Below are 72,089 nucleotides of genomic sequence, written 5' to 3' on the forward strand. Positions count from 1 at the left end.
TCACGATTTCCGTTTACACATGTTGGAGTAGCAAAATAGATCTCATGAAAACCCATGAAGACATCTCCCGATATCCTGCATCAGAAAAGTGACACTTGTTTATTCCCTACTAAGTAGCAGCAATATTTGATGGCTTGTGATAAGCAGTGACCCATGGAACTGAATTATAACACCAGATGAACGAATTTGGTCTCCAAATGTTGGTCATGATGTGGAATGACTATTTGAAACTTTGACACTACAAAGATTCGGATAGAAAATCAGATAAAAACTATCTCAAAGATGTAGAGGTTAAATAAGACCATCCAGGGAGGTCCACGAGGAATCTCTTAGGCAAAACTACCGACTCATTAGCTATAGCGTCCTAGTCTGACACACCTTATTAAGGCTTGCTTACTAACCACGCGTTTTCTGATTTAATCTTTCATTATACATTGGCGCATGCAGAAGACTGAGTAAAAACAGTATAGACGGTCATACGAAATAAATGCATGACAAAACACCAACTGCGGGCACGCCTAAAAAGAGATATGCCCTTAATGGGTTTTACTAACCAGATAACACACTCAGTAACAAAAAGACACTCGTTGTACAAACATCTAGTTTTATTTATAGACAAATCATTAACCAGTTCTTTACAAAAGTTCAAAGACTCTGGGAGAGCTACAAGATACGATAACTATTCCTGGCCTAACGGCACCCTTGGTGGGCTTCGTCTTCAACATCAACATCCATGAGTTACTCCTTGCCATCGGTATCTCTAGTTAGCTAGGCTAATCTGAAAAATTGTTAATCCACGAGGGTGAGCTCAAGGCTACGCAAATGAACGTTTAACCCAATAGAATGTAAGCACTGAAATCAGAACATGGTATCAATGATCCACCGCTTTCATGCATGTATGAGATGATGTATGAATGAGATTCTTTCGAAGTCTCATATGCAACGCTGGCTCACACAGAGACTGTCCTCGTGGATAACGTTTCCACGGCATCTATCGTCAGAGGTATCCCAGCTCGCATGAAGCGCAGGGGCAATCCCCGAACCAATCAGAGGCATCCTGAATTCCATATCGGCTACACGGGGCATTGTTGGCATTAGCATGACGGGATAATTTCTCGTCTCATGAAATGCCATGATACACACACATAATACAATTTTACCTTTGTCGGCACCTTCTTCGGCAGCACTTTTCAAAAATTCAAAGCAGCAATCATGCATAACATGCGAGATTTCAAGAATGCAATTATATTTTAAAACTATTGACATATGATTCCGACGCCAATCCAATGAACTATAAAAGTTAGAAATCCACTCGCCATTGATCTTTGGACAGACGGAACGACGACGATGGATTGGCTCGGGATGTCCGGCGGCAGGTTAAAGGGCATAACGACGGCAAAGGACGTGGATAGTGGCAGAGTGAAGACAAGAATTTTGACGATCATCCGACGAAATGAACCGACGCCGGAGATTTATATAGGGGATGGATGGCGCGACGAGTCAGCACCCGAAGAGCCACACGGCGACACATGTCGGATACGTGGCACCACCTTCTGCCACGTGTCCTTACGTCTACCACGTGTCCCTCCGGCCCTCCACGTGCTGACACGTGGCCCCTTACGTGTCCACGTGTCTACGTTGTCCTCGTTTGATCTCAATTTCTCATTTATATAGGATTGAGTTTAAATACAATGTGTTTCCTTGTCGTCCCGTCATTAATTTCTAATGCCATTATTCAATCATTGTGAAAATCTATGGCATAATGGTGTAAGCTGACCGGAGGTTTTGGGATCATTACATTAGCCAAGTTCGTGCAATTATAATTTGGAAGATCTGCAATGATACCCAATTGAGAACCAGCCTTCTTAAAAGAAAGAAAAGATAACAACAAGATAGCTAAACATTTGCATCGACAGATTCTTGCATAATCCGCTCATCGCAGACCTGCAGATCCGATGTGGAGAGTGAAAATCGCAAACAGCCTGGATGGAGGACACGCCAATCAAGAAGGGATTGCATCGAAGGAGGAGGGGTTAAGGGTGGACTGATGAGTGCGTACAGCCATTGAAATTGGGAAAATTGGGGTTTTTGGAATCGCGAGCAAACCTTTGTTAGTCGTAATTTTTGCAGGCAAATCAGGGAGAGACTTCACGAGATGGAGCAATGCAGCACCAGCGATCGAGGCCACGGCTCAATCGAGGACCAACCTTCTTGTTAATATGAGAAAAGAAAAAAAGTTAAAAAGCGAAGGAACAGACAATAAGTTGACCAAAGCTGTCTCCACCCCCCCTGCATCGAATATAATACATCCCCGTTGGTTAGACTGAACATGCAGAACATAGTGTGCAAAAGAGAAAAAATATGTAAGACGATAAAACAGTGCTTTCTAACTCTAACTTACACATCAATTCATGAAGTAGCATAAAGGCATAATCACGCCCCTCCTTCTTATGCAGCATATGTATACCACCAAAACCAGCACAAAGAACACAACAAGACACGATGTGGCTATGACAATTTTACCACCATTGGACAAGCTACCATTTTCCCAAAATGGAGGACATGCAGGCAAAGAAGGTATACCACACAAGCCTTTGTTATCAGATAAGCTGGACAACAAAGAATAAGGTTAAAGAGCTATCCAACTTGTAAACTAGGATAGTATACTAGAGAACAAAATACAAAGGCATAAAGGATGCCAAAACTATGGACATGAAAGAAATCATGATACTCAATTGAGCATAGAATTCTTGCCAATAATGAAGTTCATTTAGCACATATGGGCATTAGAAACCATGAAAAAGCAGAAACCAAAAATCAAACACTTGCTAATAGAGATTACACCAAATAAGGAACCCCTAGAAGACAGAGTTCAACAAGAGAACAATCTTAACTATGTAACCATCAACAGTTCAGTAGGCAAGGGATCGGAGAAAGTATAAGCAATTAGACATGGATGCGTTAAAACACAGTCATTTTCTCAAAATGAATTCAGTTGAACTAGTATGTCGCTAAAAGGAAAAGAATTTAGTCGAACCAATACACCTATTGGGGCAAAGTGAATAACCACACCAAAGATAAACAAGAAAAAGGAAGCCAAGCGCAAAGGGTCCATAGACCTTTCTTTCCTATGAACATGTTGCTCGAGGGCTTAAACCGGATCGCTTAAAGGTTCTCAAGCGACGGAGCGAGGGTTGGAGTAGAGAGCCGGTGAATGCAAGAGCAAAGAGCCCTCAAGCAATGGAGCAAAGTCCGGGAACGAGGGCTGGAGCAAAGTGCGAGTGAGCGCCGAAGCAAAGAGCCCTCGAGCGATGGAATGAGCGAAGGTCGGAGCAGAGAGTCAGTGAGCGCCCGAGCAAAGAGCACTCGAGCGACGAAGCGAGCGAGGGTCAGAGCAGAGAGTCGGTGAGCAACGGAACAGAAACACTCGAGCCATGGAGCAGAGTGCAAGAGCGGGGGCGGAAACAAGGGTCGAAGTAGATTGTGAGCGGCGCCGAAGCGAGATAGTCCTCGAGCGACGGAGCGATCGAGCCGAGAGCTAACGAGTGACCCAAAATTTTGAACTTGCTCGGAAGAGGAAGGAAGGGATCGAAGGGTCACGTCTTCTTTCTTCATAAGGAGCAAAAGGAGGAGAGTGAAAAAGCAAGTGTGGCTTTGGTTCGGCTTTGCAAATGGACTTTGGAGGAATGCAAATATCTTTAGCATAAGGAGCTTTGGAAAAATGCAAATAACGTTTGGTAAAAAAGATTTTGAAAAGCAACTTTGGCCGAACTAGGGTTTGGCAAGAAAAATTTGCAAATGAACTTTCTTACAATATTTTTTAAAATAAAATATAATTAAAATAAAAAAGGAAATTCAAACCTAGGACAAAGGTCGGCGTCGAGCCAAATCTAGCGCCAGTCGTGGTCGACCGAGGCCCTTAGGGATCGAGCGACCTCCGACGATGGTCACCCGGCCACGCGACCCTAGCAACTAGGCCCGAGGTCGCGCGACCCAAGAGGATGTCGCCTGCGTCGGGCGGCCATCGGCCTATATGATGGCCACCAAGGGTCGAGTGACTCCCGGCTAGGGTGGCTTGGGCCGTGCGACACCATGCAGCCCGGGCCGGAGTCGCGCAACCCCCGATGATCGTCACTTGGATTTGTACGACCCGGGCATCAACCGCCGGCGAGCTAGTGGCTTGTCGGCAGCCTAGGGTTTCATTATATTTTTATTAAAAAATAGGGACAGAATCAGAATTTGAAAGAAAAAGTGAGGATAATTTTAGAAGAAAAAACCCTAGCTCAATATTTGGCCAAATGCTGAAAGTTTGAAGCTGGTATTGAGCTTTCAGCACTCTCAAAATCAACTTTCATCCTAAAATCCCTTGAAAATTGTTGCCAAATGCCCTGCCTTTTTCCCAAGGGGCTTTGGAGCTCCCATGGGTTTTGGGAAAATTGAACCAAACCCACCCTTAAGTCTAGCATAATTAACGAGGGTAGGTCCACTAAAGGAAAACTTTTTTTAAATGAAAAAGGAAAAAGGAAATTTTCTATGGAGGAAAGCCAGCAAGCTCCATTCGTCTGACGTGGAGCAACGTGTCCACTTTTGATTGGCCAGGGCTCACGGTGATGTGGAGGCACTTGCCTACCCAATATTATCATGTCGAGTTGGCCTTCGCTATTGACGAAAAAGAAAAAAAGGAGATGGCCTCTGCTAGCATACAGAGCATCGAGAATCTCATAAATATGTTGTCGTCCTTCGATGGCGGCCGACGGACTGAGCAAGACTCGTCATCGCCTTCGACTTCCTCCTTGCCCAGGCGGAACAAGCAAAACCCTAATAGGAAGAAACACAAGACGACCACTCTTTTAACTCGAAAAAAAAAAAAAAAAAGCCAGTTCACCGTTGGGCAAGGCTCTGGCATGAGGTACGGTGGTTGGTGGTGGAGGCTTCATGAGCAGGGCTATTGACGGTGGCTGAAAAAGAGAGAAATGCAAGGTAGTGCAGATTAGATAGACAAAGAGACTAAACAGTGAAAACCCCTAAACACGTGGCGAGCGAGCGTTGAATGGAGCGTCCCGTTTATCTAGTAAGACTGACCTACCTAATATTTTTTCGATCCACGAGGGCCATTGGTCCAAGAATCAAGACCTCAATAATGTGGTTATCTTTTAATACTTATTTTTGGAATTTATTGAATATGAAAAAAAAATCTTTATGAAATCGACCCCATCTTTCGAAAAACAATCATCCATGCGTTAAATATCATTGATTGGATTTCTGAATGCAGGTTTGAGACATGAAGTTGAACAGCTCTGCATTATGAATGAATTGTTGGCAGCATGTCATTGTGAATAAATATTGATGCTTCTGTAAATTGCATGCTGATATTGAAATGGAACGCTGCTTTGATAGGATTGGATTTGTCTCCATAAGTTGTTTCAAATGCATCAAAGTGCGCCTAGAACGAGTGTCGTCCACATGTGATGTGGGGTGCTCACCCTTCCCCTGTTTAATCGGGCCACCGGGCGTAGATATTTAAATTTTCTCAATTGACCTATGAAAGCGCACCCCAATGTAGGGAAGGAAAGACTATGGACAATTGTCTATGGGACGAATTTTTGAAATTGCATTATTCATTTCACATTTCGACGTCGATTGCTCAAAAGTAAAAGACATGAAATTATAGATCGCAAGGTCATAAATGGCGAGGCACTATAGTTCCCACCGTGGGATCCGCATAATGACTACTATGCGATGGTATTGATCCATATAGTCTATGGACCATGCAAAATAACCCGAGAAAGAGAGTCCTTGGATACATATAATACTCAAATTAAAGAAATTGAAATTACTCAATTAGTGAATCCGCGTAGCAGATATAGAATATCAGATTGCTCTTTTGATTTGCCATCTTATATAGCAAATACATTTCCACGTCAAGCTTCTCATAATACTCTATTTGAAATAAAGTATTGTCGCGACCTCACCTTCGGCCTCCTTGAGAGGGTCCGGTGGGGTTTAGAGGTATTGCCATAGGTCAATGGCGTGGACTCTCCCAAGTCCTACCTCGCATGACATTGGATTTCTTTTACTGATTAGCAAAACTAAAATGCTATTGAGAGTCGCCACTAGCCTATTAGGGTCGGCTAGAAACCAATCGAGACACGGGAGGGTTATCTCGATTCCTACGCAACCCGAGTTTCTAAGTTCGGGGACTTATTTACGCTAATTAGAAAATTAGCGCCCTTTCGGTACCTAACCGGTTGATATTTCCTAAGGTGACCACACATTCTGCATATTATTTTAAGCTCATCAAGTATCTAACCAATACTAAATGATCATGTATAATGTTTTTCTGTCATTTCGTGTAATTACTTATTTATCCTTAACCTAGTATATAGGGAAAGCGATTAACGGGAAATTTTTCAAAAGACAGTGTTATAAACACTCAATCGGGTAAATATACCAAATAAAGATTAGGATAAGCACATGCAGACCAAATCTATAATGGCGATATTTAAACAAACAATTTCGACTCAAAGGTCGAATTACAACGATTGTCAGACCGGATTGGACATCGGTCTTCAATCAACGCCAATTTAAGGCTTAAAATTCACATTATGGGTAAAAAGGTCAAAGAAACCATTTTTCTAATTTTCTGAAATTTTTCTGATTTTTTTGAATTTTTATTTATTTTTTGATTTTTTTGATTTTTTGATTTTTTTATTTTTTTTTAATAAGGGACCGGGTCCGGGTCGGGTTCTCGGACCCGGACCTGGATCAGGTCATTGGACCCGAGCCGGTCCGGGAGAGAGGACCAGAAACGGGCCCGATTGACACAAGAAATTCAGGTCCATTTTAATTTTATTCTTAAACCAACTGGGCTTGTGATCTCTCCTGGCCCAGCTCCCTTTTTCTTTTTTTTCACGCCAGCCCACTCGAACAGCTCACATAGCCCACGACCAGCTCCTTTCTTGAACAAAATAACCCAGCCCAAATGCATGTCTTTTTTCTTCCACAGCAGCCCACACGAACCAGCCCACTCTCCTTCATTTCATTAGGGCCAGCCCTCCAAGAAGCCCATGACAGCCAACAAAAGAGAAAAAAAACGTGGAGAGGCCGTGCCACTATTCACCGTCTTCTTCCTGTGGTCCCTTTTTCTGCAACATCCCGACGACGACGACAGTAGCTTTTTGCTCACCTTGCCACTACACCGCCAAGACTCGATCATCGCGCCGCCGTGAGGTCTTGTTCACCGCACCGCCGGGATCCACTCGTCGCGCGACTGCCACTGTTCATCGCTTTTTTTTTTTTTTTTTTTTTTTTTTGCGTTTCTGCAATTCTCACTGCACTTACGGCCGTGACCAAGCTTGACGCCACCGCCAGCCTTCGTTCGCCCGCGTCGCCTTCCGTCGAGAATCGTTCACCGCAATGCTACCGAAATCGCGCCCGTTGGGCTTGCTAGAAGCCAACCGGCTCTGTTCACAGGGTGCCGAGATCGCGACACCGAGACCCGACCTCGGCGTCGTCGCCTCCGACTCGAATCACTACTTGCGCCGTCACTGTTCGGAACTCGTACGCCTCAGCTCGAGCTCAAGTCAATCCTGTTTACCCTCGCGTCGCCATTGTTCGGACTCGCGTCGCCTTCGTTCGGACTCGCGTCGCCGAGGTTTCGGACTCGCGTCGCCTTTGTTCGGACTCACGTCGCCTAAGCTCGGACTCGCGTCGCCGAAGTTTCGGACTCGCGTCGCCTTCGTTCGGACTCGCGTCGCCTAAGCTCGGACTCGCGTCGCCTTCGTTCGGACTCGTGTCGCCTAAGCTCGGACTCGCGTCGCCGAAGTTTCGGACTCGCGTCGCCTTCGTTCGGACTCGCGTCGCCTAAGCTCGGACTCGCGTCGCCTTTGTTCGGACTCGTGTCGCCTAAGCTTGGACTCGCGTCACCGAAGTTTCGGACTCGCGTCGCCTTCGTTCGGACTCGCGTCGCCTTCGTTCGGTTTCCCGCACTGGTTTCTACTCAGATCGAGCTCACTTCGGCTCTCTTTTTGTAGATTTCGGGTCCTCGGTATCCAAGATGGGGCGCCGGAGCTCCATCTCGCATTGTCAGGTCTTCTCGGAGGACCAATCGTCCAAAACGATGAGCCGCAGATCACAACAAGGCAAGTGCAGCAGATAAAAGACTATCGTAGGAAAAATGAGTGCAAAACCAGTAGTTTGGAGGAAGAAAATCCATCATGGAAGCTGGGGTACTTCGCTAGAGATGTGGAGGGCACGAACAGGTTGTGGGTAGGGGAGTACATCCAGGTTCAAAAGAAAACCACGCATGCACTATTCATATGAAGACACAATGCATATATGGACAAAGAAACGTCCACCTTGGCTGGGCAAAAGCAAGGAGAAAAAGAACAAAAACTTATCTGGTTAGCGAGTTGAGGAAAAGCGAGCTTCGGGGAACTTCTTGAAGCCTTCTTTTTCTTGTCCTTTTCTTTTTAGAAGCCCCCCTTTCTTCTCTCTTTGACCCAACGCCCCACCTGCTCTCCTCTCCTTCTTTCTGCAGTCCTCGAACGAACCTTTCTAGCTCTCTCCCTTCTCTCTATTTTCTTTTCATTTTTTTGGTCGCCGAACGGAACAAACTTGCTGGAGCCGAACCAAAAAACCAACCCGGGGCCTGCCCTCTCTCCTTCCTTTTATGCACGATGCCTCCTTCCCCAAGTTTTTTTTGTGCGGATGGGCGTGATTCCCGCTTGATGTGGACGTGGTTTGGTGAGAGACCGCGTGCAGTATGCGGTGAAATCGTGAATAACGTAAGTGTGTGCAGGTGAGTGGACGTGAGGGTGGGATATGTTCACGTATGGAAGGGCTGAAGAGAAAAGATTAAAAGAGAGAGATGGGCTGTGGGGGGAGGAAACAAAACAAAGATGGGCTGAAGAGAAATAAAAAAGGGAGATTGGCTGAGAACTAAAAGGAAAAGGTGGGCTGTGGAGAAAATGGGCTGAGGAAGAGAATTGCCCAACTGGGCTGCACGTGGGTGGGATACGCGTGAGAACAAAACAAAGGGCTGTGGGCTCGAGTTTGGGCCTGAATCGAGCTGGCCGGAATTGATTTTTTCTTTTTCTTTTTCTTCTTTTTTTTTTTTTTTAGTTTTCTCATTTATTTTTTTTCTTCTTTTTTTTTTAAGATTCGTTTTATATATATGTTTATATTTTTTGATACTTTTTCTATTTTGCAATAATACAAAAATAAAATAGACGTATTCTTATTTAATGAATAATAATAATAATAATAATAATAATAATAATAATAATAATATGGGATCGCCAAAATTAGGTGTCAACAAGTATCACTCAAATGAAGTTCTTATGACACAAAATGCTGCAAATTTTAAGAAGCCGCTAGCATAACGGTCTGCTGCTCAATGGCAGTGTGATGGTGCTATGGTAGTCACAAATCCTTATTTGAGTAGTGGATGGTTATGATAGCAGTTTTCAAAATTTTATTGCTTCATTCTCGCACATGTCTTCCGCTACATTGTCACCCTTACCATATCTGAACTCACAGTTGTCCACAGGAAAGTAAAATCTCTAAACACAAATTGGGAACCAAACCAATACAGAAGAATATCTCAAATACATATATATATAGACCCCATGACATGTTTGGTACTATTAAACTCCCTTATTCAAACAAATATCATACACAGGACCCCATGTTGCACGAATCCGATTCATGTGAATTCATCCAACACACCAAAAACCCTTGAATAATTAGTTCCTCTGCTTTCAAGGATTGATGTGTATCGTGATATCCAAATGAGTCGTATTCGTGCTAATTTTTCAAACTTTGAGAGGAGTCTCTAGGAGTTCAAGCCTCAAAACAATTTACTATTGTAGAGAGCAAACAATCAAAGAGAAGAAGAAATTAGGGTCGATGCTCCCAAAAACCCAGAAAAAAAATTTGAAAAATCAAACAAGAGAAAGAAAAATGTACCGATGTATGCATCTAAATGGATTTTAACCGTTGATTCCGACGGATCCTATGTAAAATCCATCAGACTCAACGATTCAGATGATGTCGGCGTGCAGACTAATCAAACAGGTTCTTGAGAGCGTTATGTTTCGAACATGGCACGAGCACCAACTCCTTCCCGCTCTCGACTTGGGTGTTCGTCAAATTGTTAGGCGAGGGCGTGGTTGGGTCGCCGCCCGAGGCGACGCCTTGTCTCCTCATGTAGTCCCATTTGTCGACGAAGAGATACAAGAAGGCGATTAGGGAGACTTGGGCGGTGAAGAGGATGTTCCACACCCACGTGGCTCTTGATGTCTTGTCATGAAAGGCCATTATACCTGTGTAGATGTTGATGATCCCCAGAAGCGAAACGGCCGTTCCGAGAATCCAATGCGAGAAGTACCAAGTGCTTCTCCTTTTGGTCCCCCTTCCGTTGATTCATGGTGGGAAAAAAAAAAGTATTAGTAAAGGATGTTAAAATGACACTAGCAAAAGGGATTAAAGGAATCCCAGCTACTTTATTTGATAAGTGGGATGGGGAAGTTCTATGAAAGTCCTTGACATGGATATGCAATCCCTTTGCAATAGCACCTATTTATCGTAAATCCTATAATTTTGTAGGAAAAAAAATTACTAAAAAAGTCATAAACTTATTGTAATTACACTAATTTCATCATAAACCTTTTTCCTTTTTGCTAATTGACCCCTAAAATATTTGACATTTGTGTCAATTCGATCCATCCGGTCAATTTTGATCAAAAATCGCCGACATGGACGTCAATTGTCCTACGTGGCGTGGTCGACGCTGACGTATATAATTTTTAATATTTTTTAATATTTTTATTGTGGATTTTTTTTCTTTTCTTTTTTTTTTTTCCTTCCCTTCTTCCTCCAACTAGTCAGCGGACCACTACGACCAGTCAAAGGCTAGGGACAAGCGAGGTTGAGCCTCTCTAGGGGACAGTGAGGTTGACTTGGTGTGAGGCTTGACCTTGCCTCTGGCTAGTTGCCGTGGTCCGGTGACTAGAGAAAGAAGGAAGGGGAAGGAAAAAATATATAAAAAAAAGGAAAAACAATGAAAGAGAAAAATATGAAAAAATAAAAAAAATTCAAAAAAATTCAAAAATTATTAAAAATTATTCACGTCGGCGCTGATTAGGCCATGTAGGATGGTTGACGTCCTTATAAAAAAAATGGTTAAAATTGACTCGATTGACTAAATTGGCATAAATATAAAAGGTTGATGACTCAATTGACAAAAAAAAAAAGATTTAGTATTGTATTGGTACATTTGCAATAAGTTTAAAACTTTTTTTTATAATTCTCCCATAAAGTTTTACAGTGGTGACATATGATTAGAAATTCCGAGAAAATACAACGAGCTTTTCGATATGTTATGATTGAGGGGAAAACCCCTTTCGTGACAAGCAGCTTTCTTTTTTGCCAAGAAATGTTAGGCTAATACGACCTATTTATGCATTTAAAATTCTAAACCCTTGTATAAGGACTGCAATCGAATCCTAATTTTTTTTAACTTGTGCAATCTAGTCCTAAATATTTGTCGAAGTGTGCAATTCGTCTTTTTCATAGATAGTACTAAAAATTGCATGCATGGCAGCATTAAATTGTATTTCTCAACTTTGATTTAGGATTAATTATTCCAAACAAAAAACTAGGGACTGGACCGTACTTTGTAGTGAAGATATAAGACCAAATTGTATCTATTAAAAGGTCTAGAACTTGATTGCACTTCTACATAATGATGGATGCTTATAATAGAATTTTCCCACTTTATTTTTGTTTAAACTTTTTTGGCGTACATGTGAAAGATGTATGGATCGGTGACATTTGAAAGTGAGACCATGAAACTTAATTACGTCTCTTTTTACGTAAATATATGTAACATACAGTGAATGAATTAAATCAAAGATATCTAATTTGTCTTTTCATATAATCAAGACTTCCTTTCAGTTTTTTCAATCAAGCCATTCAACTTTTTGCTTTCGCTTTGAATGAGTCACTTTGGCAACTTATTATCAATGACCTTTGGGAAAACCGAAAACCAAAATTAAGTGACTTTTTTGATGAAAACTGAAGTAAAATAAGTGACCCTTTTTGCTTATGGCAGACTTCTACTTTAACTTTGACGTCTTGCAGTATTATTTAGGGTGAAACGTTTGAAAAATTGGACAAGAGAAAGCATATTACCTACGGGGTCTCAGGAGTCCAGTCAAGGCTTGTACCCAAATGGCTACATAGAGAATGAGGCCTATTCTCTGATGATGGTTGTCGAATGAATTTTCGAAGGTTTTGATTGATAGTATTGCTCCAGATGTGGCAAGGAGTAGTGAGAGGACCTGTCAAATAAAAGTAATAATAATATAGGCGAGACACACAATGAAGAAAATAGAACGAAAACGTAGGAAATATTTGAACTCATGATCTCTTACTTTGATATCATGACATTTCTCGTGGGATTCACAAACTGTTTTAAAAGTTTTAAGTGTTGTTAAATGAATGAGTGATTTTATACTTAAATATTCTAACAGGCTATTTCATGTTCTCAAAGTTTACCTCTTCAAGATGGGTGCTTTAGTTATAAAAGATATATATTTCTTTTAAATGACACATGCAGCTTCCGTTTGATCATAGGGTCCATGGATTTGTACTGATCATTCATGGAATGCCCTCACTTTAGTGAAAATCAGTGAAGACAACGGATTATTTTTGCATGGAAAGTAGGAGACTAATGTTGATATGTGTCACCACTGCGAGTTTATTCCTCTCCAATAGTGTTTCTTGTTATTCAAGCACTCATTATTGGAGAATGGCTTATAAATAAATCAAAAAATTGCTTTCCACAATTGAAAAGAGGCACAGACACAATGATTAGAGTCATTGGAGACCTTCTTGGTTGGTATGATGTCTAGACAAATCACCATCTTTGAGGACCCTACGATCCTGTTCTATGCAACTGAAAGCATTTTCCTGTCCTCCCAACAACTTTTCTTTTTACCTTGTTCATCAGAAAGCATTCTTGTTCCACACAAATCACTCCCCATAATATCTCAATACCATGTAGAATGATAGTAAAATGCAGCTTAATGGATAATATGTCACCTGCAAGATGACATGAATGTAGAAGAACGCTTTGGCCCGGGCGCGGTTTTCCTCTCTAATGGACAATCGGATTACGAGTATTCCGAGAGGCATTAAGAAACCCATCGATGACCAAAGTAGAAGCCCGTGCATTGCTATGTCCTTGTTTATCTTCGCATTCATCTACCAAAAAGAAGAGATGATCAAGCAAGCCAGCTGCAATCTAAGATAATCGGAGGTCGCGGGGGATTAAAAGGGCCAGCTCAAACGAACGCATACATGATAGAAAAGTACGCACCTTGTGAAGATTTTGGCGAGCGTTCTTGTGGCCTTGAATCTGGTTCGCCTCGCCGGGTTGATGAGCGGCTAAGGGAAGAAGAAAAGCTTGACATGCGGGAACTGCTAAGATTGCCAGCATCTTAGAGTAAAGCTGCATTTCTCTCTCTCTCTCTCTCTCTCTCTCTCTCTCTCTGGGGTTTCAGCTTTTGAGGATTGTGATGAAGATGAAGCCCATCAGTCTACACTGTGAAAGGAAGTGGATGATTGCATAAAGTGCATGTGAGTCCTCCAACTTCTGAAGGATATATAGATAGTCGGTGAAGTATATATTAAGTTCTAGTAGGCCTATAATAAGTGATCATTGATTACTATGAGTATATGCTAGCATAGGGGAGTTTAATGGTGGTGGGTTGGTGTATCCATGAAGATTATGGAGAGAGAAGAATAGAGGTAAATGGGAATGTAGTGTAGTCTGTGGGGCTTGACATTGTTGGACCTTTTGGCAAAGCTTTTCCCAGTTCTTTCTGTCATCTGTGAAAAGACTTTGCAGGCAAAGTATGGTGGGAGAAAGAGAGTCAAAAGTTTGAATGGATGGGGTTGAAAAATGGGGTATTTGATTGGAGTTGCATGCAGCAAACAGATGTCACTATCGATCAAGCAAATGCAAATTTTGAATGTTCTAATTACAAACTTCTTAAATTACAACAACTGAGAATATTTTCCCTCCAATCAAATAGGGTCCTGGTCAATCACATGATTCAGCCTTTAATGTTATTTTTCTTCGTTTTATGTATGCACATGAACTAGGTTTACTTTCCACATTAGTTAGTCTAATAAAAAATATTTAAATCAACCATAGACAAGCGTACACAAGATTTATAGACAAAGTTACCCATAGAATATTCAGAAATATTCTTAACAGACGCGGAGTTAATATAAAAATTTTTTGTTATAAGGAATTTTTCATTTCACATAAAAGAGAGATACATAATTTTAAGATAAAATTAATCACAAAGCATTACAATCCAGTATAAATTTAAAAAATAAATCAATTTGATATAGCCTATAAAGACTCGTTCATTCCACAAGAACTAATTTATCATAACATTATAATATAATTGGCAACCGACCACCGAAACTCGCATAATTATAGTGATGAGCACATGAGACTAATTTTTTGAACGTGAAATTAAGAGGTTTATTAACTACAAGCCGATAGGTCAAATGATGACAAGAGATCCACCATTGTCAGGGTCACATGTCTTCCTCTGTGTCATAATCACCGAAGTAAAGACCCCCATTATCATATGCTCTACGTATGAAAAGATGGGAAGGAAAAGGGTCTCAGATCTTCAATCTGAGTGGGTGGGTATGAGGGGCCCCTATACTTTTGTTTATTCCCCTTTTGTTCTTTAAATCTGTGTGGATCGAGCTAGGTTTCTTCCAAGTGGCATGATCCTATGGATCGTCAATTTTTGCAATCATCATGCGGGTTTTTCTGAGATGACTTGCAAGATGAAGTCCATTACGAACCTGGAAAAGATAATTGTCCAAACTTATCGAATGGATTGAGTATACGTAATTCGTAGAATCAACATTAGTATTCATGACAAACCCAAAGAAAAAACATTTGTATTCAACCATTTACCATGTTGGATATATCGCCATATTCAAATTTTCTTTTAAAAGATCGATTTAATTTTGGATGCATACTCCATTCAATGCTAAACAGTTCAGAATCAAAGTAGCCAAAAAGGATAGGTTAGAAGTAGAAAGGATGATTCTAATGCTGGAGCATTGGGCTCTATTGATCAACTCGCAAGCTCAATTTAGACCCCATCGATTAATCCAGCTGATAATGCGAAAGCATCCCATTCAATGAAAAAATACATAAGTTCCAACTTGATTCCATCAACTAATCTAGCACAATCGATGTTCATTCAAGCAAAGGCAGATCCTTACAACTTGCTTTGATGGGTCAAGAATGAAGTTATCAACATGGGGGCTATCAACCGATTTATCGATTAAGGAGTTATTAATTCTTCCTTGTCGATTACATTTTAAGGATTCATGAGAATAGTTGTCAATTTCGAAACTAATCATCAACATATCGAGGGAAGGCTATTCTAAGCAATTTCCTTGAATATTTGTTGATCTTTCAAGATGGTTATTTTATGTCTAGGTTGGTGAACAAATTTATGAGTCTAAGTTTAATTAGTTTACCATTGGTCAAATGTATCTAGTCGTAATTTTACAAGTCTTAATTGTGTTATAGGTTTCAAGAGTCAAAATTTCGAGTTTTTAGGTGTTTTGTTGCATTTTCTAGTTTCTAGGACTTTAATGTGTTTTCTAGTTCCTATGCCTTTATTAGTTTGGTAGTTCCCATATCTTTAATGTTTGTCTGTTACATATTTCTTAGTCTCTCTATAAACATAGGAGGAATTTTCAATTGTAATCAAAAAACGATTTGATGAATATAGATATATGAGATTTTCCTTTGTGTGAGTTAATATTTTGGAGAGTAGAATACTCCTATCATGGTTTCTTTATCATTGGAGGTGGATTACTCCTTGATGGTGAGCCAAAAAGTCCTATATCATCGGCTTGTGATTATCCTCTAGGCCTTGGTGGTAAGCTTTCCTTTCCTGAAATCCTATAACCTTAGCATGTGGATCTTCCTTTAAGCTTTGATGGTAAGCTTCGTCAATTTCGATCATTGTGGCGCATCCTTTATGCCTTGGTAGTAATCATAATCTATCATGCATTTGCATTCATCCATCAACATCAATCTCCATACACTATGTTCTATCCTCATTTCCTTTCTTTATCACTCAAAATGCATTTGCGCATCCTATGCACGCATCAAGTTGGTGTCGAAGCTTAAAGTTGAACACGTTTTGAGTATTCCTTCTATTACATGTCTTTCATTTGATTTTATTCTCTTACAAAGAAAAAAATAATGACCCAACTTCAAGAGACTTGACTTTGGCGCACAACAAAAGGCATGGTCATGCTATAGAGAATCTCTAGAACAAATGGAGAGAGTCCTCAACTGTCTAGAGAATCTGGTGAGACAAGAGCAACAAGCAAGACGTCCTACTAATGATTGACGTTGATGCGATGATTTAGATACTAGTCAAAACTTTGGTGATGAATCCAGCAACACTAGAAGTAAGTGTAGTGATTTGGATTACCAAGTATGGAGGAGAAGAAGGGGATGCGAGGCGAATGATTGTAAAGTAAAAGTGGAGGCATTGGAATTAGAGGGAAGCTTCAATCCAAATGACTTCATTGACTGGTTGCATGCAATCGAACGAGTTTTTGACGTCAAGTCATACTTAGGTGAAAAGAGAGGTAAGGTTGTTATCTTGAAGTTGAAGAAATACGCTTCTCTTTGTTGGTAGAATCTAAGCATCAGCGATTCAGGGAAGGTAAAAGAAAGATCAAGTCTTGGGAAAAACTCAAGAAGTTGATGAAGAAGAGGTTCTTGCCCGATAACTACCAGTAAGATTTGTTTCGCAAGATAAATTCCCTCAAGCATTGTAGAATGAATGTCGAACAATACATCAGGGAATTTGAGCAACTCATTATGCAGTGCGATGTTCCAGACTTGCAACCACAAATCATTACTTGTTTCCTTGGTGGTTTGAACGGGGAGGTTGCTGACTTGGTTATACAACCATATTGGTCCTTCAAAGACATTTGCAAGCTGACCATAAAAGTCGAGAAACAGCTAAAACATGGCAAGGGCTTTTTGGCCAAGCCTCGAACTGAACGTACAAGTTCCTTTGAGGATTCTTTTTCTAACCAAGCCTATGATGATATATCGGAACAAGAGAAAGAAAAGGAGAAAGCCACGGAGTTTGTTAATGAACTCTCCAAAAAGGTTGACGGTAGTGTTCGAAAGTGTTTCAAACGACATCGTTAAGGACACTTTCATGCCAATTTTCCTAATCAAAGAGCTATGACTCTTCAAGAAATCGAGAAAATTGCTATGGAACTTCAAGAAGTCGAGAATGATTCCAACCAGAAAGGTTCTGAATCCAAAGACCAAGAGAATGCGGTGGAACAAGCTGATAATGGTGAATTATTGGTTATCCAGAGAGCATTACACGACATAATTTCTCTAGAAGTTGATGAGCAAAGGGAAAATATCTTTGACAATTGGTGCATAATTAAAGGAAAAGTTTGTACGATGATTATCAATGGAAGAAGCTACACCATCGTTGCATCGACAACATTAATCGACAAATTGAAGCTGCAAATGTCAAAGCATCCACAATCATACAAGCTCGAATGGCTTAGTAAAGAAAGTGATCTCAAGGTACCAAATAAATCTCATATCATTTTTTATTTGGAAGAATTACCAAGTTCAGATTTTGTGTGATGTCATTCCCATGGATGCATGTCACTTGTTATTGGAAAGACCTTGGCAGTTTGATAGGAAAACTTTGCACAATAGCCACAAAAACACCTACTCATTCAATAAGAGCCATAAACAACTCACTCTTGTCCCTTTAAATTCATCGATGATCCAGAAAATTCAACCTAGGGAGGAAAACACAAGTAAGGAAAGCCTTTTTTTTTAGTAAAACACGGGTTGAGAGAAGTATTTCCAAACAAAAGATTGATTTTTCATTGTTTGCGGATGAAAGCAAAACAAGTGAGAAAAAAGAGTTCCATACACCTTGAATTGCATTCTGCAATGAGTAATCTTAAAGATGTGCTTTCAGCTTTGAAAGATTTCATAGGGGGTCAAGCCGATGTATTATTTAGTTTGATGAAACGGCCGTCTTGGAAATTTTTTAGAATCAAGTTTATTGACAAGAATGGTTATGGTAAATTTGTGGCTTTCAATCTTGGAGATGAAGCCATGATAGATTTGAGGACAAATCTTGTGCAACCTAGGGAGATTGATGCTGGAGCATTGGGCTATACCGATGAACTTGCAAGCTCAACTCTGACCTCGTTGATTAATCCAATTGGTAATACAGGAGCATCCCATTCAATAAAACAATAATGAAGTTACAAGTTTATTTCATTGAGTAATCCAGCACAATCAATGTTCATTCAAGCAAAAGTAGATCATGGTTACGACTTGCTTTGTTTCAAGAATGAAGTCATCAACATGGGGGCTATCATCTAAGTTTTGATTAAGGAGTTGATGATTCTTCCTTACCGATTAAGTTTTAAGTTACCAATTCACTGGCATTGTCGTAGATTTCTAAGCTAATCAACAACATATCGAGGGGAGGCTATTCTGAGCAATTTCCTTGGATATTGATCTTTCAAGAGGGTATTTTTCGGTCTAGGATGGTGAACAAATTTATGAGTCTAAGTTTAATTAATTTACAATTGGTCAAATGAATTTAGTCCCAATTATATGAGTCTTCAATATGTTGTAGGTTTCAAGAATCAAAGTTCTAGTTTCTAAGTGTTTTATTAAATTTTCTGATTCCTCAGTCTTTAATGTGTTTCCTAGTTTCTATGTCTTTATTAGTTGTGTATTTCCCATGTGTCTAATGTTTGGCCATTACCTATGTCTTAGGGACTATAGAGAAAGAATTCTCAATTGCAAGCAGACAATGATTTAATGACTATGAATATATGAGATTTTTCTTTATGTGAGCAAATATCTTTGGAGAGTGGATTACTATCATCCTGCTTTATCTTTGGAGAAAGGATTACTCCTTGGTGGTGAACCAAAAAAACCCTATATACTCGGCCCATGATTATCCTTTTAGGCCTTGATGGTGAGCTTTCCTATCCCAAAGTCCTATATCCTTGGCAGGTGGCTCTTTCTTTAAGCCTTGATGGTGAACTTTGTCAATCATGATCATCATCCTTGGTAGGTGGCACATTCTTTATGCTTTAGTGGAGATTGCTACCTATCATGCATTTGCATTCATCCATAGACATCCATCCCCATACAAATTGTTCTGTCCTCGATTCCTTCATTTATCACTCAAAATATATTTGCCCATCCCCTGCATGCATGAGATTCATATCCTCTTGCTCCGGCATCCTGAGGTTTACTAAATTTGTTTTGTATACATTCATAAATGTCTTTTAGACGCACATAAAGCCAACACAACAAGCATAGGTAAGTATTAGAATAGATGGAAATATATGACAAAGTTTTAAGTCCTCTCGGAAAATATATATTTGGCATTGCTAGGTTTAAGGGTAAATTATAAAAAAAAAAATTCTAAACCTATAACATTTGTATCAATTCAGTCATAAACCTTTTAATTTAGCCAGTTTAGTCCTAAATTTTTTTACAATATGTCAAATAAGTCTTTCTAGCTAATTTTGGCTGAAAATTGCTAACGTGAATGATGATCGTTCAACATGACACGATCAGTACTAACGTGAACAATTTGTATAATTTTTTTTTAAATTGAATTTTTAGGTTTTTTAGTATTATTTTCTTTTTTTTCTTTGCTTTTGTTTTTTTATTGCGCTAGTAAGGGTCACTAGCGACCCTCACCAATCACGAGCCAGGCGGCCCTTGTCTAGATCCGACGAGGGCCTTTTTGCTCTTGCTTGCGGCCGCTAAGGTCCTCAAGGCCATTGCGAGGGCCTTTGCGGCCCCGTTGACCGACCGTGGTGGCGATCCTCGTCCAAATTTGGCGAGGGCCTTCAATTGATCGGCCATGGTGGCAATCCTTCTCCAAATTTGGAGCGCGCCCTCGCATATGACAAGCGTGGCCACAAAGGCCTAGGGTGAAACCATCTCCGTTGCAAGTGGGTCGCGAAGACCCTCACTAGATCTGCGCAAGGACCTTGACAATCACGAGCAGGGCGACCCTCACTCGGGTCGGTCGATGCGGGATTCGCCCCCTCTCTGAAACAAAAAAAAAATAAAGAAAAGAACAAGAAAAAGACAATAATAGAAAATTAAAAAAAAATCAATTTTGTTAAACTTACAAAACTTGTTCACATCAGTGCTAGCTTCAACGCTAGTGTTTTCCCGTTAAAATTAGCCAGAAATACTGAATTAGCAAATTGCAAAAACGTTTAAGTCTAAATTGGCCAAATTGAAATATTTATAACTAAATTAGCACAATTACGATAGTTTAGTACTTTGTTTTGGTAATTACCTCGAGATTAGATCAATAGACATCGATCTCGTTTTCACGTACGACGCGGTGCGTCAATTTTGTGGAAAAATACTAATTTGAAAAATAATTTCCTAAGAAAAATCGTTTGTGTGACCGACAAAAAAAAATATTGTCTAATAAAATATTTAGATATAAATAATTACTGATAATGAAACATTTTAAATTGACTAATCATTTCAAGCAATACAAATTGTTATTTGAACGGAGCCTTAGGGTGTGTTTCTTTGAGTAAAATAAGTTTACGCAAATTAGTTTTTAAAACTTTCAAGCGTTTGATTTGTTGAAAATATGAAAACTATTTACGATCAAATACAACATACATATTTAAAGTTATGTGAATGAATTATCTGGCTTGAAAAGGACATATTTTTTAAAAAAAATGTTTTATCATCAAGTTTTTTTTTTTTTTCAAAGCAAACCAACCTTCAGTCCAGATATCTTTTCATGTTGAATGGATGGTTTGATTGTGGTGGATCCTGAAATATAACAAATAAATACTCTTCAAAGACGGTCAATATCCCAAAGTCACTGATTCTTCACATGCCTCCATGTCCTTTGCCTGATATGGACAATACTTTTTTGTCTAAAGGTCACAAAATGCAATCATTGCATAAGACATGTGGGCCGGCAAAAAGCATGAATGGGACGCTTTTGGGGTTAGAGATATGGAGCGGGGTGATCGAAACAAAGTGGCTTTGGCCCCCCACGGACAACCCAATGAGAGCAGCACTTGATTTCTTCGTTTCAATGATAATGGGCATTGAAAAGAAGCAGTAAGCACTGATGAAAGAGGGGAGCCACATGGTGCTTCTGGGTTCCCTTAACCCCACTAATTAGTCGGTTCTGGGGAGTTTTCAGATTTGTGATTGAGTGCCAGTAGCTAATAAGTTTTGTAAATTAATAGGGTCGCAGCTCGTGGATTTGCGAAACCGCTACTTTTCTTGAGAAAACTGTTTAAAGAATCCTAAACTTATTGCGATTTTGCTAATTCAGTCATAAATCTTCTAAAATTTTCAATTGAATCGTAAATATTTTCATGTTTTGCCAAGTGAGTCCATCCGATTAATTTTGACGGAAAATTGCTGACATGGACAACGGTCGTCCCACGTGATACGACCTGGTGCGACGTGGATAATTTTTTATTAGTATTTTAATATTTTTTTGCATGTTTTATTTTTCTTTATGGTGGCAGGCAAGGTGAAAATAAAAATAATAGAATAAAAAAAACAAAGAAATAAAAAAATATTTTAAAATATTAAAATATTATAAATTATCTACGTCAAGACCAACCATTCCTTCTCGATCAGTCGACTTGACAATTTAAATTACCTCGCCTCGACCCATGTGTTCCAACAAAATATCGCAATTCCTTTTGCTTCGATATTGACAAACGATTGTGCGCGGAGAAAGAAACGACAACTTGATGATTGGGTTGTCATACTGATCAAAATGAGTCCATTGACGACAGCATTTATAATTACCAAAGACCAAGAGCCAAGTGTTTGATTGACAAAGGTAAATGAACAACTGGAGTGGCTGTAAATAAACTGCCGGAAGTGACTAGAAATCATTAGTAAGGAATTAAAGGATATAGACAGAAGCAAAAATCTTGCTCTTCAAGTGTTTGCGTGTGGAGGGACGATTTGAGTGACGGGTGAAATAGAATACTCTCTCTCTCTCTCCTTCTTCCTTTCCATCTTCCATTTCTTCATTGTGTTTTTTCAATTTCCTTTTCTTATTTTCCTCTCGTTTGAAACCTTTTCTCTTTCGATTTAATCTAGATCTGAAAGCTTTGCTCTCCCATTTTGGGAGATTTCTATCTCGATCAAGGCTAGTTTTGAGGTTTTTGTTTGTATGTTTTTGGGATTTCGCTTTTCTCGGGTTTCGTTTTGAACAAGTTCAATTTTGAAGAGGATCATAGAAGCTTTGTGAAGATTTCGTTCCCTCAAGTATCGGATCTATGCTCATTTAACCTTTTTACTCTCTCGGTAATGGTGTTGGAGACGCCAAATATAAGCGTGTACCTCTAAAAGGCAAAGTTGTAGCATCGGATGGAGTTCTTGGCGTGTGCTCGTTCATGAAGATGGATTTGATGATCGGTCACCAATTTTGGTATGAAAAAGTCATAGATGTGCTCTTTGAGCATGTGATTTGTAACTCGGTTCAAATTATCTCTCTTGCGTGTATCCTTCTTGGTCCGTTTTATACTCATTGCCATCCATAACCTCTCCAATGCCTTCGCCGGATTCTCAAAATCTTCTCTTTGGCCCAATCAATGTCCATGGTCGATCTTTGACAAGAAAAAATATATACAAAAGGACAATATAGTGCAATAGGTAACAAAAGATGCACGAGTACAAAAATTTTCCTATTTACATTTTGTATTTATAGTTGGCGGCTATGTGGAATAGGAAATATATCTTTATTACAATGTAGATATGTGTAGGCGAGGCTTGCCCCTGTTGGCCACTTGAGCGGGCAAGCTTTGCCGGCACCCAGTGAGGTTGACCTCGTTGGCCCTAGCATCCGGCCGATCGCCGCCAACAACTGGTTGGAAGAAGAAGAAAGGAAAAGAAAAAGGAAAGAAAATAAAAAAAATAATTTTAAAAATTATTAAATTATTATTAAAAGTTATCCACGTTAGCGTTGATGTACACATCGGCATTGGTCAGTATCCATGTCAAGACCTGCCAGCCAAATTTGGCCGGATGGATTAAATTGGCAAAAATACAAAAGGTTTAGGACTGAATTGGCAAAATTAAAACATTTAGGTCCGAATTGAAAAAAATACAATAAATTTAGGAATTTTTTGACAAATTTTCCAATAGTAGAGGGTCTTTGAGCATTTCCACATACTGGATAAAGTCAATCATATGAATAATGATGGGTAAAGTTAGTACACATAAGACAAATTTGTCTTAAACTAATTTTTTTAACCACGAAAAGTCTTAAACTGGTATGCATGTAACAAATTTACCTCAAATTAATTGTTTTACCACCAAAAATCTCAAATTAGTACATCGGCGACAAATAGAGGTTTACCTTAAACTGGTGCATCCGTCAACTAACAAAAATCATTCGACTCAAGAATTTGACAGTAAAATTAGTGAAAACTAATGGAGGGTAAATGTAACGACATGGGCCCATCACTCGCAAGATATTGTTTGCTTTGAACACACGATCCATACTATTTTGTTTCTCCGAGGGCTGCCCATACAACCCAAGGGCTGCCCATACAACCCTTAGAAAACGTGTCTTGTAAGTTAAGGGGCACCCAACTTTATATAAGCTAGCCCAAGACCTTCCCCCTAAGCGATGAGGGATGAAGAGTGTGCACACCCCCTCCGTGGGATGTCACATACTCTCCCCCTCAACGGCAAAGCGTCCCTGTTGTGCCCTCAAAGAACGCCCACTGCGGCTCACACACTATTGGGAGTTGGCTCTAATACTAGGGGTGAGCAAATCGGACCACCGGGACCGGGTTTGCCCGGATCGGATCGGGATTGGTGGTCCGGTTCCCGGTTCTAAAGAGAGCGGTCCAATTCCCGGTTCTAGGGTCCTAGGACCGGACCGGATCGATCGAATTATTTTCTAGGTCATGCAGACGTGACTCGAACCAACAAGCAAACAACCAAAATTTCAACAATGGGAATTATATCACACAAACTTCCATAGACAACCATCGAGCAACGCTTATTTTGAATCAAACCTGAAGCTTTTTCACCACCCATGAGGGCGATAATACCGAACCGGTCTCAAAATCCACACCATCGATTTGTTGATCCTCCATAGCCGAGCGTTGCAGGCTTACCTTCTTTGTGGGATAAACCTTGACTCGCCACACCTTGAACGTCCGATCATCTGCTCCATGTTAGGAATGATGCATATATTTTTTTAGCATGTGTTCGGTCCAATGGAACCGCCGGGGAATCCGACCGGACCGGTGGTCCAATTTCCAATTCTGGAAAATTGAGAACCGAGACCACCGGTCCGGTTCTCGGTTCTTGAGGGGAGTCGGATCGGAACAGGAACCGATCACCCCTATCTAATACCAACCGTAACGACCTAGGCCCACCACTCGCAAGATATTGTCCACTTTAGACACACAGTCTTCACGATTTTGTTTCTCCGATTGCCGCCCATACAACACGTAAAAAACGCGTCTTGTAAGTTAAGGGGCACCCAACTTTATATAAACTAACCCAAGATCTTCCCCCTGAACGATGAGGGACGAAGAGTGTGTGCACCCCCTCCGCGGGATGTCACAATAAATTTATTACAAATGTATCAATTTCAGGTTTTGGTGGTCAAAAAATAATTTCGGATAAATGAATCACATGTGTAACACTTTGGGGTTTTTCGTGTAACACTTACTACTCCATTTGACGACAAAGCTTATTTGATAATGCAATTAGAATTTAAATCTGAAGACTCTATCAAGTCAAAATTTCACTTAAAGTGGTAAGTAAAGAGGGGTCTAATTTATTTAGCAGAAAATAATAATTGATGGCAACTAGAGTCCTACCAAGATAATTTATTATTATTATTCTAGGTTTAATAAGAAAAATGTGATATTCGTGTATCAATTTTCAATTATCATCGAACTAACCCTTATTGTTATTGTCAGCACTTAAGATTATCAGCACAAAAATCAACATTGAAAGTTTCTAACACTTTTCTTTCATTTCCATAAACAAATTTTAATTGTGAAAAAAAGGTTTCGCTCAACAATCAATTCATCCATATCTTTCTTAATTGTTTTGGTTACTCCATATCATATGCAAGCCCACTGGATTCACAAGCCTTTGAAGACACAAAACGGATTAAAGACCTGTTTGGCAACGATTCTAATCCAAAAAAGTGGTTTTGATTAAAATCATATTTTCTGATTTTGTTCCCTAGATGATTTTTACAAAATCAGAACGCGATGGTAATTGCACAAAATTTTTGTTCTCGAACAAAAATGTGTTTGGTAGTTGCACAAAATTTTTGTTCCCGAGAACAACTAGGTGGCGAGAATTCTTTTTTTTTTAATTTTATCTTTTTTTAAAAAATATTACATTTTTTTAAATTGCAGCCTATTTTTTTATTAATATTTCACATTTTTTGAATTTTTATATTTTGAATTTCCCTCTTTTAAAAAAAATTTAGCCTTTTTTAATTTTAAAGCTTGTTTTTAAATTTAATTTTAAAAAAATGTATTTAAAAAAATTAGTTGTTAGTAAATTTTCAAATCTAATTTTAATTTTTTTAAAGTTCAGAAGTTCATGTGGAAGCCTAAGCGGACTCAATCTTTTTTAAAAGAACCGAACTTTGTTCTTTTTGTAATTCTCAAAAGTTATTCTTTTTTTCAGAATCAATTTTTTTTTTATTCTTGTTTTTGCTCCAAAACTGTTTCCGGGAACGGAATCACAATTATTTATGTTACCAAATATGTTTCTGATCCTTTTTTGTTTGGGGGAACAAAATTAGAATCGTTGCTAAACGGACCTTTAAGTCTCCGTTTGATTCGCGGAAATGTGACATTTTTACAAAATATTTTTCAAAAAGTCATTTTTCACAAAAATGATAATAATTTATGATGTTTGATATAGACCCGAAAATAAACTAAAAAGTAGTTTTGCGTCGTTTGATAAGAAAATTCTAATTTGATTTTTCGCATGGTTGTTTGCCTGGAAATTGTTAATGTGAACGCCGACCGTTTTACGTGATACGGCCTTGTTAATGTGAACGATTTTTGTAAATTAAAAAAAAATGATTTTTAAGTAACTTTTTTATTTTATGTTTTTGTTATATTTTTATTTATTTATTTATTTTGTTTGTTTTTATTTTTCCTTCTTCCTCCACCATAATCAGCCGACGATGGCCATAGTCGAGGTCGAGCTTTGCCAAATCCTGGCAAGGCTGGGCGAGCTCAAGCTCACCAACCTATGTCTATGGCCTTTTGACAATGGACAATCAGCCGAGGAAGAAGGAAAAATAAAATAAAAAAATAAAATAAAAATAATTTAAAGGAAAAAAGGATTGTGAAGAAGGGCAAGGAAGAAAGATAAGGAAAAATGATTTTTTTTTAAAAAAGAGAAAATTATTTTCTATGAATCAAGCGCCGAAAAATTCGAAAAACTTTTTCCTGAATATTATTTTTCATGAAACAACGAAGCCTAAAGCTTATCTCATTGTGATCTTTTTGCTCCCTAACAAACAGAACCTAAAGCTTATCTCGTTCTCATCTCTTTGCAAGCGAGGGTCGTCCCCGCAATCATCAGCTGCATCACGTTCAACTAGTAATTTTGAAGAAGACAAAAAGATTATGAAGCTCGTTGGGCAGTCACGTCCGCTTGATTTGATCAATCATTAAAGCGATTTTAATGACTAAAGTAAACATGGATATAACGTTTGATTTGAAGAAAGAGAGACTGCAAAAATCACAATGATCTCAGCATTGCTCCAAGAGGTGATGCTCACTGCATATATAACATATGATTCAGCCACAATTCCGGTCATCAACATAGGAAGAGCAACCGGCCGATGCATAGCACAACCCTGTCATATCACTGCTCGAGCTCCAGGCTCGGCACCGGAGAGCATCATAATACATGTTACCTACATGCATAACTTAGAACAAAAGCTAACTCCAATCTAGCAAACAACACTTAAACCGGGGAATTTGGTTTCACCAAACCCCGCGTGCGTTACCATTACCTTCACCGGCCACGGCAGCGAGTGCACCCACCCTGAACCACCTAATAAAACTTAAGCAAAGACCAGAAGAAGCGCCCACCATCCAAGGCTGTCGGCAGCAAGTGCACCCACCCTGAACCACCTAATAAAACTTAAGCAAAAACCAGAAGAAGCGCCCACCATCCAAGCCCGACAGCCGAAATGAATCCTGCATTCGCATTCCTGCCGGCCCGCGAAAACCACACCCGCACATCATCAACTACTGGCCCGCAGAGCGAGCTCATGTCGTCACTCCTCGTGTTGTAGTACACGCTGTAGAACGCGATTCGCGTCCTCTCAGCTTTGGCTGTGAAGTTGACACTTGCAGCTTGGAACGTCGAGTTCGAATTCGGGGTGTAATGGATGTTCTCGGCTTGATCCCCAGCAAATGCCATCACGGCAAGCGGTTGTTTGCACTTGTCGCCGGCATGGCCCAGGGCGAATGATAAGGTGTAATCTTTCTCGGGCTTCGTCTCGACCATTTGGGAGATTATGCCTTCCTTTCCTGAAAGGAGCTCGACAGCCCGCTTGCCCTGTGGGACTGAGAAATGGTAGGAGTCGATGTAACGAACTGCCCGGTTGGACTCGACGTTCCAGCCAGGTAGGGATGAGGTTTCCTCGTCGAGGTTGGTGGGGAGTAACACCCCGAGAGATGTGTTCCGGAACAACCACGGACCTTCTTCTAGGTCACCATTCATCACAGCATTATCTGCGAACAACAGGACAGCAAATTATACCAGGGCATGAATGTGGTGGGCTATAGGTTTTTTATGCTTCACAATATCAGATGAGGATGTATGGGCAGGAAAAACAGAAAGGGCGACCTCATTTGTAGGACTATGAATCAGAGAAACTCTTAACATTTTTCTTTCCTGTTTTCATAGAACAATTGTGTATCAATAACAGGAAAAAAAAAGTTGTCATCTGTTAAACTGTTTGGCAAAATAATTTAATGATTGAAGGACTGAGGACTTCCCTTGAACGACTTTGGTTTAAACTTATCAATCGAAAAAACCTGAAAACTAAAACAACTTACTCTGTCAACAGAGCACAAGGCTTACTACCCTAAGATGAGCATGTTCTTCACATATCTACCAACAAAAGAAACAAATGCTCTATGGTCAACACACACCGGACAAAGCACATCACTCTCTCCTTTCTGTAGATGACGGTTTAATGATTTCTCACTTGGGATGATGAGTATCATAAGTTCGACGATATAGTTGAAAACAGGGTAAAATATGTTGCGATTAACTAGGAAGACCTGGCAAATGCCATTCTATTTCTAAAGCGAAGACAACATTAGCGCCTTTTCTGCTTGGTCAGTATTCATTTGAAGTTCTCTTCATCTGGAAAGGATTTTCCTTCCCTTAAGCAAGTGCCAAGTGCAAGAAACACTTCGAGAGCGCTCGATGAAAATTAATCGCACAATGTGCAGCTTTCATTCAGAGCAAACAACAAAATGCTACTTGCCCTACTGATCAGAGGACTGACAATCATGGACAGTGCAAGGACAAAATTCAATGCAGATTTACAATCAAGGGATATTGTGGTTTCTCATCCTAAAATTCAATTCATGAACCCCCAAAATTCACTTGCTTAAGTGAGCTTCTCTCATCCTAAAAAGAGATTAATATATTCGGTTTCGCGTGGTTTTCAATATTTTTTTTAGCTAAACACATTGGCATCTGCAAGTTAGCATGTTACACATTCAGATGGCATCTAGGAAAATTTGTGACTGACCCTCGACTATCCATAAAAGCAAACATGTGCCCTTTGTAAAGAGGAATGAAAATGGCAATAACCTTCGGTTCCCAGTAGAAAAATGAATTGACAGATCAAGTTATTTTCGCATCATTGCAAGTTCCTAGTTGGAGTTTACTGTCATATCCTGTGCAGATGAGTTTGGTATCAATGATTGACCTTAACATTGTTGGGGGACCCTCAAAGACATTTTCATTTTTTTTCCTTCCTTTTTGTATGAATTTTCAAAAGCAAAAGCTCTTTGCCCAAGAAAAGAAGACGTTGTAATTTCACTGTACTAGATTTTGAGCATTCCTAAGCAAGGGCCCAAAATTTCCTCCATCCTGGGCCCACAGATTGACCATGAAACGGATCCAATGCGTGTGTGTATTGTTTTACCTTTGGGCCGATCGGGAGTGAAAAGCTTCTTGATCGCGACGTCGTCGATGATTGGCCCGCACGTCGGGTCGTCCTCCATCCCGGGGTTCCTGAACGCCAGCGTCACCTTGCCGTCCAGCGCCTCGAACGCCCAGGCGTACGGGTCCCACCCCTGCACGCTGTACAGCGTCTGCAGGTCGATGGTCTGCGACGCCGCCGGCGGGACCGACACGTTCAGCGACTCGAGCTGCGCGCACGTGCGCGCCGCGCTGAACGTGACCGAGTAGACCGACCCCTTCTCCACCGCCAGCTCCTGGCTGATCTCGGCGTCGTTGCCCAGCCTCGCCGCGTGCGCGCCCTCCGGCACGATGAGGATCATCCCGCCCTGCTTCTGCCCGGACTCCACCAGCTCGACGGTGCCGCTGGTCTTCCACCCGGGGATGGCCGCCGGCCCGTCCGACAGCACCTCCCCCGCGAAGCCGCCCGACGGGCGCGTCTCGAAGTCACCGTTCACGACCATGCCTAGAGGAAATCGACCAAAAAGTCAATTTTCTTTCAGCGTTATAAATGTTAGCAGTTTAAACACAATGACGAGATTCCCCCGCGGCTTCTGCTGTCTTGTCGTAAGATCATGATCAAGGGTGTCATCAAGGTAACTTCACGGTTCGATTTTTTCCGTCGCGAATTAGCGAATGCTGCCAACGTTTCGGATAAATTAAGGAAAATGAAAAAAAAAGCTACAAAATTTGAAAATAAGAAAAAAATTGATATTATTCAAATGAAATAAAGAATTTCACAATGCATATTTAACCCAAATAAAAGATATTATAAAAAAATGAGGGAAATAAAAAGGAAAACCGAAGACTAAACAATAAAAAAAATGAAAAAAAAGGGCTGGGAGACTGGTGAAGGGCAGCATGGCACTCTGCTCATATACGACAAAAGCCGTGATGAGATGGGAGCTGGAGTGGGGACCAGAACGACCCACAGCGTCAACTCTGTGGGACCCGACCCGAGTACCAACTCAACTGTTCGGGCCCCACTCTCCTTTCAAATCCATAGTCAAAAACCCAACTTTGACCGACAGAAAGGAAGCAGCTCGCCCCCTATCACGGGGACCATCTTCGGTTTTGAGATTTTTTTTTTTTTTGGGAGATGTTATATAATAAAAATCATGAGAATATCACAAATAAAAATAAAAAAATAAAAATCTCAAGAAAAGTGGGGGAAAAATAATCGGATGCCGTGGAGCTTTGCGGAAAGCACATTGGTTTCCTCAATTTAGTGGAAAGGTTGAAAAAAAAAAGCCTCTGATTTGGCGGGAAGTGTTCTTTTTCCCTCTCTTTTTCTTTTGAGAGAAGAGAAGGACCAGTATATATTTCTAACTATAGATGTAATTTGGTACATACGTTAATGTACTTAGTCACTGGTCACAAAATCAAACAAAGGGTCACTTGCCCAAATCGAGTCAAACAATCAAGCCAGAAAAACCCTTATCTAATTGTGTCAATTGAGACATGATCGGATGTAGACAGGGTCTAACCAAGTAATCTAAACCCGAGGAAGAGAATAGATTGCCTGGATCTACTCATTAGCACATAGGACTCGAGGCCAGCTGACGAGACACAATGCGACATTTCATAGCTTATAGCTTAAGGACCACCAACCCCCCCCCAACCGAGATTCGTTCTTAATGGCATGAGGAAAGCACAGATGTTCCCTCCCCTCCCGGAAACTTGTAGAGATGTGACGGTTCATTGCCAAGGCTAGAGGGTGATAACATTGATTTAGCGACGTGCTCGAAAGGGCATCTAGCGACGTGCTCTTTGACAAATAGCCATTGAGCATTGCCTAGTGAAAATGCAAACATACTAAAAAGATTTACGAAAACTTGTTTTTTTTTTTTTTGGGTTAATGACATTGCCAAGAGAGTACAAAAAGTCGGACCAAACATAAATACATTGCTTGTGAGTACCATCACAACTATGACAAAAGACAAAAAGTCCCATTACAACCATTTAATGAAATAATTCGATTTCGTGCTAACCTTGGAGGTGGGTCGGGGTAATCAATGGTGGTCCAGGTGCTCCCATCCTTTATAGGGGCATGGGATCGAATGTGATACTAGGGGCCACATTAGTGCACCCTAGCAACCACGTAAACCTAGGTAGAGCAAGTGTGCTTGTCGAGGAAATTACTTTCTCGGAACATGGTGAGAGAGGACATTATTTAAATAAAACGATAACGGCACAAATGATCCCCAATTTTTACCTGACGTGCAATTCGACCTCTGAATTCTTAATTTGTTCAATGTGACCTCAGAACTTTATTCCAATGCGCAATGTCGTACATGGATTTTTAACTTATTCAAAGTGACTCCTAAACTTTTGGTTTTTATTCAATCTAGTCATTGAACTATGTGAAAATGTTCAATACCATCTCTAGACTTGAATTAATGGAAAGATAATATTGAACATCTTGAATAATCTAGGGACTAAAATGAACAATATCAAAAATTCAAGGACCTGATTGAACAAAATTATAAGTTCAGTGATCATATTGCACATCGGGTCAAACTTCACGGCTCACCTGTGTCATTTTCCCTTGAGTAAATTCATCGAATTTAAATTTCCTGAATGAATTACTTTCTAGTCTTGAGGGGCAACTATAGCCTGCGACTTTTAATTCCTATCTTTCTAAATTTAATTGGTGTAGGTCCAACCAGACAAATTTTAAATATGGTTTTGTGGGCACACATCAATTTAAATTTCTATGATCAGAATTAGAAACAGTGAGCACGGCTAGGGGAGACAGGGAAGACACACTATTCGTGCCTTTTTTTTGGCCTTGGAACGACGCCGTTTTTATCTGTAAACCCTGCTCAAATAGATTGGATTCTACCATCCAGAAATTAAACTCAAAAATTCAATTTCTTTTTTCCTGATAAGAAGGTCAAAATCGAAAAACGAAAGGGCCAGCCGTCTTCGGATACCAACCCAACCTGGCCAGAAATCCCCGTTCTCTTTACCCTTTTTTTTTCCCAAGGCTATTTCCGTCTTTTCAGTCTAAGGTTCTCAAGGAAAAAAGACAATAAAGCGAAAAAACAAGAGAAATAAATCTAGAGAAATCGCGCAAAATGCATGCGTCGAGCATAACAATCATCAAGAAATCGGAACGAAAGCAGCTCCGGAAAGAACACCCAGTTCGATCATCTGGATCAAAGAGAGACGTCTGAACTGGGTGGCACCAAAGAGAGAGACAGAAACGGTACTAAAACAGCAAATCTCACGGGTAAGAAGCAGACATAAAGAGGAATCAGACAATGAGGAACAAACAGGGCGCCCAATGTAGTTCATGGTAAGGGAAAGATCTCAGAAATTGATGAAATGCGTAGAGAGAGAGAGAGAGGGTACCATCTTCGGCCACGATTCCAGGCAGATGATGAGCAAAGAGGAAGAGTAGGAGCGAGACCCATCTGATTTTCTCCGGCATTCCAACCATCTCTCTCTCTCTCTCTCTCTCTCTCTCTCTGGTGTTTGCGAGAGTGGGAGTGTGTAGCTTGATGGTGAGAGTGGGAGTGAGAAAACGAGGCGGGTGAAGACGTCCTTTTATCCGAGATTTCTGGTTCAATCGCCTTCGCTTCACAAAAAAGAGAACTTTGTTGTGGAGTACAACAGGTTTAACTTTATTTGCTTTCTGCTGTGAATTAATGGAGAAAAAGAAAGGTCTTTTGGATATTTAATTGAAGGAAAAAGTCGCTCAAAATCTCAAATTTGCCAACTCTCATATATTCATCCTAATTTTTTTCTTTTTGCGCCGCGAAAATTTTCGAACTTGTACCTACGTAATATATTTACTCTCCATCAAATTCCCGTTAACGAGCACCTTTAAAAAAAAAAAATCTATCTAGACAATGTTGACTTGCACCCGCCCATGTAATTTAGGTGAGATAAAAATGAAATTATTTTAATTGAAAAATCATATGATGAAAATCTTGAGAGAGGATAAATATGTTACATGAGTACAAATTTAAGGCTTTTTATGGTGCACAAAAAAAATTAGAGTAAATGTGTAGTGCATAGTTTGAAATTTTTGCCGCCTTTCTTCCCTTAATTGATTATTATTATTATTATTATTATTGATTTTCGAGGAATAATGAAAATGAGAAAAAGGTCATTTGCAAGTGGGAACAACGTTCGATCATTGGGAGCGGCATTATTGTTTATCTTTTCTCGACTTTAAGGCATAAAAAAAAAAACAACCTCGACTTTAATGGTTTACGTGTTTTGGGAAGCGTGGTCTGTGGGACCCGCCCACCGCCGGATCCTTGTGCCCGTACTAATTAAAGCACCCGTGAAGTTCGACTTCAACATCGATTGTTTACAAAACATGATTTTTTTTAGAAGTAATCTACAATAGAATCATTTAAAAAGAATTAGACCGTATACCTAATGCATTGTCCAAGCATGTCTATTGCCATGAATGTATTACCCAATGTATGCTCAAAGGGCATGTTCCTTAGACTCGTTTGTCTTGGATAAGCATTGGAGGAGCCTATATAGGTTATCGGATCCTTTTGAGTGTCGAGGTTTAACTAAATCGATTGGTGCCAACTCCGATTTGGCATTGAAGTTCCTAATTGTATCTTGATCCCGTATGTTGTTCGAACCTAGGATTTGAGAATATTTTAGGGACCGAGATGCTACTAGCCGATGATCTCCCGGTTTGTAAGATTTAAAGTGCTATAGATTGGCGACTCCATGTGTGACATTAGAAACGAGAGAAAATTACCCAAAAAAGTCATAATATATTGCATTATTGTCAATTCAATCCTAAACCTTTCGAATGAATCAATTGAGTCCTAAACAATTTTCTATTTTGCCAATTAGACCCATCTAGCCAATTTTAGCCGGAAATTAATAATACGAATGTCAGACATCTTATGTGGCATGTCTATGTTGACGTGATTTTTTCTTTCTTTTCTTTTTTTTTTTTCTTTCTTTTTTTGAGAGCCGATAAGAGATTGTATGCCACTGGACGAGGACCTGCGATCCCTTTTCGACTATTAGCACCAACCACTAGGCCATGAACCTTGTCTAATGGCCTCCGCAACCATTGACGCAGCTTGCGAGGACTCACCCTCTTCCAATGGCCGCCGAGGGATTCAACCCTCGCCTAGTGGCTGGCAGAGGTCGCCGAACCCGGGCCGGTGGGGGTCGCTAGACCCTAGTTGGCCCTTAACAATATTAAATTAAAAAAAAATCACATTAGTATTGATTGTGCCGCGTATAACGATCAACGTCTATGTCATCACTTTCCGACTAAAATTGGTCAAATGGATTCGATTGGAAAAATGAAAAAGCTAATGGCTCAATTGACACAATTAAACCGCTTATAATTAAATTGGCAAAAGAGCAATAATTTATGACTTTTTTTATAATTTATCTTTAGAAACGATATACAAGGTTTGAAAGGGTAAGGAAGAGAGGACCCGCCTCTCATGCAAGTGGAAGTCGTGATTCTACTTAATGTCTTCTTGCAATACCCGAGGAAGAAGGTAAGAAGAGAGAGCTCGATGAAAGCCGCTCGGCCAAAATGGAAGAAAAGCTCAAGGTCATTTTAATAACTTGTTTGACAACAATTATGATTTCTAATTCTGTTCCCCGGAGCTTAAAAAACAAAAGATGAGTAACATATTTAGTAACGTAAATGATTCTAATTCTGATTTTATTCCCGAAAACAGATTATTTGGAGCAGAAACAATAATAAAAGAAAAGTTGATTAAAAAAAAAAAAAAAGATTTACTTTTAAGAAACACAAAAAAGAACGAAGGCTCGGTTCTCTCACTTTTTCCTTGACCTAAAAAGGAACAAAGTCTCAATTCAGTCGCTTGTCCGCCGGTCCCATGACCCGCTAGAATCAGAGAATTCAATTTTGCATTTGTGCTCAATAATTATTAAACTTAAATTACAAAAATTGGGAAGAGAAATTGTTCCTAGAAATAGAAATTTCGTGTAGTTATCAAACGCGCTTCTGTTTTGAGAACATAAATTTTGTACGATTATCAAACACATTCAGATTTTTTAAAAATCATCCATGGAACAGAATCGAAAAAAAATTAATTCTAGTGAGAATTGATATTTTGGATCAGAGTTGTTGCCAAACAGGTTCTAAAAAGGAGCCAATGAATTCACCAAGCTAAAGGTCATTTTATAGATCTAAATATTTTTTAACTTTGAAATTGCTAAGAAATTCAAAATACTTGCAGTTACAAGGGATGAAAAGCTATATGGGGCCAAAGATGGCATGTCATCACAAGGAGGAAAAATTTCAAATAAGGAGTCAAAGTGCCTTCATTTTCTTAAATAAATACCCGAAGTGGACATTGTTTCAAACAAAAGCTTGAAATGCCCTTTTTATTTCAAAGAAAGGCCTGGCTAAGGGCATTTTTATCGATTATCCTTTTAAATCCTTTTCTTTTCTTCTTTTCCTTTTTTTCTTTTTGTTTTTCCTTTGTTTTTTCCCCTTCAATCCTCTTCACCATCGGAAAGAGTTGGGCAACTTCGCCCTGCCCATGCCCGGCTTGGGGCCATCGACGCGCCTCTCTAGGCGAGGTCGCACCGCCTGCTCACCTTGTCGGCCGCGAGGGATGGCCTCGCCCCGGCACTTTCGCGGCGACCCTCACCCATAGGAGATTTCCATTGAAGAATAAAGTAAGGGAACTCTTGAAATGAATTTACTAACCAATCTTGAATTTACTTCGAGAAATGAGTTGCCAACTTGGCTTGGTAGCCGCAGAGACGATGAATGATGTCAAAAGACTTGTCAAAGCCGAGAATTTTCTAGCAGGCATGGTGGCCATGAGCGATCAGTTTGCAGCACCAAAAAATTTGGCCAAAGTTCTGGGTGACGGTGGTGTCCGAAGAATCGGCATATCGGGTATGGGAGGAGTCGGCAAAACAAACTCTGTTGAAGAACCCGAACAACTCGTCGGGGACCGATTTCCCGCTGCAGCATTTTGGTGTGGTTACATGGATCACGGTGTCAAAGAAACTAGACTTGAAAGCCATCCAAACATAGATAGCGGATAGGCTGAAAATGGAGGCGAGGCCGGAAGAAAGTGTGGAGAGGATGGCTTAGAAACTTTTCTAGAGACTGAAGAAAGAAGATAAGTTCTCGTTGCGCGTTGAAATCCTTCGACGGGGCTTTCTTGGTTATGGGTTATGGGCCCAAAATGAATATAGCCCAAAAGGGGTTGCTAACGCGAGAATCTTTTATCGAATTTAATCCGTTCATTTTCCGAAAAGGAGTTACGGGTCGATTTTGGATAGAGAGTGTCAAATGTAGTAAATGTCTTTATTAACACAAAAGGCGTGTTACGGACTCTTAATAACTTCGATAATCTAACACGTGCAATAGTCGAGGCGTGCAGCAAGCTTTGACACGACTGCGGAATTAAATCAGCAGGGTCGGACAGAAATGTAGGACACAATGTTGGAATTCAATCAACAACACTAGACCGGGGATTGTAGGACACAATACGGGAATTAAATCAACAGTCTTGGACGAGATGGATGAAGGGTGCAACACCGGAATTGAATCGACGACATCGAACCTAGTGAGCAGATGTCGGAATCAAATCGACGACACACGACTCTGGATATGAAACTCGCCGGAATTGAATCGACGACGGGAATCTGGAAAGCTACGGCTAGACTAGGCTAAAGGCTTAAGAGCTTAGGGACTAAAATGAACAATATAGAAAATCCAAGGATCTGATTGAACAAAATTAAAAGTTTAGTGATCATATTGCATATCGAGTCAAACTTCACGGCTCACATGTGTCATTTTCCCTCGAGTAAATTCATCAAATTCGACGCGTGAAATTTCCTGAATGAATTACTTTCTAGTCTTCGGGGGCAACTATATAGCCTGCGACTTTTAACTCCTATCTTTCTAAATTTAATCGGTGTAGGTCCAACCAGACAATTTTAAATATGGTTTTGTGGGCACACAGCAATTTAAATTTCTATGATCAGAATTAGAAACAGTGAGCACGGCTAGGAGAGACAGGGAAGACACACTATTCGTGCTTTTTTTTGTTTTTTTTGCCTTGGAACGACGCCGTTTTTATCTGTAAACCCTGCTCAAATAGATTAGATTCTACCATCCAGAAATTAAACTAAAAAATTCAATTTCTTTTTTTCCTGATAAGAAGGTCAAAATCGAAAAACGAAAGGGCCAGCAGTCTTCGGATACCAACCCAACCTGGCCAGAAATCCCCGTTCTCTTTACCCTTTTTTTTCCCAAGGCTATTTCCGTCTTTTCAGTCTAAGATTCTCAAGGAAAAAAGACAATAAAGCGAAAAAACAAAGAGAAATAAATCTAGAGAAATCGCGCAAAATGCATGCGTCGAGCATAAAAATCATCAAGAAATCGGAACGAAAGCAGCTCCGGAAAGAACACCCAGTTCGATCATCTGGATCAAAGAGAGACGTCTGAACTGGGTGGCACCAAAGAGAGAGACAGAAACGGTACTAAAACAGCAAGTCTCACAGGTAAGAAGCAGACACAAAGAGGAATCACACAATGAGGAACAAACAGGGCGCGCAATGTAGTTCATGGTAAGGGAAAGATCTCAGAAATTGATGAAATGCGTAGAGAGAGAGAGAGAGAGAGAGAGAGAGAGAGAGAGAGAGAGGGTACCATCTTCAGCCACGATTCCAGGCAGATGATGAGCAAAGAGGAAGAGTAGGAGCGAGACCCATCTGATTTTCTCCGGCATTCCAACCATCTCTCTCTCTCTCTCTCTCTCTCTCTCTCTCTCTCTCTCTGGTGTTTGCGAGAGTGGGAGTGTGTTTGCTTGATGGTGAGAGTGAGAGTGAGAAAACGAGAGGGGGTGAAGACGTCCTTTTATCCGAGAATCTGGTTCAATCGCGTTCGCTTCTCAAAAAGAAGATAACATTTGTTTGGAGTACAACAGATTAACTTTATTTGCTTTCTGCTGTGAATTAATGGAGAAAAAAAAAGGTCTTTTGGATATTTAATTGAAGGAAAAAGTCACTCAAAATCTCAACTTTGCTAACTCTCATATATTCATCCTTTTTTTTTTTTTGGCGCCACGAAAAATTTCGAACCTGTACCTACGTGACACATTTACCCTCCGTCAAATTTCCGTTAATGAGCACCGTTAAAAAAAAATCCATCTAGACAGTGTTGATTTGCACCCACAATGAAAATATTTTGGCTGAAAAATTGTCAGACGAATATCTTGAGAGAGGATAAATATGTTATATGGATACAAATTTAAGGCTTTTTATGGTACACAAAAAAAATTACAGTAAATGTGTAGGGTATAGTTTGAAATTTTTGCTATCTTTCTTTCCTTAATTGATTATTATTATTAGGAAAAAAAGCCATTAAAAATCCTAAACTATGCCTACTGTGACACATTTATTTCAAAATTTTCTTTATGACACAAAAAACCCCAAAATTGTATGCATGTGAAGCATTTATTCCAAATTTATGCTCATGTGACATATTTACCCCAAACTTTTTGTTGTGACACTAAAAACTCTAAACTTACGGGCGTGTGACACATTTATCCCAAATGTTGAGGTAAATGTGTCACACAGATATAAATTTTGGATTTTTTATGTCACAAAAAAATATTTTGAGATAAATATGTCACAGGGGTATAAGTTTAGTATTTTCGATATCACAAGAAAAAATTTAGGGTATATGTGTCACGTGAGCAAAATTTTGAGAATTTTTATGCCTCAAAAAAAAAATTGGAATAAATGTGTCATAGTTGGTATGGTTCAGAGTTTTTAGTGGTTTTTTCCCTTATTATTATTGATTTTCGAGGAATAATGAAAAGGAGAAAAAGGTCATTTGCCGGTGGGAAGAACGTTCGATCATTGGGAGCGGCATTATTGTTTATCTTTTCTCTGCTTTATGGCATTAAAAAAAAACAACAACAACCTCGACTTTAATGGTTTACGTGTTTTGGGAAGCGTGGTCTGTGCGGCCCGCCCTCCGACGGATCCTTGTCCCCATACTAATTAAAGCACCCGTGAACTTCGACTTTAACATCGATTGTTTACAAAACATGATTTTTTTAGAATTAATCTACAATAGAATCATTTAAAAAGAATTAGACCGTATAACTAATGAATTGTCCAAGCATGTATATTGCCATGAATGTATTACCCAATGCATACTCAAATGGCATGTTCCTTAATACTCGTTTGTCTCGGCTAAGCATTTGACGAGCCTATACAAGCTATCGGATCCTTTTGAGTGTCAAGGTTTACTACCTAGATTGTTTGGTGCCAACTCCGATTTGGCATTGAAGTTCCTAATTGTGTCTTGATCCCGCATGTTGTTCGAACCTAGGATTTGAGAATATTTTAGGGACCGAGATGCTACTAGCAGGTGATCAGATTTAAGGTGCTATAGATTGGCAAATCCACGTGTGACATTAGAAGAAAATTACCCCAAAAAGTCATAATATATTGTATTTTTGTCAATTCGGTCATAAACCTTTTAAATGCATCGATTGAGTCCTAAAGAAATTTCTATTTTTTCAATTAGATCCATCCAGTCAATTTTGGTAGGAAATTGATGATACATATGTCGGACATCTTACGTGGCACATCTTTGCCGAGGTGAATGTTTTTTTTTTTTTTACTTTTTTCCCTTTTCTTTTTCTTTTTTATTTATTTTTTTAAGAGTCGATAAGAGGTTGTATGCCACTGGACGAGGACCCGTTATCCCTTTTCGACTATTAGCGCCGGCCACTAGACCATGACCCATGTCTAATGGCCTCTGCAACCGTTGCTATAGCTTGCAAGGACTCACCCTCTTCCAATGGCCGGCGAGGGATTCGATCCTTGCCCAATGGCCGGCAGAGGTCGCCGGACCCCGGCTAGCGGGGGTCGCTAGACCTTGGGTGGCCCTTAACAATATGAAATCATAAAAGAAAATTAAAAAAAATTTCACATTAGTGTTGATCGTGTCGCATATGAAGATCGGTGTCCATATCATCACTTTCCGGCCAAAATTGACTAGATTGACTCGATTGAAAAAATCAAAAAATTAATGACTTAATTGACACAATTAAAATGCTTATAATTAAATTGGCAAAGGAGCAATAATTTATGACTTTTTTGATAATTTATCTTTAGAAATGATATACAAGGTTTGAAAGGGTAAGGAAGAGAGGACCTGCCTCTCATTCAAGTCGAAGTCGTGATTCTAGTTAATGTCTTCTTGCAATACCCGAGGAAGAAGGTAAGAAGAGAGAGCTTGATGAAAGCCGCTTGGCCAAAATGGAAGAAAAGCTTAAGGCCATTTTAATAACTTGTTTGACAACAATTATGATTTCTAATTTTGTTCCCCGGAGTTCAAAGGAAAAAAAAGATGAGTAACATATTTAGTAACGTAAATGATTTTGATTTTGATTTTATTCCTAAGAACAAATTATTTGGAGCAGAAACAAGAATAAAAGAAAAGTTGATTTTGAAAAAAAAAATTACTTTTGAGAATCATAAAAAAGAATGAAGCCTCAGTTTTCTTACTTTTTCCTTGACCTAAGAGGAACAAAGTCTCAATTCAGTCGCTTGTCCACCAGTCCCATGACCCGCCAGAATAAGTGAATTCGATTTTGCATTTGTGCACAATAATTATTCGACTTAAATTACAAAAATTGGGAAGAGAAATTGTTCTTAGAAATAGAAATTTCGTGTAGTTACCAAACGCACTACTGTTTCAAGAACATAAATTTTGTGCGATTATCAAACGTGTTCGGATTCTCTAAAACTCATCCATGAAACGGAACAAAAAAATTTAATTCTAATGACAATTGATATTTTGGATAAGAGTTGTTGCCAAACAGGCTCTAAAAAGGAGCCAATGAATTCACCAAGCTAAAGGTCATTGTGGAGATCTAAATATTTTTTGACTTCGAAATTGTTAAGAAATTCAAAATACTTGCAGTTACAAGGGATGAAAAGTTGTATGGGGGCAAAGATGGCATGTCATCACAAGAATGAAAAATTTCAAATAAGGGGCCGAAATGTCCTTATTTTCTCAAATAAAAGTCCGAAGTGGATATTGTTTCAAATAAGAATAAGGGCCTAAAGTGCCCTTGTTTTTTTAAAGAAAAACCTGACCAAGGGCATTTTTATCATTTGCCCTTTTAAATCTTTGTCTTTCCCTTTTCTTCTTTTCCTTTGTCTTTTCCCCTCCAATCCTCTTCACCATCGGAAAGAGTTGGGCAGCTTCGCCTTGCCCATGCTTGGCCTGGGGCCGTCGACGTGCCTCCCCAGGCGAGGTCGCACTGCCTGCTCACCTTGTCAGCCATGAGGAATGGCCTCACCCAGGCACTTCCGCGGCGACCCTCGCCCATAGGAGATTTCCATTGAAGAATAAAAATAAGGGAACTACAGAAATGAATTTACAAACCAATCTTGAATTTACTTCAAGAAATCAGTTGCCAACTTGGCCTGGTAGCCGCAGAGACGATGAATGACGTCAAAAGACTTCAAAGTTGAGAATTTTCTGGCAGGCCTGGTGGTCATGAACAGGCAGTTTGCAGCACCAGAAAATTTGGCCAAAGTTATGGGTGAGGGCGGTGTCCAAAGAATCGGCATATCGGGTATGGGAGGACTCGGCAAAACAAACTCTGTAGAAGAACCTGAACAACTCGTCGGGGACCGATTCCCCGCTGCAGCATTTTGGTGTGGTTGCATGGATCACGGTGTCGAAGAAACTAGACTTGAAAGCCATCCAAACATTGATAGCGGATAGGCTGAAAATGGGGGCGAGGCCAGAAGAAAGTGTGGAGAGGATGGCTTAGAGACTTTTCCAGAGACTGAAGAAAGAAGATAAGTTCCACATCATATTAGATGATGTGTGGGAGATGATTGATTTCGATTGTCTGGGTGTTCCCCATCCGCATCCAGGTTCCAAGATTATCTTGACGTCTTGGTCTCTCGAGATTTGTCGAGAGATGAAGACCGATGCCGAATTCGAATTCGATGTTTTGAATGACAAAGAGGCGCGGGAATCGTTCGCCGAAAATGCAGGCGACGTAGTTAGGTCGATTTTTTAAACTACCGAAGCTGCCTAGCTCTCGCTGGCGGGGATGAAGGGGAAAAACACATAGGAAAACCAGAAAGAAAAAAGGAAGGGGAAAAAAAAAGAAAAAGGGAAAAGGATTTAAGAAATGACAAATGACAAAAAAGCCATTGGTCATGCTCTTTTTTGAAACAAATAGGGTACTTTAAGCTCTTATTTGAAACAATGTATACTTCATATCTCTATTTGAGAAAATAATGATACTTTGAGCTCTTATTTGAAATTTTCTCTCACAAGAATGAAAAGCTTTTTTTTTTCCTCTGCGAATGAAATATAGGTAATTAGATCTCGGAATTTCTGTTTATAGACTTTCATTTCATATCAAACATTTTGATTTCAAAATATAAGGATTTGACACCATAAAGAGAATATCAAAAGGCTAAAAGAACTGGAGCATTGACTCTAATTTTTCTCCAGAACACTCATAATTTATTATAATCATTAGTCAATCCCAAAGAATTCAGAAGGCACATTTAGCATAATATTGTGAAAAAAATAACGATCTATATTACGTCGCAACATGATAACTTGTTGCAAAAGCTGTTGATCGACCGTAACACCGTATTTTTAATACGTTCATCAATTTACTAACGTTATGAGATATATTATTACTCACCAATGGTTTTTTCCTATATATTATATATAATATTTTAATTCTAATATTGCTATCAAAAATATTGAAACTCATCGGTATGGTTCTAGAATAGCGAAGCTTACGCCTACATTACACACAATAGTACCTAAAATTACTACTCAAAAAATATATAAAAGACCGTTGGGCCATGCGAGTTCTCCAAAAAATTATGACCCATCCCTTTATCTGATTTCGCTCTTACTACAAGATGTTTTTTATTTTATTTTTTTATGTTATTGGGATAGGTGAATTCCTATAGATCCATTCTCCGAAGAAACCGGAGATTATAGTTTTTCATCATCCGGCTCAGACTTCTCAATAGCAGCACCTCATGGGCCAATGGCATAGTAAGGTCGGCAGTAATAGCTGGAACATTGCTTCAAGATTGCATAACAAAGGGATGGCTCTCTTTCACATGTTAATGTGAACTAGAATTTTCATATGAACCCAATCAAGAGCTCTGCCAAATGGCCTGGCGTTATTCGATATTAGGTATCCGTCTAGCTGGCCTAACATTTTCAATATTTTGGCAAAAGGCATGTTCAGTGAAACAGTTCGATTCACCGAATTGTTGGCTTACATCACAGATGATATTACATTGAGCACAGGGAGTCGAAGGAACAGACCCCAGAACCGCCGGACTACCTTGCATCGGGGAAAAGGCTGGTTGGATGATCCTGGCCTAGAAGCGACGTTGTCGACAATGCTGACCATCATTGTGGCTTGATCACATCGGTAAGGTGCCTCACCGAGTGGTTGGCCGGCTCTTCGAACATCCTTCTCATGGTGGCCGCCATCACTGGCTGTGGCTCCGACTCTCTCTTGTATGCTCGTTAGCGATTTGTCTTGGGATACCCACAACATTCCCGCCTTGATTTTGATCCTCCACACTATGAGTGGCCTGATGATTCGGAACGGATAGTGCTATCATTAACTCGAATTTGTGTTGTGTGCCTTATTCACACTCACAGTGGGGAATCAAATTCGTGGTGATCTGGCGCGGTCGAGCCTTGCGGCAGCTGGGCGAGCTAATCGTGGTTGCCTGCTTGTCTATTCCCACGTCCCACACTTACAACTTCTCGGATTGTAAGCTCTGTGATGGAGGAGATTGACAATTGGAGGGCCTGGTTTTCGGAGACGAGCAGGGCCTACTCTTCCAGCTCATCCGAGTTGCCATGTCCATTCGTGAGACGGCGGTGAGAAACCCCATTTCCATTATCCTCAGTACAATCGAATTTCTCATCTGCAGATTGTTAAACCGTCAAGGTTCCAAGCTGAGATTATCCAAATTTCAAGCTGATGCAGAGGTCCATCTAATTCAAGGTTTAATTCCAACAGCTACTCGGTTTTGGCTCAAGGGTTTTTCGTCAAATACCTGCACTACCTGTCCTTTGTTTTTCCTCACAAATAATCCAGAAGACACAGGACTCAGCCAAGAAAACGGCAAAACCAGAAGATACCTCAACATTACTCAGAAATCTTTTCTCAAAATGAAGCAAATGCTCTGTTCACACGCATCTATAATGCACTACCAATCACACCAGGGCAACCACAGAAAGGAAAGAGAAACAAGAAGTCCAAATTGGAACTCACCCACCATCTCCGACCACCCAAGGCCACTAGCAGATTGACCTTGCCGAGGGCGAGGTCAACCTCGCCAGCCATCGGCGGGGGTCACCGGCCACTAGTCGGGGCTCGGTGACCATTGCCGACGATGGTGAGATGGGGTAGCGAGGGCGGTTTCTTTTTTTATTTGTTTTAATTTTTAGCTTATATTTTAGTTATTTACTTTTTTTAAATTTTTTTTAATATTACGTGGAATTTTTTTTGCTGATTGGGATCTTCCGACTAGCCACGTAAGATTTCCGGCTACGCTTACCGGAGTTAGCAGTTGAATAATTATTTTTCAAAAAAATTGGCGCTTAAGTGATATTAAAAAAAAAATGGTACCAAAGTGAACGTTATACATAATTATTGAAACTGTAGGTGTCCTTTTGTTGCAAAATCACACAACATCAATATCACCAACGAGAAATCGGATAGAGATATCTTAGAAAATAGAGACTGGACCCGTCTTTTATATAAATACCCCAACAACGTTCCTCAATTCCAAGCAAAACCCAGGAGGCAAAACTCATCTACAACCTTGTGACACCAAATGGCCGCCTCTGCAATGGCTTTGTCCTCTCCTCTGCTTCGGACCTTCTCGGCGTAGGACGAGTTAGCATGCGCAAGACCGTGGCCAAACTGAAGCCCGTTGCCTCCGGTAGCCCCGTGTTATGGGCCAAACCGCGTCAAGTACTCGGGCCCATTCTCTGGGGAGGTGCCGTCCTACCTCAATGGCGAATTCCCCCGGCTACTACAGGTGGGACACCGTGGGTCTATCGGCCGACCCGGAGACCTTCGCCAAGAACCGCGAGCTCGAGGTCATCCAACCTAGGTGGGCCATGCTCGGCGCCCTCGGATGCATCTTCTCCAAGCCCTTGTCCTGCAACGGGGTCAAGTTCGGCGAGGCGGTGTGGTTCAAGGCCGGCGCGCAGATATTCAGCGAGGGCGGGTTGGACTGCTTGGGGAACTTGAGCCTGATCCCCGCATGGAGCATCTTGGCCATCTGGGCTGCACAGGTAATCCTGATGGGTGTGGTGGAAGGACATAGGGTCGTTGGGGGTCCACTCGAAGAGGTGACTAACCCAATCCACCCCGACGGGACCTTCAACCCGTTGGGCCTTGCGGACGATCCCGAGGCTTTCGCGGAGGTGAAGGCAAAGGAGTTCAAGAATGGGAGGTTGGCCATGTTCTCCATGCTTGGGTTCTTTGTCCAGGCCATCGTGACAGGTAAAGGCCCATCGGAGAACCCGACCGATCATCTTGCTGACACAGTCAACAACAATGCCCGGGCTCATGCCGCCAACTTTGTGCCTGGAAAGTGAAGCGTGCGATAGATCGACACAGTGAAAACTGTGTGGGATTTGGTGTGATCGAATCACATCTGTTTTTAACTTTTTGACATGTGATTGGATTTGAGATAGTTCTTGAAAAACTCAGTGAACTGTGGTCAGAATCGTCCATTTTCATCAATATGATTGTGTGTATGATTAACAATAACATGGAATCGGGGTGATCGTTTCTCGGTATGATCCGGTCCCACTTAGAAATTGGAATCGGATCCATAGGATCGGTTCACAATTAAAAATAGTGCTACAGTACTGAAAGGGCATCATGAGATGTTAATCCCGCTCATCCATGATCAAACCCGGAGGCCTAAGATCTTAGGATTTCATTTGACAAGTTTCTTGACACAAGCATCTAGAGAGTTGACTTTTCCATCCTGTCGAACGCTAAACTTAGGACAATAGCTGGCCAACCCAAACAACCATAGGTCCCCAACCCCACAAAACAACCCCCCGGCTTCGAGATGCTAAATTATTACTTCTATTATTAGAATCGAAATTTTTTTATTTTTTGATGCTTCTATGTGATTAGGAAAAAAAATTGAGAGTTCATTATTTAAATTGCCAAAGTACCCATGAGAAATATGTAATTTTTTTTCGCGTCATATCTCTTGCCTCCCTCACTCGAACGTAGTTACACTAAATAGTTATTTAGGGCATAAATGATAACTATTATGTTCCTATAAATAATTTTTTGTTAGAAATAGATTTTTCTATTTCTATTCCCGAACTAGTTTCTAAGCAAAGAAACACGTTTGATAGTGAGACAGACTTTCTGTTCCGAGAACGTAAATTCGTTTAAAGTTTCTACGATTGCAAAGGAGGTTATGGTTGCGGCGAGAAGTGGAGTTATGTTTGCGGCAATAGAAGTGCGACAACAGCCAACTACCGGCGGCTAGCAATAGGGATGCCAGAGATAAGGATGACGTATACGAGAGAGAGGGAGTGCGTGATGAGAAGAATTTTAATTACAGTTTTTGTTTCAAAAATAGAGAACTTCTCATTTTTGTTATAAATGTATTTTCCAGGCTAAAAATTTATTCCAGGAATAGAATAATGAAATTGCATTACCAAATGAATTTTTATTCCAAACTTGTTCTTGTGAATAGAAAATTGAAAAGAGAGAGAGACGTTATCATACATGCCCTTACTATTTACACCTCATCTTGAAAAAGGTAGGAAAAAGATGCCACTCGCTTTTAGGGTTGGCTTCGCATGAAAGGGCCAGCACACTCTCTTAAGCAAAGGGATGAGTTGCCTTCAAGTAGGAGGTCTAACGACAGCATCCCGACACGTTGTTGCCCAAACGAGAAAGAATATGCACACCACATCACGAGTCCAAATAAAAATACTAGCTCGACAAAAGGAAAAAAACAAATGAATTAAGCACAAAGTAATTATTTACAACACGAACATTACAAAACATTATTTCTTACTTTACCAGAAAAAAACATTACAAAACATTCAAGAAAACACTTAACTTCTTTGTTTTTGAACTTAATTTTGTATATTTTATACACATATTGTTTTGATTTATTTTCAATAGCGGTATTTTGGTTAGGCAAAAAATAGTAATAGTATTAGAAAGAAGTAGGGGTGAGCGGTTTCAAGTTTTTAAGTTCCACTTGGAACTTATCCGTTAGAACATGTTCCTCATTTTTTGGAATCTAGAACCTCGCCCGTATATCCCGGAACCTGGAACCTACCCCCGTCACATGTTCCAGGGTCAGATTTTAGGATACCTAGAAACTTGCCAATTTCGATTTTTTTTCTCCCAAGAACAGATCCTAGTATGTACAGCAGCTTTCTCTAGCTTCACTATCGACTTGCCGACATCGTTAGGCACCAGAGATATTGTTAAGGTAGATCTCTTCGACTTGGGAACCATGTGATGAATGTGAAATTGCGAATTAGATCCATATGTATGAATTGTGAAAATTGTATACTTTCTTTTGCAACAGTAAAATTTTTTCCACTTTCCAGGTTTGATGATATCAATTTCTTAGTTTCTCAATTGCTAAACTTATCGCTTTTGGCTTCATAACATCAATCGCAGCCTAAAGATATCAATTTTCTGAGTTAAGGTACCTAAGTTGCCTAAAAGTGCAACTTGAAGACAACTTTGATCTTGTGCTTGTTGCTTCTCCATTTTCCCGACTTGAACATTGTTCTTACCTTCCCACTTTACCAACTCTCAATAGAGTGTCAGAGTTTCCTCGGAGAGCCACTATCATTTCTGTGCTTCGAAAAGCAACGGGATAAGTATATTATGAGTTTCATAACTTGTGTACGTCGTTGACTTAAGTGCCATAACTTCATTTTCATTCACTTGAGTGCCACAAATTTAAAAAAAGACGTTTACTTAAGTGCCCCTCGCTGAGTTAGCTCATTGGAAATTCGATGTGGACTTATTATAATATTAAACTATCCTACATGGCTCGCCGGTAAACCGAAGTCAGCATTAGAGATGCGAAACGACGTCATATTGAAGAAGAACTTAACTTCTTGAACAAATTGGGGGAAATCGAAAAGAAATCAATTGAAGAACCCTAACCCTAACTCTACGTCCGGTTTGAAACTCTTCATATTGGGAGCTTTACACCTCAATATTCGCAATGGGAAGTAGAAGCGGGAGAAGCGGGTCAAGATTTTAAGAGCAAAGTGAAAATGAAAGTGAAAATTGTCACTATTGTATGCTGCGAAGTCCAACAAGAACAGCTTAGACGCAAGATAATCTCGGGAGACGGTTCCTTGGATGCGCTAATTATAGAGAATGCTTGAATTATGGATATTTCAGGTGGATTGACAGAAAATTTCCAAACCAAACAACGAAGGTGATCTTGCGGCTCTGGATGGATGTCAGGAAGCTCGATCGGTGTTGACTGATGAGTTGGACGATGCTGACTCAATGCAAGCCGAAATCAAGGGTCTGGAAAATTTTGTTAGCCATTTGAAGAAACAAGTTTCAAGGATGAAAATGCAAAGGGATATTTTTGGAGTGTTGCTTGTGTTGTTGTTATTGAGTGTAGTGTGGTTTGTGTTCATGTGTAAGGTCGGTTCTCAAAAGAACCAACCGAGTCTTCCATAGTTTAAGAATAATGAAATGTGTTTTAGTATTTGGAGCATGACTATTAGTTGTTGAATGTTGTTTCCAAACCGATGACCGGTAGTTCAATGGCCTATTTTGAAGTGTTAGTTTAGTGGATAAGGCCATTGTGGTCGATTTTGTGGAAATGGTGCTCTTTATGATTTCATTGAATGAGCAATTGTTGGTTTGGATATTGACGATGCAAGTTGTGAATTATTTTTTGTTTATGAAGGAAGTTAAATGAGTTGCATTAAGTCAGCAACACTTTTTGCGGCAAGAACAGGATGCTAACATTTGTGTTGTATGATTTTTCATTTGTTTTGTGTTGTTTGGTGATGATGAATGAGCTGGTTTTGAGGTGATGTAATTTCTGCATTGTTTTTGGATAAATTTGGGGTTGCAGAATGTGTGCAATAGTTTTCGTAGCAAGAACGGATGCTCTTTGCAATTAGGATTCCATTTGTGTTGGGTGAATTTACTGGTTTTCGGTAGGTTCTATAGTTGTTCAAGTATAGTACAAGTTTTAATAACTTTGCGAATGGCCATGCCGAGTGTCAAATTTTTTTTAAGTGAACACTTAAGTTCATTAACTTGGTAAAAGTGAATAGCTAAGTGCGTCAACTTGCTAATAACTAGGCCTGTTGGTGCCACTTCACGAAACACATCCTGGGGTATTCAACAAATGAATTAACATGATCTCCACATCCAACCTTGGAGTAATTGGTAAACACCAAATGGCATTACATTTACATCAAACTCATCAATTATATAAATTTTAGATCCCAAATAATATTCAAATTAAAACCATCATTTGGTATGTTCATTACATTCATGAATATGAACAACATTGCTGCAACTCATATGACCAGCCAAAATTGTAGCAACCTCTTCATACATACAACCACTCAACAACAAAAACCAAAAGCTGGTGCATCGTGTAAACAGCATTCCCTCCACAACCAAATCATAATCCATACTAAAACATAAACATGCAGCCCCTACAACAAAAACCAATAAAAACTAGAGTACATGGACAGACTTAAACAGAAACAACCTACACAAACACTATAAACTAACAATCCCTCCTCATCAAAATCATTTCCGTTAGTCAATATCAAGAGCCCCAGCACATCCAACTATCTTCAAATTATTCATGAGCCTTGCACTCTTTCGGACCGGAACTCTAGGCACATCATCGGTGGCTCTTGTTTCTTCTTCAACTATGTTAGTTGTTGGACGATCATTTGATCCGGATGGAGTTGATGTTGGGATTTTTTTTTAGCTTTCAAGGTGGTCTTGGTAGTCTTTGCTTTGGAGCTACCATGGGGAGCTTTTTCGATTGTGCACGAGTCGTTATCGTTGAATTTCTTATCAATGCATGTACTTGGCTTCTTGTTCTAGGTGCAACTGATTCTTGAATTGGGTGTCCTTGAGATATCAGCACCTTTGAACTTCTTCCAGGCTACAATACAACCATATAACCTTTTATTAGTTACCATGTCAGCGAAATAACTTATAAATGCATAACACTTACGTAAAAGCTTACATTGAAAATAACCGTGCCAGTATTCATGTCTATCAACAACCCATAGCTATGCTCTCTTATCATTTTCCCAATTATACGATGTGTTTGTCGTGGTGCAGAAGTTTTTGATACCCCTTGAGTTTTTTTCACCTGCATAATAACATAATATAATTACTTAATGAACCAAGTATATACCCTCCTGTGTGTTCAACTTAAATTTCATTGCACCCGATCTTTGCTCCACGTCCGTTGTACACTATTTGACTCGGTTGCCCCCGCGCTTAGTTACGTATCATTGCTTTCAACATTGCCCTGACATGTCCCTACAGGCCGAGTTGGTCTTTTTGTAACCTGCAAAATGGCATAACATAAGTAATCTAATGGAGCAACAACTACATCAAAAAAAGCAAACCACTAGTAAAATAGTTTACTTGAAGTTTGCTCCTCTGTGCCGACCGAGTAGCCCTTGCGCTTTGTCGTGCAACATTACTTCTTAAGGTGCCTTCACTTGCTCGGACAGCTTGACTTTGTCTTTTTGTGACCTGTAAAATGACATAGCATAATTAATCTAATGCAACAAGAAGTAAATAAAAGGTAAAATGACCAATGACACGGCTTACCCGAACTTTGATCCTATGTATCGACCGATTGGTCCCGCACTTTGTCCCGCAACATTACTTTCTCTAGTGCCCTCGCTTACCCCTATGGCCCGAGTTGGACTTTTGGTAACCTGCAAAATGACACAGCATAATTACTATAATGCAACAACACATACATAAAAGGCAAATTACCAAATAAACAGCTTACTTGAACATTGCTCTTCTATGTCATATGTCGGTTGACTTGTCCTCGCGCCTTGTTCCGTACCATTGCTTCTTATGATGCCCTCACCCGCCCTTACAGCCTGATTTTGTCTTCTTTTAACCTGCAAATGATTATCGTAATGCAACAAAAAAAAAAAAAATTGCTTCAAAAGCTTTTAAACGACTTACTTGAAGTTTGCTTCTCTGCGTCGATCGAGTTGTCCCGGCACTTTGTCCTCCACCATCACTTACCCCGGTGCCCTTACTTGCCCGTGCATCATTACTCCAATATGTGTTGTCTTGTTGTCCTTGTTGGGCCTTCTTTCTTGGACAATCGGCCTTATTATGCCCTTCCCATAGCATAGTGAGCAGCGAATTGTTCCACCAACCTTGCTCATTCTATTAGTAGAGAGCTCAATATCTTGCGATCGTCTTTTCTTCTTAAGCCTACCAACTTGCTTCTTCAATAGGAGAGGTTCTAGAGGTTGATGATTTGTTTTCTCCCAAAATTTGTTACTTCTTAGAGGCTGCATCATAAATTGATATGAAGCAAGATACTTGCTTTTCTTGTAACAATGTTGACACTTGATTTTTAATCAGCTTTTCTTTAGAAAATTTTTCAAAAATCCATAAAAATTCACAAAATTGAAAAATCAAATTTGGAAGCCTTGGCGAAGCTTAAGGATCCATTTTTGAACAAAAAATATTTTTCAGTATTTTTCACAATTTTTGATATTTTTGGTATATTAGAAAAATACCCAAAATTCACAAAAAAAAAAAAATAGCATTTTCGGCCTAAAAAATGTGGGAAAATATCCAATATTTTTCTTTTAATTCCCTCTTCATTTTGGCCGTTGAAAAATTGGAAAATTCAACTTGGGGTCACATGAGCCTTCACAAATGTTGACCCAAATTGAGCAAAAAATATCATTTGAGGTATTTCTATTATTTTTCTTACTTTGAGTCGGTTATGACATTTGATTCTTACACCTTTAATTGCATTTTAGTCCAATCAATTTTGATTTTTGAGCGGATTGCAAATTGTGCTTCTTTGCATTTTCAATTTTATCCCTGGTTTCCGATTACATCCAGATTAATCATTTTAAAAGTGAACCCATACACCTGTGAACCTTGACCCATAGGTTTTTCTACATTCTAAATACATTGGTGAAGTCGGATTGGCATTAATTGGTTATTAAGGACCTCAATTAGTCAAATTTACATGGTTAAGCCGAGGTTGAACTTTTGAAAAAAAAAAAAAAAGGAGAAGAAAAAGAAAAAGAAGGAGAGTTGGCCTAGTCAACATAGCATCACGTCCAGAACCATTATTGGTTCTCTCTCTCCATCGGGCATGAACAGAACCAATTCTTTTGGTTCTTCACCCGCACGCCCAAATAAGCGAAAGTGGACCCCTCAAATTGAACGTCATTTTTCGTGCATATCCAGAGGCAAAGAGGAGTTCGTTGGATGGCCCATAAAAAAGGAAGGATAACAGATCCGGAGGGGCGGATAGGGGGGATTCAGTGAGCAACAAAGGCTCGCACGGGGGGATTTAGTTAGCATCTCCAACAAAAAGAGGGAGTTAACAAAACGGACCGAGGAGCATAACGTAACAAAAAGGGAGGAGATCGGAGGAGGTTGGGGAGTGAAGGAGACAGGCGGGGAGAGAACAACGAGAGAGCAGAGAGAGACAGAGGGAGAGGGAGATAACGAGAAAGGAGGATCTTCAACAAACGAGCAGGGGGGGCTCGCTAGAAGTGCTCGTCCGCCATTGAAGCCCGGGCAGCCGAAAAGCTTCAAGCTCGGTTCCCGATCGGCGCAGCGACGCCACGCCGCAAGCACCGGCGTCGTTGGCCTTGTCTCACTCCTACGAACGCGTCGGATACTCTCGCAATCGTCGACGCTCCCGAAACAGGTGAGTATCGTCACCGCACCCTATCCCGGGTTTCCATGGCAACTCTTCAATCCGATCATTTTTCTTCAATTTTTCTGGTTGATTCGAGTCTTTAGCAAGCCCTAAGCTCGCATCCATGTCTTTTTTGCATGGAATCTACTCGAAACCTCACGATTGAACCACGAGAATCCGTGACCTCTCATGAACTCGTAAGCTTGACGAATGCGAAACCGATCCTCGATGATGAACAGGTAAGCTTCTTCGACTTATATTGATGTTATTTGATCAACCGTTTTGAGGTTTAAACGTTGAATATGCGAGATTGAGCTTGTCGCCGGAAATGTGACTGTGGAGGTCTGTTTAGTTTAGTTCTAAGTGGGTTAGGCCTTTGAATCTCATGTGTGTTGATCGGGATTTGCGAGGATTCAGATTCGTGCAAAAATGGTGAGAAAACAGAGGTGTTTTCACATCGGAATAAAGCTTCCGACGAGGCGCCGGCGAATCTCGTCTTCCCCGATCGGACCTTGACCGGTCAACTCGAGTTGACTTGGTCAAGTCTACGTGGCGATGATGTGGCAGCCATGTGGCGGCCACGTCGCCGCGGTTTGTTATAACCGAATAACAAAAAAACAAAATCGATCCGATGGCTGAAATAACGCCACGTGTCGAGATCTATTTTTTCGGAAAATAAAAATGATTTTTCAAAATATTCTGATTTCCTAAAAATATATATATATTTTTTGTGATCACGCGGCCCAGGTTTGGCCGCGTGTCACTATTCCGATCGTTGGATCAATCTTTGAATTTCGGATAATAAATAAAAAAAATCAACATTTTCGAAATAAAAAAAATAGCCCCGATCGGACGGTTGTGAATTAGCCACGCCTTCCGATCCCGACCATAGATTTGATCTAGATATGAGGGCCGTGGAGTAGCCACGTGGCCCATTTGAGACCTTAGATTCTTCCCCTGATCGGAGGGTCAATATTGAGCCACGTGGCACACCCCGAGTCGTAGATCTCATTGTTCGATCGGAGCGTCCGGAGAGCGCCACGTGGCGCAATCTGGGACACACATTTCATTTGGGCGGGAATTTTGAAAATTGAATGAAAAATCTGAATTTTTTTTAAATTAGAACGGAATTCCAAAAGCGGCGTCGTTTTGGCCGAGGCCGATCCGGATCCACGTGGGCCGGGCCGGCCGCTCTTGAGTCATGGGCCGGGTCACCCGATCCGACCCGGAAAATATTTTTCTTTAAAAAAAAATTCGAAAAATGATTTTTAAAATCCAAAAAAATTGGAAAAATCATAGAAAATCCAAAAAAAAAAAAAAAAGGAAAAATTGTAGAAAATTCCTAAAAAATTCTAGAAATTCTCAAAAATTGAGGAATGGCCACAATCAACTGGCCAATCCTATTTTTGAGATTTCTTTTCCCGATCTTTCTAAAATGACATTTTTACCCTTTAAGGGTAATTTGTCTCCGGAAAATTTCAAAAAATTCCATAAAAATGTCGGAAATTAGGAAATTGGTCGGTTTACGTGGCAATCCTATTTTCGACGCTTCTCACTCCAGATCCTTTCTGAAATGATGATTTTGTCCTTTTTGGCAAATTGTCTCCAAATTTTCTCAAAATTACGATTTTGCCCCTCATGGGCGAATCGTTTCCAAATCACTCAGACCTCTTCTTATACTTTGAATGTCCCTTCCCTAAGCTGATAGAGCTATACTAGGAATGCCATGCTGATTTGATGTGATTTATATGCACGTTATGGATTCCTTGATTTGCGTATTTACTTTAATTGATTGTGATTGCTATGATAGTCACTCACATCCGCATGAACTCCTAGATTAGGATCCGTACCCCACTCGTCTGTATGAAATCCGAGATTAGAAAAATTCATTCAACTTAGGTACCGAAAGGGCGTCAATTAAGATAATTGACGTAACTAAATCTCCGAACCCACTTCTCTAGTTCTCTGCGAATCGAATAGAAACTCCCGACTATTCGATAGGGTTTTCAATCGTACCTTCCACGAAACGATTGGTGGCGACTCCGAGGCATGCACTCGTAGCACATGCCACTAGACCGCACCGTAGGTCGATCACGTTATCCTCCGTTGCGATTTGGGTAATGGGCCTTGGAAGAGGCCCGCGTCCAAAGGTCCACACACAACCGGGCCGGAAGGGCGACCCATTAGCCCACGATCTCCCGCCGACGAGATCGAGGGTCGCGACAAACAATTGTCTACATAATCTTCTGCATTGAATTGCTTCATCCGGATGGCACAAATGGCATGACAAGAAGGTATTCCAGTCAATTGCCATGATCGATAGGAACATTTTCTTCTCTCCAATTAGACCACATACTTATCACCATTATTCATTACCTCGAATCCATTGTCCCCATTCCAAGTTGCATGACAAAACCTACTATCAACAATACTCTCTTCCAATTTTCTCATAATCCTAGGCCCACATTGTGTAGGCCAATTTGAACATTCATCTTGTAGCCTTTGCAATATTGTCATCGCCATTAGTTTAATATCTTCTAGCATACCGATAATTGACTTGCATCTAGCTCCTATAATTCTGCCATTGAATGCCTCACAAAGGTTGTTGTTGATGGTGTTACACTTAAATTCTTCGTAGAAGAAGGCTCTACACCAATATTTTGGTTCGGTTTGGAATAATACTTCAAAAGTTTCTAGCGACAATGCAAATAAAGCTTCTTTCCGAATTCTGAAATCTGCCATATTTGTGCTCTTCGCAATTAGCCGGAATTTCCTCTGCAATTGCTCTCCTCCATACTTCTTAGCCCAATTAGCATATATGTGTCGAGCACACATTATGTGCTCTGCATGTTGCATTAATTTAGCAATTCTTGGCACAAGTCCCTACATATTCAACAAGCATTTGTAAGCTACAATTAGTATATGATAATACAAACGCAAAAGTTCAAGAGCAATACCTTTTGTTGGTCACTCATGAATGTCTACCCTCTTCCATCGGTTATGCCAAGGTTAGCCATTAGATTTTTCAAAAACCAGGACTAAGTGTCTTTGTTCTCCACCTTCACAATAGCCCATGCTATTGGAAACATTTGATTGCTCCCATCTCTCCTAATGGTAGCCAATACCTTGCCTTTGCATAACCCATTCGGAAAACACCCATCTAGCCTAACCACTTTCCCGTAGTCAGCTAGGAATCCTTTTCTACATGCATCAAAACATATACACATCCTATTAAAGCGTGTCTCATTACTAGGCAATGGCTTCTCCACAACCTCAACATGAATTCTACTAGGAGGATTCTGGAACCTACATTCCCTAGCATACTTTTAGATTTGTGCATATTCTTCTTTGTAGGTACCCATCAATATACTCATCACCTTGTACTTAGCCCTTTTGCGTTGACTAGTTGAAACATTCACCTATTTGCTCTCTCACTAGTTGTTTCAATTGATGACCTTTAATATTTGGCATGGCTTTAATGGTGTTGAAGAAATGTTAGGCCAACTAGACACTAGTCACTCTGTTATTATTGAAAGCAATACTACAGGTATGCTCCTCCTATAGTGAGCGAATTTGGAATGAACGAGACCTCTTGTTCAATGCATCATATATCTTCCAAGGGCATTTATCTTGTGCACACTTTGCTCGAACATAATCCTTGGTATTTCGGGTGAATTTAACATTTCTCCGTTCACCGATTGAGTACCTCACAATAACATCTCTAAATTGCTTTGCATCATCAAACTTCATTGATATACAAAATACTGGACTTGCACTAGTTGAATCATAAAAGAGAAACTTACTTTTCCTTTTAAGTTGAACTGGAACATAAATATCCTCATCTTCCGAGGTACTGTCATCATTGTCTCTACTTTCATCGTATTTTGTATCATCACCATCAGCCGTAGGAGGTCTGTCATTCCTGTTTTCTGAAGTGCCCTCATACTCGAAACGGTTGTTTCCTCCTTTCTTGATATTCCCACGCTTCTGCCTTGGCTTGTGCCATATCCTCATTATCAATATCACTTGTGCAAAGTGTTTGCGCAAGTGTTTCCTTATCTTCATCATCAACATCCCGTAATGGCAAGTTTATTTTGGTTTCTTCATCAAGTACTGATCCTTCATCTCAACAATGCCACCACCTATCCGAGCTTGCACATATAACTCTAACACACGAGCTATGTGAGAAGCCTCAGCTTCCTGTCATATCAAATCTCCATGAAATGCATCATCGGCTACTTCACTTTCAGTACTAGTTTCCAATACAGGTTTCCGATGTTCATCACCATCATATTCAACATACGGGTAAATGTCATGACCATGCGGATGTTGGTAAACAATATCTCTCACACCATTATCATCGGATAGATGTCTCATATCATTTTTAAGACTTTTACCTGGAATTTTATAGTGTATTTTTCCTACTTTGCATCACCCCTGTTGAACTATATCTTTGACAAGGTCTTTAAATGATAGCCTATCGATGTCCATGAGGATAATATCCATATTTCCCCCTATGTATTCGCACTCTTCGCTAAAAATAAACTTACCACCTTTCCAAACTCTAAAGGCGGTTGTTGTATCACCCATATTGACACCGCATCCAAGGAAAAATAATCATTTAAATAGCAAGAACAATAACACAAGCAAAGGACAATTTTAACAATACACAATGGCAACACTTTCAATAAATAATGAGACAGAGGATAACTTATAATATGTCCCCACAACCACATCACTTTATATAAAGACAACAACTTTAACATTCCGTCCCAACAACGGTAACACTTTGAATAAACAAAAATTTGGGGGTGTCGGTCGGTGCACCCAAAATGACAAGCTTTAACGGCGAACACAATCAAGCACTCACCTTTATACTCAAGCAGCAAATCCTATGTTGAGCGTTCGGTCAATGTCGTTTTCACCACTTTTGCACTCTGTTACCAAGACGATATTGAATAAGATTTCACTCATTTGTCATCATTGAGCAAAAAAACAAGAAATTACTAACCTTTACCCTCTATTGACTCAAGATTCGTTTGCCTCACAAGCCCTCTTTGCTTAAAAGCTTCGAAGGAAGTTGAATGACGGCTCGATTGACAAGGGATACTACATTAATCGACCGAACTTCGCCTTAATATGAGCCTGATCGGAACCGTAATTCGCTTGACACAAAGAGCGACAGAGACAGAGAGAGATTGCGATTTTGCCCTAATTCCAACGGGACAAAATTGATTTTCCCCTAATTTGGTTCTCGCATGAGTACTTGATGCTTGGACGGATGACGTCATTCCCACTATAAAAAGAAATGATGTCGTTTTTTTTCTTACAAGTGGACAACAATTTACACGCTGGATTTCTAGTAATTTATAAAAATTACACGTTGGCATTAAAAAAAAAATATCAAATTTATATGTAGGAAGATTTGTCGAAATTAGCACTCAACTGAATGATTTTACTTTGATGTGGCACTCAAGTGAATGAAAATGAAGTTATGGCACTCAAATGAACGCCGTCCACAAGTTATGGTACTCACAGTGTACTTATCCCAAAAACAACAATAAATATTGTTCTTATAAGAAGAAATTGAAATATTCCATCACGGGAAAGAATGTTTCTTGTTTCTCTTTAGTTGAGAGTAGAGGAAATGCGATCTGAGATTTGAGGATGGGCTTGCAAAAAAAAAAAAAAAAAAGCCCCTTTTTGGGTTACGGTGTCGGTTTGGTTCCATAGGAAATTGGGAATTGGAATCGGAATTGGAACCAATGGTTCCTAGAAAAATAGAACCGGAAACTGAACCTTGGCTCATCGGAACCTAGAACTGGATCAAGAATCGGCGATTCGGTTCTTCAATTCCCGGTTCTATCTTGGAACCATGCTTACCCCTATAAAGAAGTAAATATGAATGTGTCGCGACCCACCTTGATCTCTAAGAAGTATTGAATGGTGAGATAATGGATTACTAAGCTTCCATGAATGGCTTAGCTCTGGCCCTCTTAGATCCATACCAAATCGTAACGGGAGAAAATCGAATTCGATCTTAGTGTGATCGGCAACATGTGTATGTGTGCATGTATAGGTATTGCCAGTAGTCTTTGAAGGTAGATTGGAAATCTTATCAAGCGATCGGGAGAAACCATTCGATTCTATGCAACCAAAGAGTTTAGGTTCGAGGACTCGGTTACGTCGGTGTTTCTATCGACACCCTTTCGGTACTAAAGTTAAGTATTTTTCTAAACATGTCCATATAGGTTTTCAATTCATTTCAAACCTATGAGGCAAGCCAGCACTAAGTGTCCATGCAAAATTTTTTTTTTTATCTTTTTCCAATTTTTAAACAAAATCTAGGAAAATCTAGGCTAAGTCTAAAATACCTAAAAAAATAGGCAAATCACAATCAATGAAATCAAATGCACAGACCCCCCACCCTTCTTTTGGTTGAGTCTTCCCCTCGTCTAGAGTGAGTTGCGATCGCCTCCTCCAATAAGTGGAATAACCTAGGGTTTTATGTGGTTGAGCAAAGTGGCGCGATCCCGAGAGGTAAGAGCTCAAATCCTATGGTGTTAAATATGAAATTTTAAATGATTGATCAATTAGTTCTTGAAATTTCTTTAATCAAACTTGAGGTATTTAAATTTCATTGTCCCTAAATCAAATGTCATAACTGACTCAAAGTAAGAAAACAACAAGAAGGAGGCCAATTTAGTTTTGTTTGGCTTGATTAAGGGATGAAATCCTATGGATTAAGGAAAACTAGGATCCTAATGGAATTTTTCAAAACTGATGTGGCCAAAGTGAAATTAAAATTAAAATAAAATTGCTAACTATTTTTCTAGATTTTTCAGATCATGTTTGTTTTTTTTTAAATTTTTGGCTCTTTTTAAATGAAAAGAAATTTCAAAAATTACGAAAAAATATGAAAAATACTTTTTGGTCAAAAGTAGAATATGTAGGAAAAATTCCAAATAAACACTTGAAGTGCAACCATTTAAAAAAAAGGACTTAAAACTGGATTTTTTTTCAAATAAATGCCCGATGAAGTGGTCAAGTGAGCTTTAAATAAGGGTATGAGCTAGTCGGCTGGCCAAATATTCAATGGTGAACATTTTATGATGACTGAAGTAAAGGCAATTCTGTCCAAAATTTATAATTGACTAAAAACTTAAGAAAATTCCCAATTGAATCAATATTAGGTCATTTTTAAATTTTCACGTTTTCTTATTCCTCTCCCACTGCTCCTCAAGCAAATCGCTACATGCTCCTCGTAGCTCCTCATTTCATCCTCATTGCTCCTAGCCCCCTCCTTGTGAGCTTCGGTTTGCCATCATCTCTTCTTTTCTAGGCTCCATTGTTGACGAGGCTTGGCGTCCACATTTGCCGCTTTGGGCGACCAGGGCGGTGAGGATATGTCTTTTTGGGAGTTGCTTTTGTTGGTAGGTCATAGTAGTTGGAGGCTCGATAACACTTCCATCGATTCATGTGGTAAATGTTCATGCAGTAGATTCAATGGATGAAAGATTTTATGATATCACAGCTAACTGTTCTAAAAGTTTAAGCTGATAGAAGATGGCGTGGTTTAATATTTATATATTCCAACACTCCCCCTCATGCTTAGTCTAGTTTTTTTGCCTAGTACTAAGCATGAACATATTCATTAGGGAGGCAATTAGAGGCTTAGAAAGGTTTGAACTTAAGACCCTGCGTGCGACGTCCTGAAATTTCGACATCGTGAGATAAGCTGGATTCGATGAATTTTAATCGTGAATTCGAGCATGGTAAATAATATTAGATTTTTGAGGATTAAGAGACAATAATTGGATTATCCTGAGATGTCGGTCAGAGAAAGTCAAGCCTAGGTAGTCGAGCCGTCATGTTGTAGTACCGAGAACCTTCGCGCCCGAGCCTAGCCTCGACCGAACCCTAGTTATGAAAATACCAAAATATCCTCGGTCGGTTGTGCCAAATGACTAACCTGTCCTCATTTACCAAATTATCAAAACGCCCCTAGATATTATGCATATACGAGGAAATAATCAATAGTTAACTTGACCTCAAATAGGCCCTACCTCATTAAGTGCCTCTCAAATCACTCACCTCACTCTCTCTCTTCCCTTTCTCTCTCCACTCTTTCTTCCCCCTCCCAAACCGTCGATCTCTCTCTCACTCTCCCTCTCTCTCTTGTTCTTTTGGCCGGCCACACCTCACTGCCACCCCCATCCGCCATTGCCATCGCCATCGCCATCGTGTGCCGCTAGCCTGTCGCCTCTCGTCCTCTACCCATGCTGCCCTCACTGAACCGGTGACCTCGACCCAACCAGCCCCGGCAGTCGCTCTTCGTGCGACCCGTACCTATGACCTCGCCACCGATCGTCCTTCATCGGCATTGCCTTCGTTGTCCGAGCTTAGCCAAGCCCCGCTACCCGTAAGCCCGAGTCCAAGCCGAGCTACCGTGCCACCCGAGGTCATCGTTGCCATCCCCATCCTCAAGCCGCAACTCCGACACCCGCTAACTACCTAAGCCCAAGCTAACCCGTGAGCCCCACCACCTGCGTCGCTACCCTCGGTCGACTCGTCAACCACCTCACCTCGTCGAGTCGAGCCGCCGCCACCCACGAGCAGCCGAACGTCGAGCTAGCCAAGCGGCCCCGAGAGCCCCCAGCTGAGCTTCGTTCATCACCCGCGCCCGTTTGTTGTCGTCGCTTGTTGTCATCGCCATCGTCATCGCTAGACCATTGTTTGTGAGTTAACTCATAATCTCCGATTAGAACATTAATTACGTTTACGCGATAGATTAATTAATGTTAATTATAAATTGGTTAGTTTATCGTGGTATGGTTAGATTAGTGATTATGGTTAAGTTAGTTGAATGCGGTTAGTTTACTTAACCCTGTTTAGTTAAAAGTTAACTATAGTTACTTTATGATTGACCATGGTTAGTGTAATTTACCTAGGGTGCCTTATTTTAATAGTGATTAGAATAATCAAATAAGACCGAATTAGTTAATTATTGTGGGGCTAATTAGCTGAGGTATTCCTAATTAATTAAAGTCGGGATTAATTAATTAATATGAACTTAATTAATTATAATTGGATTAATTAATTACCGTTTTGCTAATTAATCTTAGTCAGAATAATTAATTAATTATTATTGGGTGATTGTCCGGTGATTGCTATATGCCTTGTTTGTGTATATCTATATGAATATGATGATTGATCACCCTTAATAAGATACAAATTTCGGTGGATAAGATGTATTCGTGTGACCATGTGTGAACCGAGTTTTGAACCCGAAAAATAGCCTTGAGCCGAGTTTTGAGCACGATCGTGTATGCATAGGACCAAATGCAAAGATATAAATTGATTTGATTGCTTAGCGTGCTTGTGTGGTCACATAATGCTTACCGTCGCCCGAGGGTACATAGGGACGAGGCCGACACCCTTGGGTACTTGAGGTCGAGCCTGGTATGTTCATACCGAGAGTACTTGAAATCACATGATTTATCATATACCGGTCGCTGCAAGATAGGGGCCGACGCTCCTATAGGAATGCTTGATTGTTAGCCATATCCAGGATACTTGAAACCACATAGCTTATCGGTCGCCATCGTCGAAGGAATGAGACGAAGCCCTATCATGTCGGAAGAGTACCGATTGTTTAGTGTCTTGAGGCCGAGTGGCTGTTAATAATCGGAACACATGTGATGCATTATGCATGAAAGTTGTGATGAGTGTTGTAGTTGTGTGCCTTGGTTTGTGTGTGGTTGAATGCCATGTTGAATACTATATAATGTGTAGACCAAGGTGGGGTAAGCTTGTATGTGATTGATGGTTAATTGTTGAGTTGCCCTTGAGCATATGGTAACTAGAGCGTTGCAAGAGCCGCACGCTATTGATCTGTTGTCACTATGTCCTACATGTTTAGGCCACCCTAAGCAAATAAATGCCCCGCTCCGACGTAGGCGTTAACTTATAGAGATTTTATATCTCACCCATTGTTGTTAATTGTTTTCAAACCAGTAGCCATGGAGGTTTGCCCGGTTCGGTTTGGGGTCCCACTAGACCCGTCTTTTGATATCACGTACCATTCGATTCTAAGTTCGGATCCAGTCTGGAAACATCATGTGATGACCTTCTAGGTAGAGGAGGGGTTAAGGTATTGGTATCCCATCGCTTCAAAGCTTGGTTTGTGGGTCACGGGGACGATCTCTTCGGGTCGATCTGCAGCTTCGAAAGGCTATTGACCGTGCTCTTTAAGATCCAAACCCTAGATCCAATGGACATAGACACCCCGAACGAGGAAGTGGACGACCCGGAGTCTAACCCGATTATGACCCCGAGACATCACTTGGCTACCGTTTGGGAGTCGATGTTGGAGTAGAGACCCTTTTGTTGGAGTTTACGAGGGTGATGTTGGCCCCTCTTGTTGGAGAAGTTTGGAGTTGTAGATATGGAGTTAACCATGCCCCGACCTGGTATCTTTTTGGTGGTCGTAAGGAGCAGCCCTGAAAAGTGAGCTTGTAGATATTGTAGCTTCCTAAGGGTTAATGAATATCTATAAATGAAAGTAGTTTTTTGTTGATGTGTGATTTGATAGCGTACTTTTCTATCCCTATTGCTTAAATTATTGTCTGAGAAAGTAGCACGTTCCGCATGCGCTTAGTAAAAAGATAAAAAAAAAAATGGGTCTATGATGTGCTTGGGACGTCGTCCTTTAATGACCTGAGGCGTTTGGTAGAGTTGTTGCGTACCCGGAGATCGGGGTGTGACATCCTCCTGCTCTAATATCATGAAAGATTTTATGAGATCATGGCCAACTGTTCTAAAAGCTTAAGTTGATAGAAGAAGACGTGATTTAATATTTATATATTCCAACACAATATTACGGAAGATTTAGTTTCTAAAGATTACATTCTTTTTTTTTTTTCTAATATTTAGCGTATCTCTACGATTTACTTTTTATTTTTGTTAGCATATTATCTAGTATATCTTTTGTAATCAGCTAGAGATATTTGGTAGATCTTCTCTTTCCCTTTTTCGTTAAGTGATATGTTGTATAAGTATTTGTATTCTACGTTGAACAATATAGGCAAAATTACGATTCTTACATGATATCAGAGCTAGAGAGCTTAAACATTAGACTTGTATTGTTTACGATATAGCTTCGGAAGCGTCTACAAAAAAGGTGATTAACCCTTTCTCACCATATTATCTCAACACCTCCGACAATCTTGGGAGCATACTTGTTTCATGCGTGCTGACCCGAGATAACTATGCAACATGGTTAAAGGCGACGAGACACGCATTGTTGGCAAAAAATAAACTCAAATTTATTGATGGATCGCTAAAGAAGCCGAATTCATTGGCACCCGAATTTCATACCTGGGACATTTGTAATTCCATGATAATTCCATGGATTTTCTATTCCCTTGACAAGAATATACAAGGAAGCGTGGCATATGCGGAAGAAGCAAAGGTAATGTGGGACGAGATGAAGGAGAGATTCGCTCGGGGTAACGGACGTCGCATATACGAGATCAAAGCTGAGATTGGTCTCCTATAGCAACGAAGACTCTCGGTGGTGGAATATTACACCACACTGAAGGTCTTATGGGATGAACTCAATGACTATGATGATATCCTAGAATGTACCTATGCTGCAGCTACAATGTATGCAAAGAACAAGGAGGTGGAGAAGATCCACCAGTTTCTTATGGTTCTTAATCTTGAGACCTATGGGAATGTTCGCTCTCAAATTCTCAATATCAAGCCATTCCCATCCCTCATTTAGGTTTATTCTATGATCACGCGGGAGGAGCATCAACGATCAATTGTACGAGGAAGGGAAGAGAAGATCGAAGGTGCTGCTTTCTCGGTTGGAAGATTAGGCCCAAAGAAAGTATCGTTTGGAAAACCGGGAAGACTAGCATGAGAAGAGTCATTATTGGGAGTTGATTGGATATCCTCCGAATTAGGGAGCCAAGGCAAGGTGGAAAGGGATGCAAAGGAAATCCTTCCACAGTGATTGTACATTCCGCACAGGCTAGTAGTTCCGACACTATTGTAGGTACTTGTCAAGAAATTTCGAAGGAGACTTAGACAGCAACAACAATTTGTAACGATCAATATCAGCATTTGGTTAGTTTGCTCGTGGCGATGAAACCACCTACTTCGAATGATCAACTTACCGGTAAGGTCTATGGACCTAATGATGTTTCCACCAATTGGATTATCGATAGTGGCGCCTCTGACCATATGACAGGGCAGCTTTTCCTTCTAAATTGATCGAGAAATATCACGGATGGATATCCTATACGAACTCCCGATGGAAAAGTTACTCACGCTATCAAGAGAGGTGATGTTTATTTAAGCCCTAGTTTTATTTTGCACGATGTTCTATATGTCCCAATCTTTAAGTGCAATCTTATTTCTGTTAGAAAATTGAGTTTAGATATGAATTGTTCGGTAACGTTATTCTCTTCTCAATGTGACATACGGGACCTACCCTCGAAGAGATTGATTGGAGTGAGTAATCTACGAGAAGGGGTTTATTATCTTGGATGTATGGGCTCTCATTCAGCCTTTCCAACGGTCAAGGGACAAAATATTGACATCTGGCATCGAAGATTGGGGCACCCATCACGGCAAGCTTTGGATTTGATCACTGGTATTGAAATAAATAAAGAAGGGGCTGATTTATGTGATGTATGTTGTCGTGCAAAACAAACTCGTTCGTCATTTCCTTTAAGTGATAATAAAGCCGGTGGATGTTTTGATTTGTTGCATTGTGATATTTGGGGGCCATATCGGACAAGATCTCTCTTTGGTGCACATTATTTTTTAACCATTGTCGATGATTATAGTCGGGAAGTATGGGTGTATTTGATGAAGGAAAAATCGGAGACATATAGAGTCTCTATTAATTTTTATCATATAGTAAAAATCCAATTTGGTCGAGTAGTTAAAATGGTGCGGAGTGACAATGGCCGTGAATTTCTTTCTAATTCCATGAAAGATTTTTTTTTTCAAAAGTGGAGTTATGCATCGGACATCATGTCCCTACATGCCACAAGAGAATGGGAGAGTTAAAAAGAAAACATCGACACATCCTCAATGTAGCACGGGCACTACGTTTTCAAGCGAATTTACCAGTTCGTTTTTGGGGTGAATGTATATTAACAACTGCTTATTTAATCAATTATATTCCAACTACGTTATTATCTAGAAAAACTCCTTTTGAACTTTTGTTTGGGAAACCCTCGGATTATAGTCATTCGAGTTTTCAATGCCTTGTGCTATGCTCACAAGCTATCAAAGGGTAGAGATAAATTTGAAGAAAGGGCAAGAAAATGTGTATTTTTGGGATATCCATACGACATGAAGGGTTGGAAGGTTTTTGATGGAAATAGAAGAATTATTAATATCTCGTGATGTTGTTTTCTATGAAGAAAATTTCCCATTTGCTCATAAACCTGCAAATGAGGATCAAAACTCTATTCCTCTTTTGACACCAGCTCATGCGGTGGGGCCTATTGATGAGGGGTGGAATCAACCTCGGGGGAGGAAGAAAAGGTTCCAAGTCAAGTTTGTGAAGAACCTGGGTGACAAGTGATACAAGATTGTGATAATACGGTCCAAGTTGAAGAGTAACCCGGTGAGTTGCCGGATGACCAAATCCCGGCCCCAATTCGTCCCGCACGACAAAAAAGATAGCCAGTTCATCTATGAGATTATGTATGCCATACGGTCCAAACGAAGACCCCAACTCCTCAGCCCACTCCATCGATATCTTCGGGTACAATCTATCCCATCAAAAAGTTTATTTCTTATGAATAATTTACTAAGCCTCACATCGCCTTTTTAGCTGCTGTTGATTCCGATATTGAGCCTCGGAATTATACTAAAGATATTAAAAATCCTTTGTGGAGAGAAATGATGGCTGCAAAAATTAAAGCGTTCGAAGATAATAAGACTTGGACTTTAGCAACTTTACGGAAAGGTAAGAAACCCATAGGGTGCGAGTGGGTTTATAAAATCAAGCGTCGAGTTGATGACGGTATTGAGCGATATAAAGCTCATCTTGTTGCAAAGGGATTCACCTAGATAGAGGGCATGGCCTTCCATGAAACCTACGCGCAAGTGGCTAAATTAGTCACCGTACATTGGCTTCTTGCAATTGCATTGTCTTGCAATTGGGAGTTACATTAGATGGACGTCAACAATGCATTTCTCCATAGCGACTTGGATGAGGAAGTTTATATGAAGCTTCCACCGGGTTTCACGACAAGGGGCCTAGATCGCTTATGTTGATTACAAAAGTCCTTGTATGGTCTTCGACAGGCATCTCGAAATTGGTTTTCAAAATTCTCTAATGCATTGAAGGAGTATGGTTTTACTCAATCATTAGCAGATTACTTGTTGTTCACATATTCTCATGGAAACACTTTTCTCATGGCGACACTTTTCTCATTGTGCTAATAAATGTTGATGATCTAATCTTGGCAGGAAATAATTCAATATAGTGCACAACGTTCAAACGGTACCTTGATGAGTGTTTTCATATCAAGGACCTACGTCAATTAAAGTATTTTCTAGGAATTGAAGTAACATGGACGACTTTAGGGTTATTTTTGTGCCGGAGAAGTATGTACTTGACATCTTATCGGAATGCGGCATGCTAGTAGCTAAACCGGTGACTACCCCAATGGAGCAACAACACCAGTTAGCTATAGCTATTGGACCTGCCTTGATAGATCTAAGTCGCTATCGACGATTTGTGGGATGTCTACTTTATCTTACTATCACTCGGCCCGAATTATGTTATTTTGTCCACGTACTTTCCCGGTTCATGCGGGAACTAAAGGAGTAGCATTGGGAAGTAGCTACACGAGTTCTTCAATATCTTAAGCAAAACCCAGGATAAGGGATTCTATTATTAGTCCCAAATTCACTTCACTTGACCACCTTTTGTGACTCCGATTGGGCAAGTTGCCGGATCACTTGACGATCAATTAGTGGTTACTTTGTCATGCTCGGTGGTTATCCCTTATCCTGGATATCTAAGAAGCAAACCATGGTTTCTGGGTCCTCTACTGAAGCCGAATATCGCTCTATGGCAATTGCGACCGGTGAACCGATTTGGTTACGCACTTTACTTGTCTCCCTTGGAGTATTGCACGACAAATCAATGAATCTTTTTGCAACAACCAAGCAGCTTTACACATCGCAGCAAACCCGGTGTTTCACAAAAGAACAAAGTACATTGAGATTGACTGTCACTTTGTTCGCGAACATGTACAATCGGGTGGTATTAGAATCGAGTATATACCCACTGGACTTCAATTGGCGGACATTTTTATGAAGGCATTGAGTTGAAATTGATTTGAATTTCTTCTCGGCAAGTTGGGCATTCGTAACCTCCATGCGCCAACTTAAGGAGGAGTATTATGGAAGATTTATTTGCTAAATATTACATTCTTTTTTTCTAATATTTATTGTATCTCTAGGTTTTATTTTTTATTTTTGTTAGCATATTATCTAGTATATCTTTTGTAATTAGATAGAGATATTTGGTAGATCTTCTCTTTTCCTTTTTACGTTAAGCGATATGTTGTATAAGTATTTGTATTCTCCATTGAACAATATAAGCAAAATTACGCTTTTTACGCTTCTTACAGTGGAGGAGTACAAATTGACGTTCAAAATTACTTGTAGAAGCAAAAGAAAAAATGAGTATGATGAATCCAAAGCGGTGCACACTAATGGCGAACTAGAAATTCGCGGGACAACGGAACTTGGGAAAGAAGAGACGATGGCGAACACGAGCTGAAGCTTGTGCATCAACAACAAGCGAGGAGCGACCGGGATCGACCGAGGAGTGATGAGGAACGAGGGAGGAGCGGGTATCGATTCGCTTGAAGAGAGCAAGGAAGAGGAAGGAGAAAACGTAGAAATTTGATGGAATAACCTAATCTAATTTCAATTTGGGATTTTCTTAAATTTTTACTCAATTGTATTTTTTGAACTTTGTTGTCACTAATTTAGGCCTCGTTTGGTTCAGCATTGGAAATGAGCATTGGAGCTGTAAAGTCCCTTGGCCAAGTACAAATGGTGTTTGGTTCATTTTTTGGCTCACTTTGGGGAGATACAATTGCATCTCAAATGCCCTCTAAAGTCCTTTAGCCCAAAATACCTCTAGAGGTACTTTGGGCCAAAGGGGTTTTGTGAAATGCAACTAATTTTTTTATTTTAATTTTGTCACCTTTGCTTGTTGACCGCTCGCCGTCCCCGACAGCCCGTTGCCGCCGCCAATTGTCGACCGTCGCCGCCGCCGCTTTTTTTTTTTTTCGAAAAGTAAAAATACTTAATAAAGTTCATTATTTCACCAAATAATATTTATGTCAAAGTTGCTTTCCAAATGTGTTTTTAAAATACATTTTACCAAACATTATTTGCATTTTGAAAAAGGCCTTTAGTCCAAAGGTATTTACATTTTCTCAAAGTCTCTTGGTTAAATGCTGAACCAAACAGGGCCTTAGTCGTCGGAAAGTATCCGATGTCCAACATTTAGCCGGCCGGCAAGTTCAAGCCCTTATTTTAGACTAATCAGCCATTTCAAGCTTTTATTTGAAACAAAGTGTACCCTAGATCATTTTTTTTTTTGAAGAAAATTAGTGGAATTCAAGTCCTTATTTAGATTTTTTTTCAAATATATATAGATTATTAAATATTAGGGTTGATCGGTTCAGGGCGGTGGTTTTTACCCTAGAATCAAGAACCATCCGGTAAGGACCAGTTTCGTAAAATAAGAACCGTAAAGCGCCCGCTCGTTCCATGGGCCCACCTGATAATAGTACCATCGGTCCGATCCGGTTTCCGGTCCGATCCATGGAACCGATCCTACCGAGCACCAACATCAATTCCATGTTGTTTGTAGAAACAAAGAAAATGCCCTGTCGTAAGAAAGTAATTAAACTAAAAAAGACAGTAACCAATAAAAAAAAAAGAATGTAGGTATAGAGTTTAAAGAAAGAAATGACTTCATAAAAAGGTAATAACCTTGTTCTTTTCCATGAACCATGAAGTAAAAGGTAGAGATGAAAGTTGGAAGAGATATGTGAGTAGGTATGTCAACGGGCCGGGTCGGGCCGGTCTCGACTAGGCCCAAGGCGGCTTGAAACTAAACAGTACCTAGGTCGGCACGGCCCGAGCCCGAATTACATATGTCCCAACTTTTCGGGTCTGGTCGGGTCGGATTCTTTTTTTTTTTTTTCTTTTTTTTAGAATCAAAAGCATTTGACAAGCTCATCGAATGAAAAAATATAAAAAAAGAAAAACGAAAAGAAAATAAATTAAAAAGAAAACATGGGTGTCAAAAAAGCCGGAGTTGGGTGGTTGGCCCTCGGGCCAGACACCGGGCGAAGCGGGGTGGGGCCGATGGATCTTGGACTAAAAAAAAAAAAAAAAACCGAAGTCGGCTTGGCTCGAGCTTTACGCAGATAGTACCAAAGCCCGGCCCAAAAAGGCCCGAAAATTTGATGAATTTTCTAGTCGGGCCGGGTCGGATTGGGCCGGCTCAAGCTTTTTTGACACCCTACATGTGAGGGAGAAGCGGAGATTGAACTGTATAGAAAGAGAGAGTAGTGTCTACTGAGAGAGAGAAAGAGAGCGTTGGCTTGCTCTAAATTTGGTAGATAACCACGCCAAGGCAACCCACTATTTATATATTATATAAATAGATTCGATCTAAATGGTTCGAATGGGTGGTGTTTGTCCGAAATTGAAAATCGAAACCGTACTTGCCGATTCTCGCCTAAGTAGCACCGATATTGACACGTGACACGTTATGCCAACACGTTATTTATCAAAAAATAGAGAATTCTAATATGTTGGGATACATTATAGTTATAATGTATTTATAAAAATGTCAACGATGAGTTTCCTCTTATTCTTCTTACGTAAGAGATTCACGACTATGTTTTTTTAGTCTAGCCAGGTCTATTAACATTGGGTGGCTGAGTAAATGACATAAAGATGTATATTTTTGATAAATTTACGCTTTAACCCATAATTTAATGAGTAGGTGCCGAAATGAAATGTCGGGATGTTAGACTCGTGTGTCACTCACGTGTCTTAAGTGCTTACCACATGTCGATCATATGTTGAAAAGTATCGGGAGAGTGTCGGAGTGTTGAAGAGTGTCAGAGTGTCGCACACGATATGGAGACCTCCGGAAAATGTTGGTGCTTCTTAGGTTCCCGCAAATTAAAATCGAGAATCGGATCCGTACCTAGTGAAAGTCACCCAAATCCAGCCGGTTCGGTTCAAATGGATCCCAGTTCTTTTGCCCTCCCCTGTTTAAATATACATAAAATGAAAAAGCAAATAGTTTTATTTTGACCCCTAATTAGCCCCATGTCCTCTCCCTTTCGACTCAAAGGCTTAAACGAACGCCTCTGCTCGGTCGCTCACTGCCTTTGCTTGCGCGGTCGTCGAATCGCAACACGCAGCGACACACTCGCGCAACCCTCGGCGTCGTCGGAGTCGGACCTCAGGTAACCCCAACAATCCGATCGTCGCTCTCCTTCTCGTGCCCTATCTCGGCGATCCTCTCCCTATGTCTCGTCGTGTGTTTCTCTCTCGTTGCCACCCCTGGCGACCTTGTTTCCCAGCAAATTTGATTCCTGCTACACTGCAATGGTGTTCGCCTTTT

General features: G+C 40.2%; 3 protein-coding genes and 1 pseudogene across 7 annotated transcripts in view; 2 read left to right on the plus strand and 2 right to left on the minus strand.

The window, feature by feature from the left end:
• Window positions 1–9,660: 9,660 nt before the first annotated feature.
• LOC115725887 (cytochrome b561 domain-containing protein At4g18260) lies at window positions 9,661–13,645 on the minus strand. Its single transcript, XM_030655535.2, has 4 exons — window positions 13,385–13,645; window positions 13,108–13,269; window positions 12,196–12,344; window positions 9,661–10,414 (listed from the first exon to the last, which is right to left on the minus strand). Exons 1-4 carry the CDS (start codon window positions 13,520–13,522, stop codon window positions 10,066–10,068), a joined length of 798 nt encoding a protein of 265 aa, XP_030511395.1. The 5' UTR covers window positions 13,523–13,645; the 3' UTR covers window positions 9,661–10,065.
• A 13,258-nt stretch (window positions 13,646–26,903) lies between these two features.
• On the minus strand, window positions 26,904–38,202 carry LOC115725884. Of its 3 annotated transcripts, none has more exons than XM_048276353.1 (4): window positions 38,037–38,202; window positions 29,352–29,852; window positions 27,303–27,918; window positions 26,904–27,223 (listed from the first exon to the last, which is right to left on the minus strand). In XM_048276353.1, the coding sequence occupies exons 1-3, from the start codon at window positions 38,122–38,124 to the stop codon at window positions 27,323–27,325; spliced, it is 1,185 nt and encodes a 394-aa protein (XP_048132310.1). In that variant the 5' UTR covers window positions 38,125–38,202; the 3' UTR covers window positions 26,904–27,223; window positions 27,303–27,322. The 3 variants fall into 3 exon arrangements, with proteins under 3 accessions (XP_048132310.1, XP_048132309.1, XP_030511389.1); XM_048276352.1 differs by having other exon boundaries at window positions 26,904–27,232; window positions 27,313–27,918; window positions 38,037–38,201; XM_030655529.2 differs by lacking the exon at window positions 38,037–38,202 and adding an exon at window positions 32,744–32,918 and having other exon boundaries at window positions 26,904–27,232; window positions 27,313–27,918.
• Window positions 38,203–40,153: 1,951 nt separating this feature from the next.
• LOC115725882 lies at window positions 40,154–46,037 on the plus strand (annotated as a pseudogene).
• A 25,780-nt stretch (window positions 46,038–71,817) lies between these two features.
• The window catches only part of LOC115725888 (prefoldin subunit 6-like), a 6,258-nt gene continuing 5,986 nt past the window's right edge, over window positions 71,818–72,089 (plus strand). Inside the window, exon 1 of one of the 3 annotated variants that reach the window (XM_030655537.2) lies at window positions 71,818–71,931. The gene's annotated coding sequence lies outside the window, so the exon portion shown is untranslated. The remainder of the gene's footprint in view (window positions 71,932–72,089) is intronic. The other 2 variants (XM_030655536.2, XM_030655539.2) reach the window with 2 other exon arrangements.

Source organism: Rhodamnia argentea, chromosome 3 (assembly GCF_020921035.1).
Source record: "Rhodamnia argentea isolate NSW1041297 chromosome 3, ASM2092103v1, whole genome shotgun sequence".
In the NCBI taxonomy this organism is placed as follows: domain Eukaryota; kingdom Viridiplantae; phylum Streptophyta; class Magnoliopsida; order Myrtales; family Myrtaceae; genus Rhodamnia; species Rhodamnia argentea.

Bases quoted from the DNA above. Each gene is read 5' to 3' on its own strand.
- LOC115725884 (XM_048276353.1), bottom strand. From the start codon at position 38,124: ATGGTTGGAATGCCGGAGAAAATCAGATGGGTCTCGCTCCTACTCTTC. The intron at 29,853-38,036 runs GTACCCTCTCTC...GATTTCCTCTAG, and splicing joins TGGAATCGTGGCTGAAGATG to GCATGGTCGTGAACGGTGAC. The intron at 27,919-29,351 runs GTAAAACAATAC...TGTTGTTCGCAG, and splicing joins CACTCCCGATCGGCCCAAAG to ATAATGCTGTGATGAATGGT.
- LOC115725887 (XM_030655535.2), bottom strand. From the start codon at position 13,522: ATGCAGCTTTACTCTAAGATGCTGGCAATCTTAGCAGTTCCCGCATGT. The intron at 13,270-13,384 runs GTGCGTACTTTT...TCTTTTTGGTAG, and splicing joins CTCGCCAAAATCTTCACAAG to ATGAATGCGAAGATAAACAA. The intron at 10,415-12,195 runs GTAATATGCTTT...AATCAACGGAAG, and splicing joins GGACTCCTGAGACCCCGTAG to GGGGACCAAAAGGAGAAGCA.